Genomic DNA, 72,089 nt, shown 5'->3' with positions numbered 1-72,089 from the left:
GACAGTGGATTGGAGGGTGACAGTGCCACCTCTCCAACGACACTGGACAGACCGACAGTCCATCAACTCTCTCCTCCTCCATAAAGGAATGCAAAGCAGTGAGTGTGAGAAAGTTCGCTACAAGAATGTCAACATCAGAAGGCTTAGAAAATCTTAAAAAACCAGAGCGACAGGGTTCAGCTGCTCTCTAAGCTGCAGCAAGCTGTAAGTGAGCTTGTGGAAGGATCTGCTCTCTGCAGCCAAAACTGCCTGGCAGCGGAGCAGGGTGGAGCCTTCCACACAAATGGGCTTGGTCAGGGTTGGACACAACTTGTGGAGGCTGAGCACAGCTCTGGGGAAAACAAGGACATTTTGGGATAAGGCATATAGAATATTATTTATTTAAATATCATGGAGATATCAGGGGATTAATAAAACAAAGCCAAGGCCAGACTTGCAGATGTGTCATTCTGTATGATCCCCAAGAGCTGGTTTGGTCAAAGACATAATCTGTGCATGAACAAAGGAATAATGGAATGGTGTTTATTTTAACAGGTTATCATAATACGGGTGCTTTCATTTTACAACATAATTCTGGGGGATTATAGAAAGAAAACCAATCAGATAAACCTGCTTTCAGGTTTGCTTCACCATTTAGAAATTCATGTTCCTGATGAAATTATGTCCCTAAGAAGGCTAAAGCAGAGTTAAAACTTCACAATAAAACTTGAAATAGCATTTCCGTATTTAAAATTTCTGTATGGAGTGAATGACACTTGCTTTCAAACATTGCCCTGTAGCAGAATATGTTCTGAAGCAGAGGTGATAATTTCAGCTGGTTTAATAATTCTTAATTTCATTTCTTATCAGCCACTATTGTGCTTTGTGTTTAACAACCACTCATCCCATCCTGAAACAAGAAGCAGTGAATTAAGTTAATACATGTCTCAGAGGTAAACATGTGATCCTTGTGGAATGATAGGTGGGTGTAAACACAGAAGATATTTACTCACTGCTAATGTTCAAAATGCTCAATTTTTCCTTGGGAATATTGGACCAACTGTTACAATGAAGGTGTCTGTGGTGTGAAGGAACTCTTCACAGCAATGCCCTTATCAACACACTGGAAGGGTGATAAGGAAGAACACTCCATTGTCAGTTCCCTGACAAAGTTTTGTCTCATACAATGCTCTTTTTGGTTTTGGGCATCTGTAAATCTGACAGGAAAGAAAATAAATTAGCTCTATTCCCCTCTGTATGCACATGGAGATCTCTGTGTTCCTGGCAATGCTCCGATGCCATCTCCCCCTCTCATTGGTATGTCTGCCTTACTGCCTGATGCCGAGTCGGGTATTGCTATTTTTATTAAAATTTAAAAAATATTTTATGAAAAGAAATTCTGGTGGTTTTTCCTTCCTTGGCCTGAACTCCTTGGTGTCCAGAGGCAGAGCCAGGGCTGGACCTCTCTCAACAAGCTTTGATAAGGTAATATATCAGGCATGTTTCCAAACATTTCATAACATGTTTCCTAGTGTCAGGCTTACAGGACTCCTACAGTATAAATCATAACTCAGAATAGATTCCCCTCAGTCTAAGAGCTGGAGTCTGCAAAGTCTTTGCAATCCCCCCTCTCATGTGCCCCATGACAGAAATGAATTGTATAAAATAGTTAAACCTCCCATGCTCTCAAAGGCACAAGGATCACTAGGAAAATATCTTCTTTTTATTCCTGAAAGGTGGTTCTTAAGCTTTTTAATCCTCACTGGCCAATGGCCACAAGCTGTGATAAACAGAACCTGCCTTTCAGCTACTTAGTATTGACATCTCTAATTCTTCTCCTCTTTCATCAGGCTGGACTATAAAGAAGATGAAGAAATAACTTTCTAGTTCATCTGGCTGCTTTGATCCCAAATGAAAAAACATTCTATTTATTATTGGAAAGGCTGTGGGTCAGACAGATTTTGGAAGCCACGGCCTAAAAGAATCCTGATAATATTCACATTATTTACATTTATTTCTATTAAGTGAGAACTGATGGAAGTGACACCAAGTTGCATTTTGAGAGTCTCTTTGCTCAGGTAGAGACTTTCATTTCACTTCTCCTAATGTCTCTCACTTGGGGAGACTGATAAGGGCACTGATAAACTAAAGATAATCCTATGAGAATGATGGGAGTGAAGTGGAACTCTGAAGTGCTGCACTGCAGAATCAGGCTGAGCTACTCAGAGTATTTTAATAATTACCTGGTATTATATTTGACAAAGTAGAAGAAACTTGTGGAGATTCATCAGATCTAATGAAGTTTAAGGGCAATGTCTGAGGCTCTGGGATCTGTGGTCATTTCTCCTTAGAGAAAGAAAGCACAGGAAAGCTTAAAGCTAACATTTTAAATCTGAAAGTAGGCTTTTTGATGTAGCTTCATTTTATCTGAGATCATTGGTTTTGCCTCATCAACAAACTCTTTTCCCTGAAACCTCAAAAGCTGTCAAAGCTGAAGTTAGCATTTTTGAATTATCTCAGTTTTAAAAATCATTGAAAAAGCTTCCATAGGAGTTAATAGGCCCTAAAACAAATTATCAGTGGAACAGAGCTGAAGTGCTATATCAAAACTGCTTCTCTCCTGTATTAAGGAGCAACTTCCTGAATTACACCACAAAACAAGTCAGTACCATCAGCTGATCCAATATCAATGAACTGTTTCTGTGAAAGCATTGATGAGTTGAGATTCAGGCTTCAGTCAATCTGTGTAGATCCTGTATCAGAATTTTCAGATCAGAAAATCTGAACTTTTTTTGATGGGCAAACAGTCTGGGTTATAGAAGAACATCTTAGTTTGTCTTCTAGATATTTTCTTGGTGTTTTTTTATTTTTTTTCACCTGTAGCTGTTTTAGCCAGGCCTAACAGAAAAAAAATATCTTCAAGGTTTCTCCTCTCACACTTCTCTTTTTTAACAAATATTGGTCGTCAGCAATTCTGTCAGAAGATCATTGAAGGAGTTAACGCTGAGATGAAGGAAAATCAATGTGAATCCATCACTACACCTGATGATGGAAATGCAAGCATGGGTGACACAGCAGTGTGGCAAAAAAGGGTCTGAAGGACAAACTGAAAAGTTCTGCTTGAGAGGGGAATGCCCCACACAGAAATGAGGAAATAATGGTGGAGCAGGTCCAGGCACTGCATGGCAGGAGGAGGAGGAGGAGAAGGAGAAGGAGAAGGAGAAGGAGAAGGAGAAGGAGAAGGAGAAGGAGAAGGAGAAGGAGAAGGAGAAGGAGAAGGAGAAGGAGAAGGAGAAGGAGAAGGAGAAGGAGAAGGAGAAGGAGAAGGAGAAGGAGGGGCAGGAACAGGGTCAGGAGTAGCAGGAGCAGGGACAGAGGAAGGAGCAGCAGGAGCAGCAGCAGGAGCAGGAGAAGGAGCAGGAGCAACAGCAGTTTGACTTTATCAGAGAATTTTGCTGGCCCTCTTCAGTCAGCCAGGGCAGGAGCAGGAGCATCACCAGCAGGAGCATCACCAGCAGGAGCAGCATGGGCAGCAGCAGCAGCAGTTTGACTCTATCATAGCATTTTTCTGGCCCTTTCAGCCAGCCAGGGCAGGAGCAGGGTGTTTGCAGGGTGCCTGCAGGAGGCTGCCTGGCTGAAGTTGTTGGATTTGTTGCAGTGAGCACTCCAGCCTGGGTTTGGGTGAGTGCCATGCTGGCTCCTGGGTCACATCTGCCCTGCAGGATACCAGCAGCCTGCTGAAAAGAAGGCTCCTGACTTCAATTACCGTGCCTCACTCCAAACTCAAGGGAGAGCCATGGCAGAGGGTCAGGATTATCTTTGCAAGACCATTTCCATTAAAGCCAAGTGAGGGCTTTTACCCTTCCTAATCCCTAGACTCTTCTGTTCCAGAAAATAGAACTAATCATGAGTTTTTCTGGTGCTATTAAACAAGCAAATATGTGGCTGAATGATACACTGCCTGTTATTTTATCTCAGTTTAAGACACAATATGTTTCCTAACCCCGTGACATCCCTTTGTGTTTTTCATAATTAGAAAAAATGTTGACATTTAGATTCAGCACAGCTTTGGATATCAAAAAATGGCCCATTTAATGATAAATCTCCAGCTCACTAATTAGTTTCTAAAGTTGGAATCAGGTGTTTATAAGCCATTTAAGCAAAACAAATTAGTGTTCTACAGAGACTGTTGTTGGCCAGGCTATTAACTGAGTAAAAAATACACAAACTGGGTTTAAAAAATTAGTTACTCCTTAAAAACTTTGCAAAACTGAAAAGCAGGAGCTTTATAAATATCAAGTCTTCTGAAAAAAATTGTGTTTGTTTCTATTTAGCACAGTTCCTAAGTCTATTTACTGATATCTTTGAATAAAGACCTCCTAATTATTTTTTTATCCAATCTCTAAAGCAATGCTTGCAAGGCAAGCGTGAAAGGAATGGAAGAAGATGACAAAACAAATTCCAGAAAGGTATTTGAAACAAGCCCATTTATAGTGGAGTGCTTGTTTAATTATAAGGGCAATCACCCTTGGTGAAAATGGCAGGTGCTAAACAATTTCCAATATTTTAGCTATCTAAGGCACCAAGCCAGAAGTCAGTGGCACAGATATTTGACTTTAGATAAGCACACCACAGTCTGCTGAAGCTGCAGCACAGCCTGTGTGTTTGCAGAGCTGGGACACAACCGGGCATGTCCTGCTGCATTTGCACCAAGTCCCATAAATACGAAAAATGAGCATAAAAAAAGGCATCAATATGAAAGGATCTGAAAATAGGCAGTTTGCTCCCACCCACCTCCAGTTTGTCTGGTCCTAGTGTCAGTGGCTGTACAGGACAAATGGGCAGCTGGATCTTTTATCTGTTTAGTAAAACTGGGTGATTTGTGTCTGTAAAGGACAAGCGTTCTTTTTGTAAAAGGAAAAAAGCACCTCCCAAACTCATTCCTGTTCAGTTCCTGCTAGCACTTCCTAGGCCAAGTGCTCAATTATCTCCTTTCACTCCAGACTCAAGGGAGAGTGATGACATTATAGGGGATATTTTTGCCCCCAACAAGGGGGAGAGAATGATGCATCTGACTCCATCTTACCAGAAGGCTAATTCATTACTTTACAATACTATATTATTCTATACTATATTACACGATATTACATTACATCTAAACTGAATCTGCCAAGCACTCAACTGCACTCCACTGCTCAGAATCTCGTGACTGTCAGCCAACAGTCCCAACACACACACACTTGGCCAAGGAAACATAACACCATCACTTTGGGTAAACAATCTCCATATTGCACTCTACTTTTGCACGAAAATAAAATGATAATAATTGTTTTTCCTTTCTGTGAGGTTCAGAGAATGTGAAACCCAGCAATATTCTTGGGAAAAATTGTGCCTTGCTTTTCTCTGTAGAGAGAAATGTGGCTACATGTCATTGGTCCAGGATTGTCTTTCCAAGACCATCTCCATTAAAGCTAAGGGAGAACTTCCACTTTCTAACCTCTAAACTCTTCAGAAAATAGAATTAATCATAACTACAGCCTGTGTTCCAGGGAAGAAAATGGGGTTGCTAGATATGTGTGGTGAAAAAAAAGAAATCAGATTAGTGGCAAAATCTTACTGTGAATTTGTTAATTACAATAGTATTTAGGGCCATACCATTGTCATCAGCATCAGAGAACAAGTAAATTTACCATCGACTTTGAAACAGTATTATCTAGTCTTGACAAAAGTGTCCAGTCTTTTCAAATATATTGAAAAATTAATTTCTCACAGTATATACACTATTAAAAATTATACAACCAAATCATCATTGACCAAGCAGCTAATACATGAATAAACTAAAACATGACTGATTGCTGGTATTTTTTTGTCAGCAAGTGGTAAAATTATATGGATAGAAAAAAATCTTGTTTTGAATTCTCAGATTCATTCAGGCTTCATCATCTTCGAAACTTTCAGTCAGCTTCCAGAGAGAGGGTCAGATGCAATTCAGATTGTACCTTGGGAAAAAAATATGTGGAACTTCTGCAAGATCATTGCATTTCTGATTGCATTTCTGGTTTTTGTGGTGTTTCTCTTCTTATCTTCTTCTACTGAACTGAAAGAGGTAGAATGAGTCCAGTTTCATTCCTTACACTTTAGACTTTTCAGTCATTCCTTGCCATTGTTGCCAACAGGACTGGGAAATCTTTCTCATCTTTTCAGATTTCAGATTGTCAGTGGTCTAGAGGAGAGGACTTCTACACTGTAACCTTGGAAAAATGGACTTTCAACTTGTTGATGCAAACTTATATGATAGTAAAAGAACAGAATTTTCAATTCATTGGCTATGCAAAGACTTGACATCTATAAAAGCAGTTCAAGTCAAGACAAACTGAAAATTCTCTGCTTAAATTTTTAACGAAAAGCAAAAAATAACATTATGCTTAAACTAAAAATCAATATTTCCTTTTCTTTTGAGAGAATGCGAACTTTTCATATATTTAAAATTATTAGACTTTCACAATGAAAATGCTTCTTAGAAAAAAAATCAACCTTAAAATATGTAATTTTCTTCTTAAAGAAACCCAAAGTTGTTGTAAGAAACCATTCACCTTGCTATTAAATATAAAAATAATGCTATTCTGTGCCAAGCTGTTTAGGTTAGCAAAATTACTTTTCTCAAGGTTAAAAAGAACCTCCCTAACTCTCTTTTGAAAAGTACAGTGACAAAGAACAGCACTGGAGGGGATTATTCTTGCTGCACTTGCAGGAGATTATCACCAGGGATGGTTCTTCACTCAGCGCCACTTGAGGCAACTGTGTGCAACAAAGGAAAGGTAAATACACTTGGTCAATCTGCTTCTTGTTTAGATATCCCTGGAAATGCCTTATTTTCACTTCCATTCACCTCAGGCACCCAAAGCAGCCATCTCACTCTTTATTTCAGCCCGTTCCCTGATGGACGGGCTTGCTGCTCTCAGGAGCTGCTGCCTCCAACAGGATCAGCTTCCAGACCTTTCCATACACCTGCTCTGCCTTCTCAGATTGGAGCTGCTTATTTTCCTTCCTCCAGGTGCCTTTGCTTCTGTGAGCAGCCAGCTTATTTCCTGGTCTGTAAAACTGCGTTATTCTTATCAGCATTTTCCTCTGTGAACATCAGCAGGGAAATTATTGCATGCTAGGAACTTAATTATTCATTAGCTTATGGCCAGTTTCTTCATAGAGCTTCCTCTGTTGCGATTTCAGCTGATGCAATAATAACAAGACAACAAATCTGTGCCTAGAAAAGCTCCCCTACTAAAAAAAGAGGTGGAAACAGAGGCTTGGGTTGGATGTCTGAAGTTTTTCTTCTATTTCATGAAAGCCCTGGGTACACTTGTATTTAATTTAAGCCAAATAACTTACCTTGCTTTTAAATTGCACCCCCTTTGCAATTTGATGCCAGGAAACCCTTCCAGAAGGGTTCATCATTTGTCCACAAGAGGAAATTATTTTTCTCTGGTGGATTTCTGAAGCTTGGAAATATATTCCCAGGACAGACCCAGCAGCATAAATGCAGCGTGAATTTTTTAATGTACTCACTGTAAACCAGCAAATGAGATGCTGCCAACTATGCTGAACACTCTGGTTTTCTTCAAAATCACATGTGAATATGAGCTTTCTCAGCTGTTTTTTGTTTGTTTGTTTTTTGACAGAATCACACATGTCTGTAATTCCCAATATGTTCAGTTTTCAGATCTTACAGAGTACTCACTGGTGATAGTTTATCTGACAGATTGTATCAGTTGTATTTCGAGCTCCTTTTACACTTCTGTGTTTTTGCAAGTTCCTTGTTGAAAGCATATATAAATATAAATATAAATATAAATATAAATATAAATATAAATATAAATATAAATATAAATATAAATATAAATATAAATATAAATATAAATATAAATATAAATATAAATATAAATATAAATATAAATATAAATTCATTCAGTTGCAATCTTTTTAGCACTCTCTGTCTTCTATGAAGAAAGCAATGGCTTTGAAGAAGGACTCTGGTCAAATAATGCAAATATCTGTATTAGTTTTCTTTCCAGCTGCAAGATTATGAGAGATTTTCAGCAATTAGACAAAATGCATCTTCTGATATAAAAAAAAATATTTTATTCTCTAATAGCCTTTCTTCTCTAATATATAAAGGAGAGAAATATTTAAAAGAGAGAATATATAAATATATTATATAAAATATATAATAATAGAATAATATATAAAAGAGAGAAATATATAAAGGGAGATATATATATATATATGTATATATAAAATATATAAAAGAGAGAAAACAGATATCTGTTGTTCACTGGGTACAGGACTATAAAAATTTCAGCTGAATTTGCAACAAATAGTAATCAGACTAGGTACTGGGAAAATACCCAAAGTAAATAAAGGTCAGCAAGAGGTGAAGTAGAAATGTTGAATCTCTTATAGTTTATTAAACACATTAAGATAAATTTGTCAGCTGTGGCTCAGATATACTTGATGCTTTTTCAGAATGAAGTTTATGGTATTCTGGAGTTCTTTCCAAAAACAGAGTGCCTGCATGGGACTACAATAATTTATGCTAACCACTGGCTTCTGCTTGTTACATTAAAAAAATTCTGGTTTAATTACAATATTAATCAACCCTGACTGATAATTCAAATTCAGAAAGTGCCATTTCCCAGTTTGAGGCACATCCATCCTTGGGGGCTCGATTTTAGCCAGTGATCCTGTGCTCCTTAGGGAGATCTGAGCTTCCAAAGCCTCTGGGGCTGCTCTGGCAGCCCAGCCTGATCAGGACTTCTGAAAGTTGAGGTTTAAGTGTTACATTAAGGGAACACCTTCCATTGGAGGCCTATTTAACACCCAGCTGATGAGAAGCTGAAACCATGTGGCACTTGAAATCTGTTTTGACATTTGGCATGTATTTTTCATAGGTAAATCAAACTTATCTGCATGCTCCAAAAGATATTAGTGTGTATGGAAAGGGAAATGAAAATCTGGACAGACTGCTCAGGTAGATATTAAATTTTATTGTCATCTGTTCAAATGTGTTAAATGACCTGTACTGATTATCCAAGAGCATTTTATTCCTGGGACTATAAAAATATAGAGTTAAATGGGAGATAAGTCACTAGTCTTTTTGAACTAGCTGTTTCATAATTCAAAGTATGATTCACTTAGGAGAAATATGTTCCTTAATCATTTCAACTCATCTAATGACCCTCCTTTCCCATGCTGTTAATAGTCCAATTTTCTTTCAAGTGAAAAACAATAGAAGAAATGCATCAAATGTGTCCATAATGCAAGAAAGTCTCAAAACACCAAAGAAATCAAAATGCCTGCTGCCATCTGTGACAATTCTGCCATTGCAGCAAATTTGGGCATTCAAATCCTTATCTGTCAACAGTGCAATGACATGCTGATTAAGGAATAGGGACATTAAAGTTCAACAGATTTACTTAATTATGATCTGCATGGAGGATCTGATGCTCCCTCTGATTCCTAAAATCTGGCTTATCAGATAAGATTAGTGAAACATTGGTTGTGCTTCATCCTTGTACAAAAGTGGATGCCTGTTTGTAATTACAGCATCTCCTTCTTCTCCTTCCCAGTAATTCAGGGATGTGATGTAGGCTGTCTCTGCCAAATTTTTCATTACTCTACAGGAGAAACCATGCCACAGCAAAAAAGCTCTCTGCTGGAAGTCAGTCCTGAACCTTATTTCCACCTCATTTTTTAAATGACCCTGAAGAGATCTGTTAGTTAAACTCCCAGCTAAATAATTTCATTTAGAAGAAAGAGAAGAAGTGAAAATAGGATAAGTAAGAGTAGGAAAGGATCTTGCTGCCCAAACAATTATGGGGAATAGCTACAGAATGCTCATCTAAAATCACAGAAATCCCAAGTTTTTTAAAAAAAAAATCTTTCCAATCCCAGATTTGAGGATCACTAAGCTCTGGTTGTACATTCTGATGTAGATTGCTCAACTGATATTCATACTGGGGAAATGAATATTTGTAACAGCATATAGGAGTGGTCTAAAATGTGACAAGATATTTTATGAGAAAATCTCAGTTTCCCTCATTAAAATTGGATTTAAATTTCCCTGACTTATTACAAAAATTCAGCCAACAAACCTTTTATTTTTTTTTTACACATAACTTTGGTATATCAAAGAATAGTAGCAAGACACAGAAAACACCTGAGCACAGGGTCATTTCCTATAAAAGTTTGTATTTCCATGTAGTATTCTAAGTTTTTCATCATTATGACAATGACATAATGAGTTGGTCTACATTACTTGCTGGTCTTTTGGCTTTCCAATGTTTTTGCTTTGGCTGTAGCTTTTTTCTTAAATAAAATCCTGTGGAATTTAAAACCTGATATCTCAACATCAGCCAATCTTTTAAATTTTTTGTTTTTCTTTTAAAAATTCTTTTCAATCCTCTTTACATACTTCTAATTTTTTTCTCCATACATGGCGTTGGTTAACCTTTAATAAGAGCATGTTTGCTGTAAAACTGAAATACATGTACCAGCAGCAAATACCGAATGGGATAGGCAGGGGTATGACCTGATTTATGCCTCTGTCTAAGCAAGATATTTTCTTTTCTTGCTGTCCATGTTAAGAGACAGAATTGTTGCTGCCAACAGAAGGAATGTTCCCAGAAATGAGCAGTGTGTGTGTGTGTCTGGGTCTGCATTACTTACAGCTCTGGCTGCTGCCTGTGAGACTTCTGCTCGTGAAAATTAGAAGTCAGCTGAGCTGAAAGACTGGAAGGAAAAAGATGTTCCAGGCAGTGATTTTGTCATGCTGTTCTTGAAAGTATGTTAGTGGAAGGAAAGCATAATTTCCACATTCCAGTGCCTAGGAGAACTCCTTCTCCGTGGCAATTCAGTGTCTGGATTGGTATCACATCCCTATGATTAAAAATATTGAAGTTACTGCAACATCTTTTCCCCAATTCATGCTCCCAACACCTATAAACAGTTTTAATATTTCTATTATTGTCTTTTTGTTGATTTATGCATGAGAAGCTCTATTTTTAGACACTTTAGCTGCATGACTAACAAAGATTTTGGACGTAGCAGTGTCATCCAGTATCAGAATTATCATGTATCTTACAGACTCCTAAACAGAAATAAAATTATCTGATCAGAAACCAAGGTGAGAACAGTCCTGATGTTCTTCATAGATTTCAGAAATACTTTAGTGATTTTATTTTTGATTCAGCCAGCTAAAAGAGCTGAGAACAGACTGTGGTAAGGAAGAGGATAAACTTTTGGCAGGGATACTACTGCTGCTGGAATTGAACAGAGATATGAGTGAGTAAGATTCAGCCACAAGACAGAAATATTTGTGATATTTTCTTCAAAATGCCTTCTCATGAATTGAGTTTAAGAAAAAAACCAACAAATAAGTTGATAAATTACAGAAAATATTTGCCAGTAACTTTTTTTTTGGCTTATTGTTTTTTTATCAACTCTGTGACGAAGTTAAAATGAACATCAGAACCAAAACCCTTTCTAAAACTCTTGTTCCTTCTCTCTACTATAAAAAAAAACTATCAGGAAATATTTTTGTTTTTCTAAAACACCATGTACCTATTTTTCTTTAAAACAAGATTTAGCAATTTAAAGGACAAAAGAGCCTGGTGGGGGAGAAAGTTTGTGAAATTTGTGTTTTATGCCATCAGATCAAAAAGAGCATATGGTCTTTTTGAGACCCAATTTTGATGTGGGGTGTTGTGTTGTTTTGGGTTGTGTTTATTTTAGGTTGCAGTCTAATCCAAAAAGTCCAGCTCAGATGTCTGGCCCTGGTATTCTCTGGTCAATGTGAATTACTCATGGTGCACTGACTGGTAGGGAGGAATTTGAGCAGCAATTAAGGTACTCATATTACCAAGAATATATTCTCATATTATCAATAATATATTCTAATATTATCAATAATATATTTTCCACCTTTTTTTCCAAGGACTGGCAGAGCCACAGCTGTCTGTGCACCCGAACAATCTGTGTAGGTGCCAAAAACTATGACTGACTTGCAAAGTTTGAGAGAAGATGTGGTGGGTGTTTAACACTGTTTCATGGATTTATATTTCATGGATTTATATGTAATTTAGATATATAAATTTTATATATATATATATATATATATATATATTATATATATATATATAATACATCATATATTATATATTATCTATTATACATATAATTATATATTATATATAATTTATATATAAATAATATATATTTATATAGAAATATATAAATATATGTTTTTATATTCTATAAATTTTTAAATATATAAATATATAATTATTATACATATATATATTATAAATCATGCTTTTATAACATATATTTAATATATAAATATATGATATAAATAATATATTTATATTATTTTTATATTTGAAGAGCTTTCAAGCCATCAATATCCTTCTAAAAATAAACTGTGATCAATGCAGCAGTGTCTTCACAGCTGGTGAAGAGATGGGTACCCAAGGCAAGTGAACCCCTTCAGGTACTGACACATCCCCCTTCTGAACTGGAGGAAGAAAACACATCCTCTGCCCCAAATTTTGACCCATAGGCAAAAAAAATATGCTTCTTGTATAATCAGAAGTGGCACTTCAAAGAATTGTGGGCAAAGCCTTAGCTCCTGAAAGAAATAGCCAAGATGATCAAATTAATTAAAAGAGTGTAAAAAACCAAAGTCTAATTTGGGCTGAAATTGATGTTGCTTTTGGCCATTGGGATGAATCAGGATGACACAGAAAACACTTGAAATAGAGCAGACACTGCTTCTTCAACTTCAGAATGGTTAAAATCCATTTTAAAACAGAAAATGTGGGTCTTAGCAGGATCAGCTCCTGCAGAAATGGATATATATGATGTTTAATTGCTGAAGTAGGGGTATTAATATTTCTAATCTGTAAAAATGTTTTGTAAAGCTGTCAAAAACCTTGTGAGAAAGTCATTCTGCAATTGGTGTGCACATTGGGTGTGATCTCTTTGACTTTCTAGGGTGCAGAGGACAAACAGGCGTTTTCTGTCTACTCCTTTCCCTGTGCTACTCTCAGTGGTCAGACTCAACCCTTTGTTAACTTCCAAGATCTTCTTAAATGTGTCACTATCAAATCCATGCAATCCTTTTTTCCCAAACTGAAACCCATCTTTGTATAAGGTAAAGGTAAATGGACTAGCAGACAAGGCTGAGGAGGAAACCAAACCAAAATAACAAGCAGAAATCCAAGGAAAGACAACAGCGTTTTATTGTTCACAAAAAGGGGCAGTAGTGAAGAGAAAACAGGTATTGGTACCACCTGCCAGTTGAAATAGAAAATTAGTTTAGAAATAGAGAATTCGTTTAGAAAACCTAATTTTCATATTCATGGCATATGCAGGTTTGTGAATGCATGGGTTACAGATCTGAGGAAAATATCATTGCTCAGTTCCCAGTGGACAGATGTGATTGAAGGATTGGTAGCTTAAATTTGTCCAAAACATTTCCAGACCATCTTGATCCTGTCCAGCCCTACTTCAAAGACATTCATGAGTCCAATATAGTCTTTGCATAGCTTTGAAATAAACTGTATGGAAACACAGTGACATCATATTATATTACTGGCAGCTTTTACAAAAATCAATCATTAAACTGTGGCATTCTCAGGCTGTGGGAAAATTGTATGTAGGAGCGTAATACTAGCACCACAGATTTATGGCTGCATTTATTTTACTTTAAAAGTAAATTTCTTTTACCACTTGAAGCATTTTTAATTGCTGCTCTTCAGTCCTACCATATGATGGGCTCAGAAATCTTGATCATGAAAATGAGTAAATTTATTCCCCTTCACTTCTTCCTTCAATATTTGGATAGAAAATATTCCTGAGTTCCATATCCATACATGATTATTCCTTTGTGACAGACAGGCTGTTAAACTATTTAACAACATGCTTATAAAACTGTGATTTAATGATAATGCATTTTCCTTATTTCCAGGAGGACACTTGTCTTGGTTATGGAAGATTAAATAGCAAACCATATGTGCTGGGAATGGGTCATAGCCCTGGAATCTTTCATGTGGCTGATGGGATGTATATCACATCTTAAAGGAGGACTGAACAGGCATATTGCACCAATGCAAAGGGTTTAATTATGTGCTTGGCTTCCAGAGCTGGCTCAATAATATTTTATAAAGGGTGCTTTAGCAAGAAAAGCACTTGGTGGTAGCTTTAATTGGTTTGGAAGTGTAAATATTTGATAGACCATCTGTTGGTGACACTGCAGCAGAACAAGAGCTGCTCCACTTCGACTCTCTGTGGATTCTTGAAGAGTAGAGATGCTCATTTCAGATACTGAGAGCCAGGAAAAGATGAAATTTGAATCTTAATCTGTCATACCTCAAATTCTAACCAGATCTGCAAGGCAAATGTGCAATTATTCAAAATGGGCATAGGGCTTCACAGATTATGTTTTCTTTGGCTCAAACCTAATGTGGATGACTTCATTGGGAGCTACAGCTGTATGTTGTTTGGACAAGCCACACTACTAAAACAAGAATATTTGACTAAAAAAAAGGAAAAAAAGGAAAATCAGGTGACCTGAAAACATCAGAACTGACAATAAGACTGTCAGCACGTTTAGTTCTATTTTGGACTCACCAGAACAACATCACTATGAGAAAGCTTTTGTAGAAGTCAAATCTTCAAAACCCATATGGGAAGGGGCATTACTATTTTCATCTCCATTGCAAAAACTCAGATTTAAAGTGCTTCAAGGAGTCTGGTGACTTACTGCCTTATATTTGAACTCTCCATCATCTGCTTTCCAAGCTCAGCAAAATTCCAGGGTATTGCCTTCAGCTCAGCTTCAGTTTAAATTTGCACCCCCTTTGTTGGCTTCTTCGATTTCACTCCTTGTGCCCCTTACTTACCTAAGCACTCATTTTAGCTTAGCTTATCTGTGAATCAGAGAATGTGTGTAATCTAGTTTTTGCTTGTGTGTGCAGTTGAATTTACATGAATCTCAGTGAACTATAAATCCCTCTGGGATTGCAATGGGTCCATACAATTGCTCCACCAATGGTAACCAGTACTAAAGAAACAAAGTAAGATAATTTTAAACAGCATTGTGTTGGAACTGGAAGACGAAAATCCACAGTTTATGGCTGATTAAAACAAGTTAATGGCACTCAGCAATAAGGCCTTCTTATTCCTTCTCCTCCCCTCCATGGTTTAAAATGTTTTTAAATGCTTGAGGTTGCATATGGGGCTTATTTATATTGGATACAAATCCAGACACTATGTCTTGCAGAGGTTTGTGTTTGAGAAGGAGAGAAATGACTTGTAGGAAGTGCTGGAGAAGGCAAATGTGTGCCTTAGCAACACCAGGTAAGAAACCAAGTGGGTTTGCTTCTCACCTTTGTTTCAAGTGCTGACTTACTTCCTCATGGCTGGGTACAGATTCTCTCTTCATTTCTGCTTGAATTTCCTCCAGGGATGAGGGAAAATGTGCCAGGCTGGCAGGCATAAAACCTCAATCAACTATTGTCTTGAATATGATTTCTGCAATCCATTTCTTAAAGGATTCCATGTGTTTTAATTTTGGTAGTCAATTTGCACATTCGCTTCTCCTTAGTGTAAACACTTCCCCCAGGGATTTCATATCTAGGGATAGTTTAAACCTGCTTACTTTGTCCTTAGGAAGAGAAAGATCAGCATAAAATGTCCAGAGGTTCTAAATGTTTGTTTATCAAATTATGAATTCACCGAGTGGGCAGAACTCAGATTTTCCCTCTGGAATTAAAAGAGGAGAGAATATCCCTTTCATGAGAAGAAGGCTTTGAAAGTTCACACCCAAGTCTATTGATGACTGATTTGAAGCAATGAGATGAAACAGCCCAGGCTTCTACCTATTCCTCTTTCCTTTCAGCTGCCTAGTTCACAGAATCTAAAAGATGAAACCAGTTCCTTCTTTTCCTTTTTCTTTTTATTTTTGTCTCTTTTTCTTTTAAATCTCTTTCTTTCTTTCTTTCTTTCTTTCTTTCTTTCTTTCTTTCTTTCTTTCTTTCTTTCTTTCTTTCTTTCTTTCTTTCTTTCTTTCTTTCTTTCTTTCTTTCTTTCTTTCTTTCTTTCTTTCTTTCTTTCTTTCTTTCTTTCTTTCTTTCTTTCTTTCTTTCTTTCTTTCTTTCTTTCTTTCTTTCTTTCTTTCTTTCTTTCTTTCTTTCTTTCTTTCTTTCTTTCTTTCTTTCTTTCTTTCTTTCTTTTCTTTCTTTCTTTCTTTTTTCTTTTTTCTTTCTCTTCCCTTTATCTCTTTCACCTTTTTCTTTTGTTCTTTTCTTTCCCTTTTCCTTTTCTTTCCTTGTTCAGAAAAACAAAACCAGGCTAGCATTAGGAACAATTGTTCTCAAGTGCTCTCCACTGAGAAAGATTCAAAGGCACTGTGTTCACCACCTGACCACTTGTGGATTAGGAGGACTGATACCATTAGCAGAAGTGCACAGACACAGAATGAGAGTGTATTTAGCCTTTGTACACCAGCTAAAAGAACATTTCATTTAACTCTTTGGAAACTGAGAAGGAGGTGAGCCACAGTTTGTGAACTACATCAAAATGATTCCTCATTTTTCTGTCTTTCATGGATAATTTTGCAGCTGTCATGATTATGTCTGAGCTAGAATTTTGAAGAGATAATTCCCTTTTTTTCCTACAGTGTGGATATTTTTCCAGTTGCACCACGAGCTTATACTATTTTTGGTGGTTCATGTTTATGGTTTTTATTAAAAGAATTCAAAAATGAGAGAAGAGATATCTCTCACTGCAATTTTGGCTTTTGTGCCTGTGATTTCTTGTCCTAACATGACAACTGTGTCAATTCCAAACTAACTTATACTGGATGAGAACCTGATGCTTACAGGTGGGTGTTTCCTTTGTTTCCTTTTCTCCTTCTTTGCCCCCAAGCAATGCCAAATTTGAATCTGACTCAATTTGCATTATTGTGACAAGTGCCAAAGATATTGCTAAGCTACCAAAGAGTGTGAAAACAACAGTTTTTCTTCTGTTTTTCCAGAGTAGCAGGAGAATTTTTCGTTCAACTGGATTGACACCAGCTGTGTTTGAGATGGCTGAGCAGCACAGGGAGAGGACACTTTCATGCAGCATTCTTGCCCATTTTGGAGCTGTTGAAGCCATAGCCCAGCTTCTCCATGTGTTAAGGCATGAGAGCTGAAAAAGAAATTTTCAATGGAAGAGAAATGTGGGTAGCAAGAGAGCAGAGGAAACAGGAGCTTGGTTCAGTAATTTCCTAAGCTTGAAGGTAGTTACAAGATTCTTTGTTTCTTGAAAAACATGCTCTGACAAGATAAACACCACTGTCCTTGGGGCCCTGTAAGTGTGTGCACTTTTTGCAAGGTTGCTGCCTGTAGGTGAAAAAGATCAGGTTTCCTCAGACTATTGTCCAACTCTAAGTGAATATTGCCACCCACGTCTAGTTATTTATTGTAAATGGCAGTTTGGGTGACCCAAGAAATCAGGATTTGGGACTTAATTTCCTTGCAGGCACCATTTTGAAAAACCTGCTTCATTTTGTAAAGAAAGTCAACAGGGATTTGTCCCCATGATATTTTCTGAAAAAACCCTTTGCCCAGGATTTTTCTCCTGGGAAGATGAGAAGCCTCAGCTTCTCCATGTTTTGTTTCTCTGGAATGTGGTCTGGAGATTGTTTATCCAAACATGTGAATTGTTTTTAATTGATGACCAACCACCATCAGCTGTGTCGGACTCTGAATCTATCACAAGCTTTCATTATCATTCATGTTTAGCCTTCTGATGTATCCTTTCTCTATAGTTTAGTATAGTTTTAGTATATAATTTCTTAATATAATATGATATAATATATGATATAATATATGATATAATATATGATATAATATAATATAATATAATATAATATAATATAATATAATATAATATAATATAATATAATATAATATAATTAATATAATTAATATAATTAATATAATATAAATTATAATAGAATATAATTAATATAAATCAGCCTTCTGAGAACATGGAGTCAAATTCTCATCTCTCACCTCATCCTGGGGATGTCAAACACCACAGGGATTGGATTTCTGGCTCTCAGTTATATTTGAAAATAGGCTTTTGCTTCATAAACAACTTAATCAGTTGAGGTGCTTCAATGCTCCTGCTTCTCTGAACCTCACATAATTTTTAAAATTTTCTCTCAGGTGAAGACACCCTGGACAATGTGGGACTTCCTGGCGTCTCTGGAGGCGTGAGAAGCCATCCCGTGGGATGGAGTCAGACAGTCATAAATAGATGTGGAGTGCTGTAATGTGACAGATCAGGTCAAACACTTTTATTCTGTCACTTTGAATGATGCTGCAGACCCAAAGGTTTCCGTGCGGCTGAGTTTTGAGCACTGAGGTAATTTCCCGTGTGAGTTCCTGGCAATGCTGCATTGGGCATTCCACGGCTCTGAGCACAGGTTGTTACTGATGCCAGCCATGAGAGAAATCTCTGCCTGATTTGAGAGTGCCGTGGTTTTTCAGACACATAAGGGGTAGTTCTGATTTCATGCTCACACCATGCACTGAAATCAGCGAGCCTTAGGAGTGAGACAAATGCAGTGGAGCTCAAGGACACTGCTTGTGGCTGGCACTTGAATGGAAGAGATGGGCACAGCTGTACTCCGTGCTGAGCTCCTGCTATAGCAAGGAGGATTCTGATTCCCTTGCCATGAGGATGTGAGGTGGTGTGGGGCTGCACTGCTGCACTCAGCATCTCACACTAGGGAGTGTGAAGGAGGAGCACAGCAGCTGTGGCAAATACATGGGTGAAGCATCTAAGTACAATCCTTAGCCCAAAGTGTGTGGTATGTTTTGGACCATGGCAGGATCAACCATCCACAGTCCACAGAACACTGCTTTTAAATATGTAGATATATTCTTCAGAAAAGTCATTTCACATGGCTAAAATGTATGGTTCTGAGTGGTCGTAGTAGCTAGTTAGAAACAGTTCAGTTGTTATGTTAATTCTATTACTCAGTACCTTAACTACATAATTAATTCCTTTCTAAGATTGTGGTGCACCTCCAGTTCAAAGCATTTAAGAGAGCAAATGTAGTATTCTAAGTTTATCATCATTGTTATTATGACATAGTCTATATTACTTTCTGGTCTCTTGGCTTCCCAATGTCTTTGCTTTGGCTATATATTTTTTCTTAAATAAGTAAAATCCTGTGAAATTTAAAAACTGATATCTCAACATCTGTAAAATTCTGACTTTTTTTCTTTTTAAATTTTTTTTTTCTTTTAAAAATTCTTTTCAATCCTCTTTACATACTTTTAATTTTTTTCTCCATACATAGCATTGGTTAACCTTTAATAAGAGCATGCTTGCTGTAAAATTGAAATACATGTACCAACAGCAAATACTGAATGGGATAGGCAAGGATATGACCTGATTTATGCCTCTGTCTAAGCAAGATATTTTTTTTCTTACCTTACCTCAGACATTGACAGGACAGGCCTGAGAGGTGGAAGTACCTAGACATAAGGTATGGAATTGCACTAAGAAGCTGTGCTTCAATAAATTCCAAAGGCCTGTGCATACCTGCTTGCTTTGATAACCTTGTGAGATCTGAAGGGGAAAAATGTTTTGCTTATTATTTTTTTATTGACATCCTTATCTATTTTATTTTGCAGAAGTGTCTCATCCTAACAGCTGTGTAACTTCTGCCTGGTTTGCAGCCTCTCATCCTTCAGGCACACGGGGCAGGGAGTGTTGCAGGATGGCTCTTGGTCAAGCAGGCTGAGGACCAGAGTCAAATAATCTAAAGTTCACTAAAGCCTCTATGTTCCCCTGTCAGCAAAGATTTTGGGAAGGTGTGTCTCTGGCTTTGTGTACAAATGTAGGCCAAGTGTTCACAGAAACACAGATCTCTGGTTTAAAGCTGGATCTCATGACTTATTCCCCAGTTCTGCTCAGCATCCTCCCACAAACTCAAGTGGATTAGCCAGCTATTGACTTTTTCATTCAAGCCCTCAGAAATCACAGTAAAATTAAAGCTTATGCAATTCTGATGGCTCATAAATGGTCCATAAAATGTCAGTTAGTTGTAGGTGACCATAAACTGCTTTTAACACTTATTTTCATTTTAATTTGCATCATTTGCATCATTTTCTGTGAGTAGTCAGACTGCTATTATCAGCCTTAAATAAGATCAGTGTTCTCAGATTTTGACATGTCAATCTCTACTTTAAAAACCCTCAGAAGTTTTTCTTTTGTTTGTCCTTTTCTGACAAAAAGAGATTTTAATTCCCCATTGTGGACGCTAGAATATCTCAGAGCTTTTGATTTCAGTCTTCTAACTTCAAGGTAAAAATAAGCTGAAAAAACAGAAAAAAAATCTTACCCACAGTTTGTAGACCCCAAAAGTCTGTGTGAGTGGACAGGTATACAGCTTGCTCCAATTTCCAATATTGATATTCGATATCAATATTGGATAATTTTTGACATTAGAGGATATTTTCCCTTTTCTAATTGCAAGGGGTACAAATAAATGTTTACAATTTGTCATCACTCAAAAATAGGTAAACAATTTAAAACTTCTGTCAGGCTCACTAAGTTTACAGATCAAATTTTCTTCCTCAGCAACAGGGAGTGAGCACATAGGGCTGTCAGCTGGCTGTAGGCACTGGGGATAAGGGTGAAGCTGTGCCTTGGTACAGCTGCACAGGAGTATTCCTTCACAGAATCATTTCCACTGCAGCCACAGAAGAAGTGGGTTTAATTTCTGAAGTTATCTCTGCTTACTACCCTAGGAAATGCCTTTTTTTTTTTTTTGTATGGTGAAATTTTCTCACTGATTTTCCAGAGTTATTTTTTTTTTAATTTTCATACTTTATTAATGCTCCTTTTTTCCCTCAATTTAAATAAACATTTGAACAATTCATGAGAAGAATACAGTCATGCCCTCATACCTCTTAAGAATTTGCCTTCTTCTCAGAATAAAGCCTTTGACTTCAGAGAGCTTCTTTAAAAGTAAAATAGACGTTTGTTATTTTTTTTTTTTAATTTTGGTTCTAGGATTTCTTCAGTCAAGTATGATATATTTAAAAAGGTTTTTCTTCCACATTTGTTGAGGATAAAAATATGGAGGAATAAACAAAAAGTCCCAACATCTAAAAGCTAAAGTACTTTCTCCAGATAACACCTGAATAATAGTTTCTTTCTGCTTTGAATGGAAAGATGACAAATTTAAAACAGAGTAGCATTGGTAATCTGGACCAAACGTTTGAACACACTTGAAAAAGCCCAGCAAAATTATTTTATGATGCCTTTCTGTCTGTATTTTTTGAGTCATTTCATGTATCTGCAGGCATCACAGGAGCCCTAGGACCCTTTAGTTTCTTTTTCCAGTGTTACTGTGTTCTGTCACCAGCATTAACAGCATCAAGCTGCCAGCAAGCAGAGTCGCTTTAGCAATAACGAAATGTCACTCCCATTACAGAACAATGTGGCATTTAATGATTTAATGGGCCTATGCAAAGTTTATTTGCATTATTATTCCACTGCAATGATTTTTCCTGGCAGTCAAAGCTGCCAAAAATATCACTGAATGTTAATTTAGATGAAATTTAAAGGCAGCCACATAGGGAGTGACCTGAAATCAAAGCTCTTGGTCCAAGCCTTCAAATGAGGCTGCCCTGGAGGGTGTAATTAGAATCTTCCTTTCACCTCCCAGGCTTCAAATCTGAGGAGAGGACATGGCAAAAAACGGCCCCCACAATAAGCAGGAGATGTGTCATTCTCAGAAGCAAAAATCAGAGTAACATAATTAGCTGGCAGAGGCAGAAATACCCCTGGATTTAGCTGTCATTAACACAGTTAATTAAATATCAGAAAATATTACATGAAAATATTCTGGGGGGAAAAAAGAAGAAGATTCTATTTCACATTGGTGGAAATTTTAGCAAACTTTAGTCATCTTTCAGTGTTTATCTCTATCCAAACATTAGCAATTCTAACTGTATTGGTCCTTTAGTTATTTGAGTGAAAGTTGTCAGGTGCATTAATTAATTAATTAATTAATACTGAGCTTCACAGCTGGGATGGTTTCCCACCTGAGAAACAAAATATTTTTACTGGCATATATATGATGATTGTACCAGAAAGGAAGAAACCAGTGACTTTTAAAGTCCTTGGTTTTGCCTGGCTCTCCAAATAAACAGAAACTCCACAAGAGGAGTTTAAACCAGGGGCCTTTTTTCAGTTTGCACAGTGCCATGTGAAGACTTGAACAGTTGGTTTTGTTCAGTTGTTTTGTTTTTTTCTTAGGTACCAATTTGTTGAATGAAGAATGAGGATTCAAATAAACGTAAAAAAAAAAAAAAGGGTTAGTTTGTGAGAAAAAGTGATACATTTTTGGATGTGGAGGTTATTTTTCCCTGTAATTTTATAAGCATTTTGATAGTTTTTGTGAGATGTAAATATTTTAAAATTTAACTACTGAAATTCAAATACTGATTAAATTTAAAAACCCCCAAAAATGAAACAAAAAAACCAACAAAAATGCCTTGAAAGAAAGACAGTAAAGTATCAGAGGAACAATGGGTGAGAAGAGAAGGAAAGAACATTTTCTTTTGATTTTGCTTGGAAGAAAATAAACACACTGTTCCACTCTGTCAATAAATACAAACCAATAAGCTGCTATAATTCTGCTCCAGTTCCATTGTGATAACACTATTTTGTGTTATCTGTAACACAGGTAGCACAAAAGAATATTTAAATCATGTGTGAGGATGCCAATGAACCACAATCTAACAAACATTCACGTCTGAGGAGCTGCCTTCTCCTCTTAATACAATATATAACTAGAAAACACAAAGCCAGATTTACTGAAGGTTTCTTTTATTTCTTAAAATTAGGAACCAATTAGTACCAGCTTTAGCTAAAAACAAACAAACAAACAAAACTCAAACAAACCCAACTACCCAAACCAACAAGCCAAGCAAAACAAGATAGGGTTTTATATCTCCCTGACAGAAAATAAAGGAATATGAAGAACATGAATCTGAAAATGGCATGGCAACATTATTACAGAAAGAGGACAAAAAGGAGAAGCATGAAGTTGTGCATAGAAGTGAAAATAAAAAGTATCCACTGCAGACAGATGTCAATTTTTTTTAAAGCAACCTTTCAATACCTTGGTTGGAAGGCTAATTAACTCCACAGCAGGATCCAGACTGAAATCAGCTCTTTGCTCACTGTAATCTTTAGGATCACGGTTTTCTCAGGGCCTGTGCAAAACAACTCATGCAACTGCATTCAGCCACCCTGCGCTTATGCACAATGATGGTGTCTTTAATTATTTGCTGGAATGGTATTGTTCTGACTGGAAGCCTGGTGGACAAGTGACTTTTGGACAGGGCTGGAAAGAAATTCTTGGCAGCAGAGCCTCTGCCATGCTGGCTGCAATAGGGAAGACACAGCAAATGCAGCAGGGAGCTTCAGGAAAAGCTGATTTTGTGAATGGGGAGTTGGATTTTTTCCTTCTCCCTGATCATGTGTCAGCAGCAGCTGCCTTCAGACTGTAGATTTCTGTCCCTAGGTGACTGTAGATTTCCTCTGCATCTTCATAGGTGTCCACCTACATCTGTTTCTTCTCCCAGGAGATTTTTTTTTGGCTCAAACTGTAAAATTAGTGTGCATTTCTGTGATCTAACTACTGAGTTTAGAAATATATTGTGTGAAGAGCCATGAGTTACATGTGGGCAGCAAACAAGTACTCACACCTTGATGTGTGCCTGGGATATCTACAGTCATATTGGGAGAAATTAGTGCTGAAATCAGAATTTTCAACTGAAAAAGTTATTGTGAATATTTTTTTAAAATATTTTCAATTTATTCAAACCCTCAGCACTTTACTGTGCTGAGGGTTTGAAATAGATTACTACTTTTCCATGACAATAGCATTACAATAGGTATCAAAGACTGGTTCTTAACTTTTGTATTACTGATTCTGATGCAATCAAGAGTGGTAAATAAATTTGTGGTGGCATCAATAGTGCTCAGACCCCTTCCCAATGTGTGATGTTGCACACATATAATATATGTGTGTAATATATATATTTTTTAATTATTTTTATTTTATATATTTATATATAATATATTAGTATATGTAATATATATAATATATATTATATTATGTATAATATATACTATATATTATATATATTATATATACTATATATTATATAGTATAATATATATACTATATACTATATAATATATTGCAGTTCTACATCCTGCTGCCATAGCTTGCCCTCAGATGTAACTCTATTGCTATTCAGAGCTGCATAATTTAGACAAGCCCTTTTCTACTGAAAAGAATCTGATTTTACTGGAGATTAAGGATTACTGGGTAGAGTTGTAGAACAACAAAGTGAGGAACCAAATGAATTTCCAGTCCAAACTCACTTCAGCCATTTAAAAATTAAGTCTTCATAGCAGGAGTCAAGGCAAGTAGGCAATGGTGGGAGATCTGTTCTTCCAAAAAGTGAGTAATTTCAATTATTTTAGACATTTCTCTTGAGAGGGGATGAATTATGCTCTGTATAATGTGCTCACTTCCACATGCCCATCCATGCTGGGCCTGGATGACTAGATTGCATTAATCACCTTTGTTATCATAGCTGAAGTTAGAGTAAATGATGCATGACTGTATTCTGATGTACTTCAGTGCTCAGGCACTGCAGGCCCTCTAAGAGGCTGTTATCTTCAAAAGGATGAGACATATTTATTTTCCAAGATTTTTAAGACCCAGTACCTCAGAAAAATAAGCAAAACCAAAAAATCACCTGTTTTTTCATTCTAGTGTTTGTAATTAGCAATTTTTTTTCTACAGATCCGCTTGCAGAGGAATGGCATTGTCTTTTATATAAACACTGAATAGAATGTATTTTTATTAAAAAATAAAAAGAGAAAAGTAAATGGCAAAAAATAAGTCACAGGTCTAGGTAGCTAAATGTTTCTGTCAATTATTTCTGGGAGATTATTGCTTTAAATGGAAAAGGACAAAGCATGAAAAATTAAAAAATCATGAAGAAACCCTGAGAATTTTGAAAACAGAAAAATCCTCTATGGAAAAAATCTTTCAACATGCCATGTAAAATTCACTTCTATTTCTGATTTCAGAATGTCTCAAGCTTATAATAAGAGGCTGTTGAGATAAGTTTTTTTCCCATTAACTGGCGAGAAACAAAGCCAAAGCAAAAATTGCAAGTTGTTTTACTTGTGTGCTGACACTTTTACCATGAGGAAAGCTTTCTTCTCCAGAGGAGCAACAAAAACTGGCCCATAAAGCAGAGAAATGAAAACCTTCCAAGGCAGCACTTTACCTCTGGGAAACAAATTTAAAACTAACGAGCAGACAAAGCCCCCAGCTACTCCTGCATTTGTATCCTGGTTAACCAAGAGCGTGTCACAAGCATCCACAGCTGCTCTGCTTTTCTGAACACAGCAGACAAATGAAAAGGCACTTTAGCAGCAAATGGGACTCAGTCTGTCTCCAAGGAGGTCAGTGCTGTTTCTTGAGTTTACTGGCTGCAAAATTGGCTGAGAGGTTATTGGAATATGAATCCCAATATTACCAGTTAGATGGTGCCTGGGCCAGTCTGACCCTCGCTGCTGGGCCAAAGGCAGCAACTGCGGTGTATCACCCCAGAGACACCTTGGCTTGCTGGTGGTTGCAGCTGGGCACTGAACAAGTCCAGGCTTGTTACTTGTTGTAGGAACCCCGTTTACCTCAGGAGGAGAGCTTCAGGCGATGGTGAAGAGAAAAAGGAGATGGATTCTAATGGAGGGTTTAAATCCAGAGGTTTATTCCATGGTTACAGAGGTCTGAACGTGAGCAACTGCTCCAACAGAATCCTGACTGCATGGCTCGATTCACCTTTCAAGCTCAGGGACAAGGGGAGGGGAGGGAACAGGTGAGCCACCAACCAGGTGAGAGGGGCAGGGTCTCAAGGGACGAGGGACACCCAGACAGGCCAATGACCCCCAGGCCTGAGGGGCATCCTTTGAACTTGACCAAACACACGACGCCTTGCTGGAATGTTAAGCCTGATTGACAGGACTCACTCAGCATGGGGGCAAGGGGGAAGGGAGAGAGGGGTATTGGCACACCTGGGGAAGTGACCTGGAAGCTTAAGACACACCGCAACAAGAGGTAACATCTTTTCTAGCCTTCATGCTAAGCTGTCATGAAATACTTTGAGTGCTTTTGATAACCCACTGACATATGCCAATTATGCTCTGCAGTGGTATTAACCTCTGAAAGATGCTCAAATGTGACCCATAATTAGAATTTGACATAAAAAATGAACTGTAATGGGGTTGCTTAAGTACAGTTCCCTGACATCTGAGAATTTCAAAAGAACAGTGGACTGCCAAGTTGTCTTGCTTCTTCTCAAGTAATTGAGAAGGATTGTTGTTTGCTGACAGGAAATCTCCCTTTTGTGCAGTCAAGTACAAGGGTTGTGTTTGCCAGACTTTGAAGATGAAAAGTTTAATATGGAATGGGGGCTTATGCCTGCCCCTTGCCCTGAAACAGGCTGCCTGGGTAGGCTCTGACATATCCTCACATTTTTACTTTGCTGAGTGTTTGGCAGTCAAAGCTGAAACATATCAAAGAACCAAAATTACTTCTGTGTTCTGACATAAATTGTGAGTTACCGTGGCACTTCAGTTTTGTAGAGAAACCATTAATGCCTATTTGAAATGTACAAAAATAAGTTAAAAAAGGAAAAAAAAAAGATGTTTCAGATCATTTAATGAACTGATCTACCAATTAGGACAGCAAATATAAGTTTATCCTCACATCACATCACAACACATGAAAAGCTCTTAGATTATCAGTCTCATTTCACATAGAGAGCCTGATCTGTTGGGATACAGGCTCAGGCCAGCTGCTCAAATGTGACCATTTTATGTCACCTGAGATGCTGCTTGACCTCCAGGTGAGTGCGTACTTCCCACAGACAGATGTTGTATCAAACCAGCCTCACACAGATGTTCTGAGCAGCCCAAATGGAACAGCTGAACCCAACTGTAAGGGACTTTATAACTGAAGTGGGAAATTAACTACATTTCAACAAAGCCTCTCTTGTTCTTAGCCATTACCTGCATCCCATTGTTCTTCACACACTCCAAAAATCTCCTGGAGAACAACCCTGGCCCCCTCTTGCCCTTCCTTCCACCCTGCAGAGCCCTGCAGTCATTCCTGATGTGTTAAAGGTTTTCCTCACCAGTACCATTGGTACTCCCCCATGACATCCTGGTACCTGCAGCTCTGATTATGGGCTTTTTTCTCTGTATTAAGCAAAGCAAGAACCAACCAAAAAAATTAACAAATTAAAAATAAATAGATTAGATAGATAGATAGATAGATAGATAGATAGATAGATAGATAGATAGATAGATAATATTGCTGCTGTTTTCTGGCAGGGACATGGATAACCTTGCCAACAAGACTTTCTGCTCTGTTTGGTCTTGGTGGTTTTGTTGCTGCTCCTTTATTCCCTGAATAACAACCAGGGAATGTCAGAAGCGAAAGACAGGCATATTTATGCCATGTCTGCTAGAGCAGAATAAATAAGTGGTTGTGACTGCTGCCTTCTTGTGCCACACAAAGATGTAAATCACCCTGTACCTGAGCTCAGAATTGTCCTCGGGCCCTCACTCTGTGAGTGGGAAGAGATAAAATGAACTTTCATTAAAAAGAAAGAAAAAAAGTCACCCTGTCGTGGCCCATCACTCTTTCTCATGACATCCACAGCTGTACTACTTTAGCAGACCTGCCTCTGAGGAGGAAAAATAAACTTTGGGAAATGTTGTACAATGACAACTTCATATTTTTGTTAATTCCATGCAAGGGTGTAAGAAATTGCAGAGGCTTGGTGTGTGTCTCCTTTACAGGCTGTGTTGGGAGAGAGGCAGGTAATTTCTTCAGCATAACAATCAAATCAAGTGAGTCTGTTGGCTGCCATCAAGACATTGACAGGATGTCAGGGAGGCAAAGTTTGGAGGGAAAAGGAATATCCGCTCCCTGAAATGCTCAGCCAACACTTAGGAATGAATAACCTATATGAGACTTTTTGCAACTTTTTCTTTGTGAATCAACCCTAAATGTATTGAAATGTTCTGCAGTGCATTAGTTAACTAAGAATAATAATCCTAGCATTGTATTTTTGCAATTCCTCTGCTGTACCTGATGCACAATCTGTTGATTGCGACTTATTCTGGATTTTAATTACTCAGGTAATTTTGCATTCCTAAAATATTGATGGTCCACTGATGCTCATTGAATCTGGTTTTAAAGTTGGCTTTCTACAAATATTTTTCAATATTTGTCCACAAATACATTCTTGAATAATTTTACAGGGAAATTTGGTAAGATATTAATGTAAACATACACAGAAGACACCCCTTCACTAAAAATTCTATCTTCAGTGTTAGCTGTATACAGAAAAGTATTTTAAAAGAAGATTCAAAATACAGGACTTTAAATGTTTGGAAATGCCAGATTAATGAAAGTATGAGAATTATACATCTTACCTTTCACTGTGTCTTTCCTTCAGCCCTTTTTTGTTAATTTTCAAGTTTTGGTATGGTTTGGAAATTATTATTGTTGTTGTTATCCTTCTTTATTTTTTTCCTACCACAAGCATTTATTACATTTGAAACAATTTATTACTTTATACATTTATTACATTTGAAAACAATTGAAAAATTCACCTGGTAACATTCCTTAATTTTGTTCATTTTTGACTTAAGGCTCCCAAAACCATGCAACTATTGGGAAAAAATATTAATGAACAATTTCTAGTCCTAGAAATATTGGTATATTTATGTATAATTACGAATAACACTTTTAGCTGAAATTAATAAATTAATACATGGAAAGCAATGTATGGAAGAAAAAATTAAACATTTTGGATATGATACATCTCCACCGATGTGTAGACTTTCTTTAGAAATATTACTAAAACATGATTGTGAAGAAGAAGAAAGGACTGTTCAGAAAAATAAAATTTAAACTAAAAATAAAGTTTAAAAATGTGCAGAACTTTTGGCCATTCAGCTGCCACAATCTCTGTAGGAAGGTTTCCAGGGACATTACATACAGAATATTTCCAAAATTGTCCAAATATATGTGTACTTCCAAGTGCAAACTGTATTTACAGAACAAGTATTTTCTCATAGCAAATTGCACCTTCATGTATCAATCTGTGCATTGTACATGAAACTGCCTCAGCTTTTTGGTGTACCATCCAAAAATATTCATTTTAGATGTCAGTGGGAAAACTTTCCTCGGGTGGGTTTTGGAATGGATCAAATTATAGCTTAGTGAAGTACATAATTTTTGCAACCATCTATATGCAAAAAAATACAAGAGGATAACTTTATATGCCTGTGCTTCTAAAAAAAGGTTGTCAGTTGCTGCCATCAAAAAAGACAGCCAAAATCATAGGAATACAAGAGCAGCAAATGTGTGATGCTGGCATGACAACTACCACTTGAGCTCTGGGGAGCTGAGAGGAAGAGGTGCACACACAGAGCAAGGGCTGAGAGAGAAAACTTTGTGCAGGGCAAAATGGAATTAAACCAATCTGCCTCAAATATTTCCAAGGAAAGATCCAAGGAATTTTGTGTAGTCACTGTTTGATGCTGAAAAATGCTAAGAAATATGAAGGAAAGGACAAAGAAAAAATCACTGTCCTATAGTACTTCTGGGGTGTTTGAAAGGAAAGGTAACACCCCTTCTGAATCCAAGTTTCCATCCCAGTTTACTTGAAAACAGAAGAATTTCCATGTTATTTAAGCTGAAGTTAGTCAGGGATGCAATGATGACATCTTTATATGACAAGTTGTTTTTTAGGATAAATGCCTTTCTTGTGTTTCCACAGCTTGATTCTGTTATGAGCAAAATTTGTGGAATAAAAGGGACACCCAGAAAAAGAAGCAGCTTCAGTGTCTGGGTCTATCACTGGACTGGTTTCACCTCAGCACACAAATGAGGAGGTAAAAGGTTTGGCCCCATAGTTCTCAAAGTCAAAAAACCGAACCAGACTAAACAAGACCTTATTGATCACTTCTTATGCCACGAAAGAAGCTTAAAAGTGAGGATAAATTCTGAGATATAAGGATTTTTTTCACTTCAGCTACTGAACATATTAAAACTACTCATCCTTGATAAGGTTAGATTGTAAAGCAAGAGAAGCAGAGACAAGACTCAATGATTGGGTACATGTGAGGCAACCCTATGAGGATAAAATATGCCACAATCAGAGTTGTAGCTTCATGGCTTGGTGACAGTTATTCCTGTAAATGGAGAAAAGTAACAAGAAATTACAAATCAAAATCATCCAGAATCAGACAACATGCTTTAAATTACTCTGTAAGTGATTTGCATGGCTGCCTCACTGATCATCTTACAAAGAGTAGCAAACTGAATGCACAATCTCTACCTCTTAACTTTCCCTCACTCCCAAAAATAGTGTTAGGGAGATCTTTATTTGGCTTGTACAATTCATACATTTTACATGAAATTCCTTCTACTACACTCTCTGCTTCAAACAAAACATTTCCCTGTGCTGAAACCAGTGTGGCTTGATGAGGGAAGGAGAAAGCTAAGGGAATTAATAATTTAACAGAGGACCTCTGGAACCAGGAGGGAGCCAGGAAATCACTGCAATGTGGTTTAAGATCCAGAAGACAATTAGAACTTGGATAATAATAATAATAATAAAAAAAATCAGAAGCATCAAGGTCTATAAAAGGCTTTGCAGATACTTCCAAAGTGAAAAGAAGAAAATATAAAAACAGATTCTCTCTACCTAACAGAACAGGAAATTCAGTAAGGAGTGCTGCAAGCTCATGTTCTCAGAGAGCTCCCTGATTCAATTTTTACACAAAGACACTCAGAGGCAACCAGATGCTTAATGCAATTATATTAACAGTGCGCAGGTGTGCAGATCAGGGTAGGAGAAAAGAAAGAGGTAATTTTAGTGTATTACAGAATTTATGGCAGGGGTATTTTTGTGTGCAGGGCCTGATGAAAATCATGGAGAGGGCTAGTAAAAACAAATTCTTAACTTAGAATTTAATTGTTGTTGCTACTGAAAGAGAAGGAGGTCCCATGAGACCAGAAAAATGTGGGAGCTTTTATTAAAAAAAATAACATAGAGAGATAAAGGCTGAGAATGAAGATGATTCAAGCTAATTTCATTAACAGGAAATAGACTTAAATGTTTAAAAAATAATAACAATATATAAGCATGTAGGAGAAAGTAACAAAAAATTAAGAGTTTGTTTGAGAAGTAACTTCAAGCAAATAAATATTAATTTTGGCATGGTTACTGGTACAAACATAAACAGAGGTGCAGTACTGTCTTAAATTCCGTAAGGCCTGTGATATCAACCCATAGAAATAGGAAATATAGGTTGGATAAGGAAAAATAGTTCTGGGCATATTGTCATAAAATGGGCATATAATTTGCTGAAAAAAATATGTTTAGATCTGTCTGTAATGGTAAAAAAATAAAGGCAAAGCAGGTTACAGTATCTTCTATGCCCAATTGTGTGTCATTATTTCCAATAAGGATTCAGATTATGAAAATTATAATAGACTTATAAAATACACAGAAAAGACCCAAAACTTTTCAGAAGGCAGGAACAAATCAGAATAATCTCAGCAAGCTGGAGAAATAATCTAAAATTGAGGGAAAAATCAGATAAAGTCAAAGGTGAAGTCTGTAAGAAGAACGAAAGAAGAAGAGCATAATTTAAAAAGAGTAGACTCATAGGAAGTTGTGCAAGAAAAGTATGGTGAATTGTAATGAGATGGGAAATCAACATGAAATAGTTACAAAAACTCCCAAGTCTCACTCTGGGATATTTTACAGAAAGCACATTTACCAGGCCAGAAAAAAAATTTTTCTACAAACTCAGGTGAGATTTGAGAACAAATAGGAATTTTAAGGAGGAAAATAATAAGGAAAAAACTTTTTCCCTAAACTCAGGTGAGAATAATGTCCAGTTTAGACAGATGGTTTTGGGGATCATTGAAAAATGAAGTTCAAAGGAATGATATTGTAAAGATCTGGTTGAAGTCCAGAAAAAGGAAGATGAAGTGCCATGTCTGGTGTAACCCTATGTTACATTTTCCCCTATGTTTACTCAGCAAAGTGAAGAACCAACTGGCTCCATTTTCAGAAACATTTTAAATAAGAAAGTAAAAAATATATTTGTCTGTCAATTAAGTTACAGAAAAAAGGGAGTTTAGGAGGGAGGCTCTGGGCTCATCTTTACAAAATTACTAATAATAACAACAATAATAACAAATTACTAATAAAAAGAAACATGTTGCTGCGACACACACATGGGAGCTGATAGAAAATAACCAGGATGGTTCTCCCCAGATAGGGAATCTCCACCTGCAGGTCAGCCAAGCCCCTGCTCTGTTTCACTGCAGATAACAGGAATTTCCAATTCTCAGATATGTGAGCAGGGGCTTCACACCAAAGGAAATAATAGCTCTCCATGTCACTGTGGTGGTCCTGTGTCACAGACACATTTTATGAAAAATCCTTTCCTTAGGATTTTTCCTCCTGAGAAGCTGAGAGGCCTCAGGAACAAAATGTAAACAATGGTTATCTGCTGCTGTGGAATGCAACAGGTGCATCTGTGATTGGCCTCATGTGGTTGTTTCTAATTAATGGCCAATCACAGTCAGCTGGCTCAGACTTTGTCCAAGACACAACCTTTTGTTATCATTCTTGCTTTTCTATTCTTAGCTAGCCTTCTGATGAAATCCTTTTTCTATTCTTTTAGTATAGTTCTAATATAATATATATCATAAAATAATGAATCAGCCTTCTGAAACATGGAGTCAGATCCTCGTCTCTTCCCTCATCCTCGGACCCCTGTGAACACCGTCACAGCACTGGGAACAGAATGTCACTTGCTCATTAGTGTAGATATTTCCATAACTGAGACTGTCAAAAGAGGCACAATAAATATTATTTGGGGGTTCAGACTCACTGATTTCTTGGAGCAGGTTAAAGCTGTGATTCATGAAGCTTCTTAAGCAGCTTGTGACTTGTGCTTTTGAGTCATCTCTCAAACTGAGTGTTTTATTGTAAGTACATGTGTAGAATGTAATTACCTCCCTTAGGGTCTGGTGCACCCCAAAATTCGTGATAGAACTCTCTTGCCTTTTGCACACAAAACCAGGAGAGGCATAACATCAGAAAACACATTTCAGGAAATAATTATTTATTTGGACTGGATTGCCAGGAGCACCCCTGTGCACATCTCAGGCCTTGCCTCTTTCTGTGTGCTGCTCACACTTTAATCCAACAGCCCATGGCAATCACTGCTCCAAGCCCATGATCCTGCTCTAGCTTTCCCTGGTCTTGTTCATATGGGAACACACCTCTACCTACCAACTCCACTTTCCTGCACCCCATTCTAGGCACACATCTTTTCCTTCCTATTATTATTAGAACTAAAAAAATCTCTTTTGACTCTACAGTAACAAACCCCTCAGTGATTCCTGTGTATATCAAAATGACAAATATTTTTAAAACTCCAGGGAAAAACACATCATCATCTCACACATTCCAAATTAAACAGTTTCACTTCTCCCAGGTACTGGGTTTCATTTTTCACTTCTTTAGTCCTTGCTTAATCATTTTCCCATTTTGATTTGGTAGGGCTTGACATCTACTTTTGAGTGAAGACAAGAGTCATGGAGAATATATTTATTCTATTAGACAGGAGGCCTTAAAAATAACATGGGCTTATGATGCTGAATGTGGTGCCAGGAACCAAAGCACAAATCTGCTTAAAGAACCAGAAAGTTTTATTAATATTTCCAAACACAAAATGAAATTCCACCTTCAAGTTATATCCTGTGAGATCAATGATAATTACATTTGCTTTGCAAGGATAAACACCTCATCTCATTGAACATGCTTTCTTTTTCATCCTTCCTGCATGGAATAGGTTGAGTATCCCTGTGTATTGCTTTGGGAGGTACATGCCAGCAAATAAAAAAGTTGATGAGAACACATAAAGCTCACTGATGATTATGACATAAAACTCAATGCACTTCCGAAATGCATAAAATAACTAGGTTTTTAAATAAATTACAATTAAAAAAACCAACAACGTGATTTATTGGTCGTGATGTGGATGTACAGGAGAGGACAAGAGTTCTCTGATTCATTCTGAGTGCACATACCTATTAAATAATCCTGAGGAATATAAAAAGCAGCAATGTAGTTTGAAACCCATTACAAAAACAAAGTTAAGGATTTCTAAAAGGTGACACTAAAGGATGAAGTAATAAAATGTATGGCTCATAAGGACATTAACACAAACAATCTTTAAACCCAGCTTTTTTTGGAAAGAGAAATACATCAGCATTCAGACATTTCTGACATGGACATGTCATATGAATGGAAGGACTGACTGTACTTTCCCCTAGAGTGATGAATTCCTGATAATTAGAGAGACCAGGAGAATTAGGCAGTGATTTGACAGGCCCATCATTAGATCTGAGGATGTAAATAGCCTGATGCACTATTTGAATTGTGTCATTATCAAAACATGAATAAAGAAATGTGAAAACTTTTAATTTATTCAGTCTAAAATCAGAAGGCAATGTACAATAAGGAGCTATTGTTATAAACATTCATTTTTCAGAGACTCAACCCCCACAGCTCATATAGATTCATTGAGTTTCAGAAAACTGCTTTTATCAGAACAATTTTGACTTTAACACTGTTTATTTAATATGTGGAGAAGGTCCAGAAGAAAAATTAACAATCCCAGAATAAAAACAATTACATCAGAGTTCTATAAATTCTCAGCATGAATCTTCTGTAGGTAGAAAGTTTATTTATGACTTGGAGTGGAATGATGTGCTTTTATTTGTTGCAGCAATCTTGTGTGGGAAGTAGATAACTCAAAAATGCATGCTTTTAATTATATTTTGCAGTGGATCCATGTAAATGGGAGTTTGTGGTTTCTTGTAGGATGTTTTATGATTAATCATTACATAATGTGTTCTGATGATATCATGTAAAGAAAAAAAGCCCTTGAAGAGATTTTTTGTAATGAATAATTTGCTATATTACATTTTATTTAAGATTAGAAAATTTTGGTAAAACTTAATATTTAGATGGTAATATTATAGGAACACTATATCTCCAAACTAGAATTCAGGTTGGTCATTGCAAATTAAAATTGGGTTTAAATACAGAGTTTCAGTAAATAAAAAGTTGCATTCGTTTTAAGTATCAGAAGGTTCTGGAGACAAAATACAATGCTGTTCTTATTGTTTTTATAATTATCTTCATAAATTTGAACAGTTTTTAAAGCCCAGTCTAAAATTCTACTCACTTGGATCAGCCTTCTTCAATTCCATATTAACTGGTGGCCTAGTCCAAGAAGAACTGAAAATATATTTTAATGCATGGCAACCAAGCATAAGAGGATCAGTTAAAGCAGTTCACTATCTGAATTCTGTAATTGATTTTAAAAAAATCTCTGCATAACTTTTTCTCATTTCTCAGAGCTTAATTTAGCTGTGTCTCAGTATCAGAATAATTTATTCCCTAGAAATAATACACACACACACACACACAAAAAAAGTTTGGAAAGAGAAAATTTTGGGCTGTATCCTCCATTGCATGAATGGAATAAGAAGAATTTTTCCAATACATATTGCATTATAGTGAATTCTCATTTAGTTCTTCCCCAGAGCTAGAAATCAATTGAAGTATTTGGATTTATGCCAGTTTATATTGGTTTAGATTCAGCGTTTTGATGTAGAGACTTCTGACTAAGAAATCATAATGATCCTGAATTTATTAGCATATGCTGAGTTCCTAAACATGTTTTGAAGGTATCAAGGTTCTTTTAGACATGCAAAAGTTGAACAGGAAAGAGACAATCAAAACATGAACTGAACTGTAATCTATGCAACAAAAGTTTTGATCTAAGAGTTATTAATCTTGTTTCTTGAAAAGAAACAGAGAAGAGAAGATTTCTCTGTTGGAGAAATCCAACAGAATTTAAGAAAACTGCCTTACCATTAAGTAATTCAGTGCCAGCTTCTTGTACAAAAGAACACAGCAGTATGAAAGGGGAAGATCTGGTTTTTCACTTAAAGAAATATTGTATGGTTTGTTTCCATTATTGTTCCAATTCAGTCAGTCTTTATCACAAAGCATCCTCCCTGCTATCTGAGGGAAATTATACAATAACTCCTTTGTATGCCTTCTCTTGAATGTTAAAAATAATTATTATGTGCTTTCCCAGAGCTCTCTACCACTGTTTAGAGAGGATCTCAGCAAGTCATGGCCTTATCACAGAGTGAACAATGTTTTGTGAGCAATATACCTACTATCTGTGAGAATAAAGGTACAATTTGTGCTTTTGCCTTGGCTTGCTGGCAACCATTGCACAGCACAATCTGTGAGGGACTCGCTTCAGTGGTACCACTTCACTTGCCATTCAAAAAAGAGAAAGATAAAGAAAGAGATGGGGTAAACTCCATCTAACCTGTGCCATTCAAGCACAGGAAGCATTCAAACCTCTCCTAAGTGTAACAACAAAACTGTCACTGTCATATTTTCTGAAAAATCCCGTCACCAGGATTTCTTCTCCTGGGAAGGTAAGAAGCGTTAGAGAAAAATGAAAACAATAATTATCTGATTTGCTTCTCCTGTGTTTTGCTGCCTTGGAATGTGGTTTGGACATTGTTTACCAACTGGTCATTGTTTCATTAGTTTCATGTGAATTGTTTTAACTTAATGACCAATCCCAGCCAGCTGTGTTGGGGCTCTGGAGAGAGTCATGAATTTTTCATTAGTATCTTGTTAAACCTTTTGTATCCTTTCTCTATTCTTTAGTATAGTTTAGTATACCATTCTATAGTGTAATGTAATGTAATGTAATTTAATGTAATGTAATGTAAGCCTTCTAAGAACATGGAGTCAGATTCATCTTTCCTTCCCATGACAGGAGACCCAGAAAATACCACACATCTTCATTCCAGTCCAAAGGTTACAATCTAATGCATAAAGTAGCTTCTTACCACAAGGAACAAGACATCAAACTGGGATGGGGAGACTTGGGGTAACATCAAAATTAGCAGTTAATCCCTTGTCAGCACAGTGATGTGTTTGACTTTCAATAACAACTAAGCATAACTGGTTAAAAATGTCCTGAGTTTCCACACCCAAGGAGAGGCAGAATGTGCCAGTCTTATAAAAATAGTCATGTGTTTCACAGAATATAATATCTGATTTTGCATTGTCAGACTACGTATCAGGCACACAAGGAAATCAACAGGAAGAGAGAAGAAAGGTAATCTGAAGAAAAAGCAAGGGTAAAGTACCAGTCTTCTGTGGCAGGATTTCTAGCAGATTTAGAGTTGTGGTACAGCCAAGCTGGTGCAGAAAATGGATTTTCACTCAAGATGCAAGAAATATTTGTATGTTACTGAAACTCTGACCACTAAATAATAATGTTCTAGATTATTATATTTTTAATGGAAGATGTTAATACTCAAACTGTGACCAACACGTTGCCTGTTTGTCTGGTTTAGTGGAATCACTGATTCTGAAATTCGGTTTTCTTCTGTCTCTGTTGTATCTGGCCAGTTTGAAATGAAAACTGACCCCCTTGCTGGGCTCAGAGGTATGTAATTCCTGGGAAAGAACTTTGTGTTTGTGTTTCATCATTTTAATAACTGGTGTGCAATGCAAGGTGCTGTTAGCAATGGTTTTTGTTTCCCAAAGGATATGATCTAAGGAAGGTTTGCAGTAACTCTTTTAACTATTTATAAATTGGTTGAAGGAACTGAATTTGGTTTTAGATTTTATTTTTGCATACTTCTTAATAATGAAGATATTTTTAATATGTGAGACCAAGGTGTACAGTGGTCCTGATCTATTTTATTTGAATGACTGAAATTCCTGGGCTGATAACAATTTGCTCCCTTTAATGCTTTGAACTGGAGGTGCACCCCAATCTTACAAAGGAATTAACTGCAGGAATTATAGCATCTTGTGGTGGGCAAAACATTCAGCTTCAAGAAACCATTTTAATGGTGATTAACTGCCTGCTGATGCCAGTTAAAGGTTACAAGGCAAATTCTTTCAGCAGCCATAAAGTGGCATTCACATTCCTTGACTTTATCCACCTGACTTAGGTACCAAGAATGAGGAATTTAATCTCCACGAGATGCCCTTGAGCAAGGTGAGTGAAAGCAATTTAGAAGCCCCTGGAGGGTAATTCAGAGGGCATGAAGTTGAGGCATTCCACATTAGGTGGAATTAAGCAGAGTGGATGTTTAAGAGACAGCCTTGTGACTTGCTGGGGATCAGCCTGAAGCACTGTAACACTTGCTTTCCCTACAATGAACCTAGCCAGATTTGTGGAGCCCTCTGCCCCTTTATTAAAGATTATTTGTGCCAGGCCTAATTAAATGCCTGGGAGGACATAAAGAAATAAGGCAGAAAATTTCAAGTTCAGTAAAGAAACTAAAAATTTAGTTTAATTAGAGAAAAACATAGTGGGGGAAAAAAAGGCAACCTAAAGAAGTGCTTCAGAGGTATCCAGTCAAAACTCAGCTTTATCCTCAAAGTGCAAGCTTTTAATATTGCATGAATTATAAATTATGGAATGTAACATTCAGAAGATTTCCAGACATTTCCCTGCTGGTATATAATCTTCTATCACTCATTTTCACCTTGTGCTTATATTTATATCATCCTCTGCAGCACAGAATTGACTTCAGCCCATGACAATGCCTTCAGCGCTGTTTTTAAACTCAAGACTCAGCATTGTTGTAATCAAAATGTAACAGAAAAAAAATTGTGGTGTAAGTGAGAAATATTTTAGCTATAGATTATATCAACACAGATTTTACATTTCCCTCATTTTACAACAAATCAATATATTAAGCACTATATATTAAAAAAGTCTAAACTTTCATGGTGATCAGCAAATTTACAACACTTGCAAAATAACTTGACTAACTGGCATGTCCAAACTTCCCAATTTTCTGGTTTATATCACAGCTGGTTTTAACTGAAATGGGTTCAGTTAATGTCAGTTTATATCATTGAGGGACATCCTTATGCTCCTTTTGAGTCTTCTCCTTTGGTTTCTTTTACTCCAACAGAGATTTCATTATAATTTTTCATCCTTACAAGAACAACAAACCTTTGTTTGCTCACCTAATGTAAATTCAATTGCTCTTTTGATCTCTCCTACCAGCCTATGCCAGAAATGTGCAGTGATGACTTTAGGCCTGAAATTTCCTGTCTGCCTTGGGCAACAAATACACCAAAAACGCTGAAACCACTTAGATCAAACAATCCAAACAATCTTAATAGCCACCTACTCACTTACAGAGAATTGAGCTCCATTTTCTTCTCTTCCTCTCTCCATTTATTTCAAAGGACAACAAAGTGGTAGTGTGGGCTATTATTTTCTGGGTTTGCCTTCCTTTAATGTATCCTATTTTTATTGAACCTTCTGAAAGCTGGGTATCATCTATCCAGGGCCACTAGCTTGTTTTGTGGAAAAACATATGGTCTGATGACTAAGGGGAATTCATTAGAGGGACAGAGGCAACTTAAAAATTACAATCTTAGACTCCAAACCTCAGTTCAACAATTTTATGATTATTCTTGTACTGGTTTAGTAAATGTGATGCTGAAAGCAGGGAGAGGATATGTGAATTCAGCTTCTGTTCACCCTCAGCACCCCCAGTTCCTCAGCCAGTTCCTTGCCCTCCTCTTTGGGGAGGAACCTCTGGCAGGTACCATCAGTACGTGCACAATGGTTTGAGCTTCAGCTGGAATCTCCCTTGGATTGTACAGCTGCTCCTTTGCCTATAATGCTCTCATACAACCTTCTTCTTGCTAATTGCTTCCCAGAACAGCTCACAGACAAAAGACATTGGAGGGGAAAGCCTTCTAAATGCATGAGCTCTCTTAGTTGTATTACCATGAGTGTTTTAGGCACCAAACTTTTCAGCATTTTTACTGGGGTGAGAGGTGCTGGAAGGTCCCTCATTGTTCCAGCTGTGCCTAAAATGTTTTCAAGAGACAAGCACCAGTGTGCTACAAACAAAAATTCACATCTGTAGCCATATTTCAAAACAGGTGTTATTTGTTCACTATATTAGATCTGCTTGTATTCTTTTACAAATTCCCAAAGAGAAAACATATTTGTCTGAGCAGGGATAGAAGTCTCTTAAACAATACAAACATGTAATCAAACAAAATTGACTCACTGACTGACAGAGTAATAATATTCTGGAGAGTTCGTTTGATCAATCATGTTCTAGTTCTTGTAACACGACTTGGGTGAGGAGAAAAGGACAGTTTTTGTTATTGTAGGTTTTTAGTCTTTATCTGCCACAGGATAACATGATGAAGTACACTCTTCTTGCTCTATTTAAGATAAGGTTAACTCCTTATCCATTTGACCACCTGTAGGATTTCACACTTTTGTGTCACTGAGATGAGGAACTGAAGTGGCCAGTCTGGTATATTGGCGTTGTCTGGCCTGAAACACTTCTGATTTTTGACATGTGATAGTAGCACACTCTGAGTTACTGTGTCCAGACATGACAAGACAAACAGACTGCTGGAGGGTGGATTTTGGGAAAAAAATGCACACTGCTAAAGGCATTCTGCAGCCTGTACAGAGCAAGTTGATTGTCAATTACCTGCTTCTGGCATCCACACCCTGCACTGCCCATTGTTTAGTTCGTGGGTTTATAAAGAGGGAAATAGGCCATTAACTTGGCTTAACGTGACCTATGACAGGGTGTATTGCTTGGGAGTGTCCCTACAGCTGTTTGTGCTGCATAACAGTGATGTTTCTTCCTTCAGTTCAGCACTCTGACAGACATCAGTGAGGTTTTACAATTGTTCAGTTGTCCACAGCTCCCTGGTGGTGCCCAGAAGGATCAGCATCCCCTTGTGCAGAGCTGCTTCGGTTTCAGACACTGCCTTTTACACAGACACTGCCCACAGCTGCCTTCCAGCATCTGTTATGATGCAATTCCTTCAGAAAGAGTAGAAATCACAGTGCTTGATTTCTGGAGCTACAGCTGAGACTCTGCCTGATAAGATTTCATCTATAACACTAAGGAATGTTTCCTGAAGCTTTCTGAGCATCCCAGCTTCTTTAGACAGCTCTATTTTGTTAATCCACACTCTGTATGGTGTTTATATCTTACTGATTTGGGTGAAAAAAATTAAAGTCAATTGTCCATTGCAATAATTAAGTAATTTTTAGGGTCTCTCAAATTGCTTTTGAGTTTTGTTCAGCTATCAGAGGAACATTTACTCACCTGCTTTTATGTCTGTTTTGGTCAGATCATACAGAGACATTCAGAGGAAAACAGAAGTACTTTGTTGGATTAGTCACACAGTTACTTCTAAAAAAGAAAGCTAAGAGTCATTCCTTGTTTGTGCAGCGCCATTACATGTGAAAGAAACATGCTTTGTTAAAGAGCAGGTCAAAGACAAGGGCGCTTCTAATTTCATATCCTTCTTTTGGGAAAGTTCTGTTGGTGAGTGGAAAGGTGGAGCATAAAGTTCTCTGCATCAGAAAGTAGTATTGTTTGATCCAGTCCAGTAAGTTTTGAACTTGGAAATTACTTTTTTTTTTTGTTTTGTTTTACTGAACTGCACTGAAATTAGAATTGTAATGACTTTGAAATTCCTTGGAAGAGTGAGTAAATGTAAAATGCAAGATTCAGAGTATCTATTAATGAGTGTAATTACATAAAAAATGTGTAAAGAATAATGAAGCAGAGAATAAATATTATTGCTTCTTTCTCCTTTTTCCTTGCATTTGTTTGTTTTGTTTTCTGCTTTTTTAACCTCTTCTTTGTTCAGGAAAAAGAGAAAGAAAGGAAGAATGAACAGCATGTGATAAACTGGGCTATCTGATCTGCACTGTCATTTCTCCTCCACCTTACAGGGAGGAAATGATCCAAAAGATGTCAAATCACCTGAATTTTTTTCACAACTCTCAGTAATCTTGAGGTAAGGACCCAAGGTTATGCAAAGTGCCTCCCCTGTTACCACAAGGATTTTATATAGTAGGTCGAAATCCCTTTGAAATTACAATCAATCCTCTCATTTAATTATGGGGAAAAATCTGAGACCTGAAATGAGCATGGTATGTGCAATAAGAAAATATCATTTATGTGTGCTGTTCTGATGCTCCTATAGGCAAATCTTTTTCTGGAGTAACATTCAGGTAACATCTTTAATCACCACTTTTTGCCTTGTCTTTAAGAACACATTTCTATCATTTCTGCCTAACTCATTTCACTTGTCACCAATGCAAAGAGAGCACAATTGATAAAGAGCAGAGAGATAATAATAACAGGCTTTCCAGACTGTCCTCAGGGCGTCTGGTATGACTGCTCTCAAACATCTGGGTGAGCAATTAAACGGGAAGCTCCCTAAAACTAAGCAAGGGTATGTCCTTGGCTCTTGTTCTACTTTAACACTGAGAAAATCAAGCAATTGGAGGTGCCAGGGAGCAGTGTGTGGGGAGGGGGTGAGTCAAAGGTGACCTCCCTTGGGCTGGGCTCTCCCTGAGGGACCCATCTGTATAAAAAAGGGGGATCCAGGACCAGGGAACACCCAGGAGATGGGGACAAATCCATCACTTCATGGCAGAGCTCTGGGAGGGTGAGATAGCCCCTGAAGCCAAGGGCTGCACAGGGACAGGTCAAGGTGAGACAGCAGTTATGAATTTTTGGTACCCCCAGGGCCCTGAAGGAGGGCTCTGAAAGCCTCTCCACACTAAATTGCAATGGAGAGAGTAAAGTGGGTGTAATTGTGACTTACAGGATGTTGCCACAGATCCTTACAAGGAATCCCTATTTTATCTGGGTGTAGGACTTTAGGGAGCTTTGATGTCCATAGCAACTTCAGGGGAAATTGATTTATTTACCATCTGTTTTGGATTGCCAAGAAAATTGTATTCTATTTGCCATCTGTATGGCGGTTGTCTTCTGTTAAGTGGGCAGTTTTCCTTATCTCTTCCACACTCACTCCTCCCTTCTGGGAGACACCTGCTGATTACAGGCCATTGAATGTCACTGCCTGACTGATAAGAACTACAGCAACACATAGTGAGATGTGAGCCCAGAGGGAGGAGCCAAGCATTGCTACTCAGATATAATCTGAGATCTTGGGGCAGCAGAGCAGCTTCTCCACTGGATTCCCAGAGAAACAGCTGCCTCTTCCACTGGATCTTCAGAAGAAGACTCCACCCTTCTACAGGATCCCTGCTCCAACAGAACCACACCTGACACTCCAGGAGCACTGCAGCCACAATTCCAGCTTGACTGCTACCAACACCCTGACCCATAGGGTGTCAGGTTGTGTTCTGACTCTGTCAGTGTTGTTCTAGTTTACTGCATTGTTTATCTTTTTATTTTCTTCCCTAATAAAGAACTGTTATTCCTGCTCCCATATTTTTGCCTGAGAGCCCCTTAATTTCTGATTTATAACAATTTGGAGGGAGGGGGTTTACATTTTCCATTTCAGAGGAGGCTCCTGCCTTCCTTAGCAGACACCTCTCTTTCCAAACCAAGACACCATCAAAATAGCACTTAGTCATGGTGACCTCCCCCCCACCCCCAAAACTGTGCCAACCACTGATTAGAAAAAAATCAGGTGTACACAGACATGCCAAAATCTGGGATGTTGAAGGACTCAAGGCACATTGCTAGTGTTCAGGAGCACATAATCACGGAATGATTATATGCAGGTGCTTTTATTGAAGAGCTCTGGGTGTCAGGGGTACAGATCCAAATCTGACTCGGGTTCGGGTTGAGCATGTTTTTATACCCTTATCATTATATAACTACATATTACTCATTAAACTTATACTGTATACATTGATCTCATCCAAGCATGGACTCTTGTAATCTCCTTCAAACCCCTCAAACATTGCTTCTCATGATTCCTGTTATGATTAAACAATAATCATATCTAATTACCAAACAATCATTAAATTTAATAATCATATCATTTATCATATAACAATTATATAATTTATCATAGTCATTAAATGATTATACAGGTGCAGTTTTGCATGATCCACTAAAGCCCAACATTTTCCCAGGGCCTACCAGGCCCAACTTTTCTTTCTAACTCCCCTGAATATCACACGATTTTAGAAAGACTTTATCCCTATACTATCAACGTGGAGAGAAAGGTGAGGGTGGGCAGAGGGATCCGAGGCAGCAGGACAGCGAAAAACAAAACACAGATGGGAGCCTGTGCTGAGAGGGATAAAAGAGAATTTATGAGAACACGACAGGGTGGCATGGAGCATCAGTGACCTACTGTGTGTGGAGCTGGGCTGGGTGATTTGTGCTGTGAATCAAGGACCATTCCTTGCCTGGATATTCCTTGATATGGCCACATAGGGCCAGCTTCACTATCTGGTGTGTGCTGCCCCAGGAAGGACAGACACTGCCTCTTCCAGGCCATGTGAGCTCTGCCGTCCTGGATGCAGCTATCCAAGGCATTGGATGCTCCCAGGGACTGGCAGAAATGGTGATAAAATCATGCAGCTGTGATGGTTTTTCCTCATGTGAATGCTGTGTGCAGGAGCAAGAGAAAACCACTTGTCCTCAGTGTTTTGCATCCTTGTTGGCCTTGAGTAGAATGTTTGACCATGTCCATTAACTGGGTGTGACCTATACCCTGAGAGATGAAGGAATCCAATGTAGATTATGGCCTTCAGGGATAGGAATAACAATGATTCTTTGCAGAGTTATTATGAACAAATTTTTAAACCAAAACTAAGAAGCCAAACAAAAAACACCAAAAAGGCCCCACCAAAAAAAAAATAACCAAAGCAAAATGAGTCCAGGAAATGAGCAGAGAGGTACACAGGACACCTGAGGCTATGACAGACACACACCTAATTATGACTTCACTTAATCCCCAGGGGTAGCAAATCCCAGGCACCTGTCTATATGTCTGATAGATGGGAATTAGCTTCCCAGCAGGACAACCTGGCATTTTCCTTTGAATAAAAGGAAGCAGGTTCGGGAGGGAGGAGTAGCTCCGTGCGTCATCCCCTGAAAGAACAGAGATGAAAGCTGTGGTTAAAATGCTCCTTCCTAGATTAGGTGTGGAAAAACAAGAGATAGTAGTCAAATCATCATGGAAAAGGAGGACTTTGTGGATCTCCAAGTTTGGATTATGTCATGCATTTCAAAGAGCATAACTTTAAGAGGATCTTTTTAGACTCTTTTTGGTAAAAAGAGCTTCACCCTAGTAGAACCAGCTGATATTTTCACATTAAATGTATATGTGTGCATATACTTGTACATATATTTTCACACATAATCTGAAATGGCAAAGGTTGCCCAGGGACATTAATAGGGACAGTCACTAATTTACTGGAGTGAAGACAGGCTTGTGAAGGGGCCATTTCAATTTTAAAAAAGTTCTTTCTTTTGGAAAGAGAAAAATTAACCTAAAATTGTTTTGGATTTTTAGAAGTGTTTTCTACATAGAAACGACTATGACTTGCAATTTTCTTTCATTCAAATCTATTCTAAAACATACAATAACTTTAAAGGACACTGAGATCCAGAACAACACACTTTCACCATCCTCAAATTATGTTTTCCAACCTGTCAATCAACAAAAAATTAAACTGTTTTTAATATCCCCACCTCAAGGAAATAATTCAGGATTGACAGCAACCAAACACATTAACCATTGTTAGAACTTAAATCTAGTGGAGTTTAATGACATTTTTATCCTATATCCCTAACTGTTGCTGGATTTTACATGCATTTTAAAGGCAGAAAATTCAGTACAATTTGTATCAATTGTAAAGTAAATGGTACACATCAGGAAAAAAAGAAAGTCACAAATACTTCTAAGAAGCAAAGTATTAAAACAAAAGTATTTTTAAATTATTCATTTGTTTACAGGATCTTGATTTAGTCAAATGATTGTCCTCTTTTAAGGGTTTACCAAGATAATTCCCTTACAGTTATTAATCTCTCCTGTATTTAAAGACCATTAATTCCTCAGCTGTTTAAGGTATGATTCCTCATGAAATTTCTTAATTAACTCCTGCAAACACTATTACTTTTCATTTATCATACTTGAAGCTAATTAACTTACATGTTTTTTAAGGGCCTTGGAAAAAGTAACTATATGAAAGAATTGGGGGTTTTTATCAGTTAATTGGATGAGACAAAGTGATAATGCATGTTCTGCTTCATGTTTTTATTTTGATTACCACATGGTGAATAGCAGTATTGAATAACTGAGTGTAAAACTGAAAACACAACTTGGCCTTCAAGCAGCAACAACTTATTATTTTAGTAATACCTCCTAGGACTATGCATAGAAGAAAAAAATAAAAAGGAAAAAAAGTTGGGTCAATCTAGAACAGATTCTTCTAATTAAAATGTTTTGATTTACTGAATAAAGGTTTTAATGGGTTTGGAGTTTTTTTTACATGAAAATGGTTATTTCAAGAAGAAAAGTCAACCATTCATGCATTGGCCAAATATGCCCAAAGCAAAAAAAAAAAAAAATTTCCAGTATTGAAAATTAATATTTGAATTAACATTACAATGCAATACTTTGATAGTTATTAACAAAAGAAAAGAGCTTGTCCTTTTCTGTCACCTTTTATTAAAATTCAGAGGACTTGATTTATTTTTATTTTTTAATATATTTTATATATTTTATTTGATTTATATTTATTTATTTTTATTTTTATATATTTTTACATATATATTTATTTCCAATTAATTTGAATGTTTTGTTGGTAAGTTCAACACTTAAAATTCACTTTAAGTTTTATTTTCACTATCAGAATAATTATTTTTTTCTTAACATGTGCCCTCATTTGATTTAATAATGAACCCAAGGTTTTGCACAAAACAACCAGCTTTTGTTGTTGTAAAATTTGTTTTTGTCTGTCCTAGGTACAGAGAAAAGGTTAAATATTATAAATTATAATTAACAAATTATAAAATGTCCACAAGAAGAATAAAAAAAGAAAAAAACAACAACTGCATTGTCTTTTTAATCTTCTGTGTAGAAATCACTTCTAGGAACTTTGGGTATTTGAGTCAGAGTTGTAACACCTGACCCTGAGTGGCAGCAATCAGCAGCAGCAGATGTACCCTGCTGCTCTGCAAGGACAATTCTCATCTTCCTCCAGAAGCTCAGGGAAAAGATTTCTGCTGAGAAGAACTCTTCCCAAGTTTTATTTAAAATACCATGCCTAACCATCTCTCTGACAGCATTTTCATTTTTTATCTGAGTTTTTAGGTCGGACTTACTGACAGAAAAGAGATTCTCCCTGGTTTCCTCCTATTTCAGCTGCAGCTCAGCAGGTCTGGTGTTTGCTGTGGGAGCAGCTTCAGCTGCATGCAGCACCAGCCAGGAACCCTGTCCATCTTCCAGGCTGATTTCCAGAGCAGGGAAATCTGCAGGCTGCACCCCAGCCTTATCTGCATGCAGAAAAAAGGCCAAAGCAGCACACAGAGCCTTTCAAACCCCATCATTTATCCAGGGCTGTGTCTCTGCAGAGATAAGCTCCCAGAGGTGCCTGCCCAGGGGTTGTGCCAGGGTAGGAGGTGTGCTGTGGGGCACAGCCTGAGCTCAGGATGCTGACACCTTTTCAAAAGCTCTGTGGTGAGTTCATGGATACAGCAGTAATGTCAGGCAGGCCTGAGGAGCTGGACAAAGAGGAAAAAACAGACATGGAAACTCTAGCTACCAGTGCAACCCAGAAGTGGCAGAAAATCACTTCTCCACTGTTGGGGAAGATGAAACAGGAAAGCCTTATAAATATGATTGCCTGGCAAAAGATTTTGAGAATATGGAAACTGTAAGCGAGATTGAAGTGAAAGCAAGCTTTGAGATACCTTAGTTACTGAACAACTGGAAAACAATGGTGTGGTGGACTGAAGGTAATCCCCTTTTGATGAAACAACACCCTCTGCTTGCAGACAGGCCCAAGGGTCAGTGCAGACCCTACTAGCTTGGCAGAAGGGGTCCCAAGAGTAGTTTTTAGGGTTTAAAATGTAACACAGTATGGTAATGTAGTGATTCTTATAGGCTGTATGTAAATGCTATAGGATTTGTATGTTGTACTAGATTGGTTAGTGAGAACTAGAATATTCAACACAGAAGATTTATTGTATTGTAACAGGAACTTCGCTCTCTTACCTTTTTTACTCCTTTACGCTCTTACCCTCTTACTCACTTTCCCCCTAATCCTCTCTACCCCTCTCTTCTCTCGGGCCTGCTCCGAGCTGTGGCTGGCAGCTCCAAGCAGGGCCCTGCACCCAGGCCCTCTGCAATAAACCACAAGTTCCACAACCTGGCTGCAGAGATCTCTTGTCTCCATCCATCCCAAGCGTCCTACCCCCTGATGCTCCTACACTCCACCTTACTACTTGGTGGTGTTTAAAAGATGTGTCCCAGAACCACATTGATTCTGATGAGATATCAATAAGAATTGTTTTCTTTCCCCAGAGGACAGATCATTACTATATAAGCAGCTGCTGAAGAGAATGCAAGTCTAGAACAGCAGCAGAGCAGCGAGAGTTTCTTTCTCCAATAGGAATTTCTCTGATTTGGGCAGTCTTCATAAAACATGTGCTACTATTAAAAAAATCATATTTAAAAACCCAAACACAAACAGACTGAAAAAAGATAAGCACAATAGGTAATCCCACATTTCTATCATGCATCTGTATTCAACTTCCACAAGTGGTAGAAGTCTCTCGAGAAATCAATTCACTTCACATCATATACAGTGAATTTTGAGTTCTTGAAATAAATAGATCAGTGGCATAAATGTTGAATGTTTAACTTCTGTCCCAATTAATAACACCTACTTACAGTGCAACCTAGATTCACTGACAGAATAATATTTCTTATGCAAAAACCATCTTTACAACTTCTACCTTTCTTCCAAGAACTGATTACGTGGATATGTGCAAGACTTTCTTAGAAAACCCTTAGAAAAGGGTTTAAAGGAATCTCCTGCTCTTTCAGGAAACAAAAGGTACTGAGTGTAATTGCTTCATTCTGAATTGTTTAAAGTCAGTTTAAAATGCCATTTAAAATATTAAAGGCAAACCTTTCTGTTAATTAATTATAATTAGGTACTTTTTGCTTAGTCTCTAATTTAATCGGATTTTCAACAGACAGTACCTCCTGCATAAATATTACACTTTTTAGTGTCATTTCAGCTTTGTTAGCAGAGCCTCACCAGATAAAGAAGAAATAATGATTTCTTCACATGCATCTCAAGAGAAGCCCATTTCTCACAGGAATTCATCATCAGAGTCTCCAGCTTTGACCAAGGCAATCATCACTCAGTAAAAAGGAGTTCCACAGGCACTTGTGGGTGTGAATATTTGACCCCAGCTGGGTCCCCTGGGGACATTAAACACTCGGGTAAGACACTGAGGGGACACAAACCCCTCCTGGGCAGCAGCCAGGGAAGCCTGAGGAGCTGGAGATGGATTTTCAGAGGATGGGAGCTGCTGTCCAGCAGCTCTGTAGGGCAATTACAGAGACAAAGGATGGATGCATGAGTGCAGGCTCTGAGAAATGTCATTTGAAGTGAGAACTTGGTAATAAGAGTCATAAAGTTTGTATTCCATGGCTAATTTTATTACTCTCCTAGTGAGACTCATTGAAAAAAACATAATTCAGAAGTGACTTTTATGAGAAATTTTATGTGAAAATGGAGATTAATTTTGAAGCTAATGTTGTGATGCTAACTTTGTGATGTTGGAGTGAAAAGAAGAATTCCAGCTTTTCTATGCTGGCTTACAGTGGTGCAGTCTTTCTGGAGGCATGACACTTTAGGAAGACTTGAAGTTGTCTGAGGCTAATTGGTGTTGCTTCAATTGCATTTGGGATTTATTTAATATTCTTGAGGGACATGGAGTGAGAGAAAAAGGGGTTGAGCATGTAGCACCCAATCAGCTTCTAAATGGTTTTTTAAAGCATTTTGCCACAATCTGTGGGACTAGAAGCCCATTTCACATTTTCAAAGAAATGTTTATTCTTCCATGGGTCTTTGAATTGGGTATTGTGGCTATATGGAAAACATTAAATGGTTAGGAATTGTTTTAAAATCTGATTCGACAACAGTGGTACTATCATGAGATTATGAAACAGTTAGGCTGTGTTTTGTAAGTCTTTGCAACATGATCAGTGGCACAAATATTCATGTACTCAATGAGTACAAGAGTAAAATACAGTGGCAGAAACAGCAACACTCAGATCCATCAGGGATTTGTGACCTACTGGGCACACTGTTTATTAGCAGTGATCTAGTCATCTCTTGCCAGTGACAAACTCATTTACCGACCTCACAGTGATACTGTGAAAAATATTCCATGCTTTCTTATTTCAGAGAAGTTTCTGGAGCTCCATATGAATGCTTTGAATGCCTATCTAAATAATTTACTGATCAGAAAGTTTTATCAGAAGGCAAAGAAATAGGGGAGGTTCCCTTCTCTGGCCCAGTGGATAATGTAGGGACAGAGAGACCTGTATGATTTCTACATTGCCCCAAGGAAAAAGAACTAGTTCAGGAATCTTCCATCGGGTACGAGAAGATTGTGAACTACACAGATATCATGCAGTTTATTAATTTATTAATCTGTTTAATTTCATTTCCCTCCTCAAACTTTCAGTGAAGGACAAAATCAAACAAGACCTCTTACAGCAGGAAGAAGACAACACCAAGAACCTCAGGGTCTGACCTAGCCTTGATTTTATGTAATGGCAGTGGTTCACTACATGGAGGAAGAAGTGGGTTTTAAAATCTCCAGCCCTGTGAGCCCTTAGACTGGCTATATTTCAATTTGGATAGAAGAGGCTACTATGGTAACCCTCTTTGTGTTGCTAGGGCAACCATTTAATAACAATTAGTTCCTTTAAAAGTAATTCACCTTTAATGGAGAATTAAAGATTACACCCAACTCTTCCAAAAGGTGTGAAGGATGGAGTCACACTACCATTCATAACAATTAATAAAACAACCTTTTTTCCTTTTGTTTCTTTGGGGTTTTTTAAACAAGGAAGCACAATTGCTCCTCTTGCCACATATATTTACGCAACTTGCATCCCATGTACCATCTCCACAATATTTTTGTGCTTGCAAAAGATACATTTGACATAAAACGTTAACAGGGCTGCACCAATTCAGATCTCTCAAATGACCTTCATGTCCTCATGGCATTCTGCTCTCCCACTCTTTGGTATGGGGAGTCTTCAGGCCCATGGCTGAACTGGGCACTTGAAACAACTTTCAAAGTTAGGAACATTTTAATTCAGGTCTCTAAGCTGCAGAGCTGAGCTGTGAATTTTGCAACGTGGGAAATGTCACTTTGTATACTCAATTAAATGACAGTTCAACAGTTGGGAAATTTGAGTCTGAATCCATACTTGCTTCCTAATTTATCCACCAAGAATACAACTTTTATAGAAAATATTCTCTAAGCATCTCACTGCTCATCAGGGGTTGGAAGTGAAGGCTGAGAAAACCCTCCCGCTCATGAAATTTTACCTTTGGTTGTAGCCATGATATTTTCTGAAAAATCCTTTCCTTAGGATTTTTTCTCCTGAGAAGCTGAGAGGCCTCAGAAACAAAATGCAAACAATGATTATCTGCTGCTGTGGAATGCAACAGGTGCATCTGTGATTGGTCTCATGTGGTTGTTTCTAATTAATGGCCAATCACAGTCAGCTGGCTCGAACTCTGTCTGAGCCACAAGCTTTTGTTATCATTTTTGCGTTTCTATTCTTAGCTAGCCTTCTGACGAAATCCTTTCTTCTATTCTTTTAGTATAGTTCTAATATAATATATATCATAAAATAATGAATCAGCCTTCTGAAACATGGAGTCAGATCCTCGTCTCTCCCCTCATCCTCAGACCTCTGCGAACACCGTCACAGTTGGTCACCTCAGTTTAATGGTTAATGTTCAATCACACACTTATAACCCTGAACTGTCTCCTTATGCTCTGGAGCATCTGTATTTCCCTTTAAAACCTCACCTGAGCTGCCTTTGAGAGCCTCTCCTGATAAGCAGAGTGATTCACCCCAAAGCTGACAAGCAGTTTGGCACTGCCCTTGGTGGTGCCCAGAAGATTTGGTGTGCAAGGTGGTTAAAACATTCCTTGTTTTCAGGAGTGAAGCTCAATCCCCACTCTGGGGCTTTGCTACCTGCAGGGTCTCACAGATTTCACACTGGCCTGACATTTTGTTTCAGCTAATCCTAAATCCTGTGGAGAATATGATATTAAAACTTCATCTGCTTTGTGATTTGAGGTTCTATTTGTGACCTCAGATGATAATCTGGGCTGCATGAGGGTGCTGAGAAGCAACATTTCTGCCTCCTCTCCCCTACTCATCCACACTCAGACCTCAGCCAAGGAGATAAGGTCAGTTCATCTGTCACTCCTTCGTGCAGCCACCTGAGGAGGGAGATGATGAGAAATGGGAAACCCTCTGAAACCACTGCCCCCATTGCTCAGATTAGCTGGGAAAAGAAATTACAACAGTGTAAAGGAAATGGGACTGAAAGGAGAAGCACAGCTGAGTCACAACTATTTCAGAGTGTTCAAACACTCTGCTGAGCCCTTCCCACCAAAAAGGTAGACTCTCAATCCCCACAAGCTGAAATGGATAAAAAAATGCATAACTCTGTCCTTGTTGCAACAAGGCTGACACAATTAGCCTGGCAGTCTGATTTTTCATGCCTGTAGCTATTATTGAAGACATTCTTTTGAAATATAACCAAAAAGAAAAGCAAAAGTGCAACAATTTTCTAATCACCATCAATTTCTCTGGCCTTTCATCTCTCATAAAATATTGGGTAACATCTGGCAAGGAACCCTTTTTCCCCTCCCCTCTGGCACTTCTTTTAAAGTGGCACTGATGGATCTATCTGGCTGAGGGCTGTAAAAGGAAAGCAGATGGCACACTTATCACCCAGAATCCAATCCCACAAACTTGTCCTTTACAAGCATCTCTGGTGAGGAAGCAACTTGCTAATGATGGCAATTAGCATCATAGAAATACCAAAAAGGCCAGAACCTTGCAGAAAGTGTTTCTAATAAACTCTGGGATTGATGCCTCTGATGCCAAGCAGGCAGTTAAAACCCATTAGTGTCTAATGTTAATTCATCACAATTTACCAGCTCCTATGGGGCTTTACTTTGGTGCAACAGTAGCTTGCTATTAAATGCTAAATCAAGGAGAAAAAAGAAGAGATCTCTGATTTTTGTAGCAGTACAGGAGTCTCAGATTTTTGTATATCACTCTTATTCTACAGGGACATTGAACATCAAGCTGTCCTGTGTGTATTGTGGTGTGGTGAAAGTCAGTCTTCCTCCTTTGAAGTAACTTTTTCCACCAAAGGAGGGGAGGAGCAGTTCACAACATTTTGGCAGGATGAAACTAATTTCAGTATTGCTCTATTCTGTAATTTTATTCTGTAATTGGACTCCTTCTTGAGAAGGATGCAATGATAGGAACAGAGGTGCCTGGTTAAGAGCAGGACAGGGCTTCTAGGGAGCAGCCGTTTGCAGAAGACTAATTTGGGAGTCCTTGCTGCAGCCTACGTGAATGCAGCACTTTTCCCCAACTTGATGCATAAAGGTTGCTGATACAGAAAATAAATTTAGAGGAAGCAAGCATTCATTATAAACCTTGAATAATAAACCCGATTTTGGCTTTGTACAACTCACAAAGGTATTTTTGTGTCACAACACTGGTAAACTGGGGGGTTTTTTGTGATTTTTTTTTTTTGGGTTTTTGTTTGTTTGGGTTTTTGGGTTTTTTTTGTTTTTGTTTTTGTTTTTTTTGGTTTTTTCGGGTTTTTTTTGTTTAATTGAGGAACTCTCAGTTCCCTTGCAAAACATCTCTCTTTTTCAGCGTGTCTCAGCCTAAATGACTTTTTCCCTAGTAGGTGATGTGGAAAGAAGCAAAACTACGTCTTTGTTTTGACAAATGACCCTGGGTTTTGCTCTAGCATTTCTAAGTAGGATAAATCTAGAAAATCAAAATTATAAAGATTGTCTCAAATTCTTAGCAGTTTGAAAGGTGCAGGGCCTTAACAAGCTTCAAGGAGAATATCAGTTTATTGCTGAGAACTCATCTTCCATTTAAAAATGAATAAAAGTTTATATCTATGCAGCTTTATTACACAGATAAAACACAAATTCCACAACACTTGGTTGAAAAAAACTTATCCAATAAAATCAAAACAAATCAGGGAAATCTGTTGTGAATTCAACCATGTTGAGCTCCAAATGTTCATGTTAGAATTTGCATCTGCATGTTGGTTTTGCAGTAATTTAGAAGCTTCACAGACTCATTTTAACCCAGAAAATGCGGTGGGGTTTTTATTGTGAAGGTGGACATCTTATAGTTTCATGGTTCTTTGCTTTTAAAAGTGAGCCTAAGAGAAAATGAATGCCCAGACACAAGGTAATGAGCAGATAAATGTACACATACATAAATTTCCCATTTCTCTTGAGTGGCTGAGGTCCTGGCACAGAGCAGCAGAGTGTGGTGAGGTTAAAGCAGAGTCTCATCTGTTCTCCTGGCAGACACCGATCAGCACCCACAGCGGCTCTGGGATGAGAGAGTGCCTGTGCAGGCAAACCAGGAGCTGCAGCGGAATTTCTGTGGGATCCCTCTGGCCAGAGAGGTGGAACATCAGTGAGACAGCACCTCACACTGCCAGATTTGTTCAGAAGATCAATGGAAGGCCTCTGTTCACAGGGCAGTCAATCTGTAACCTTTTATAAGCAGTAAATTCCCTTAGCAAGGCGTGAAGAGCAGGAATACAACAGAAATTAATTTGCTTTGATCGCAGCTAGATCTTGACATTTCGTTTCTGTTTTGAGGATAATAACTCCAAATGGTTTGATGTTTTCCCCCTCCTGAGCTATAATATTAATAAGGCACTGTAAGTATAAGAACAGAAATCACTGTAACTTGAAAAATATGAAACTCCATATTCTATAACTCTATAAACATCTTCTTAAGGCATGCTTGATGCAGCTTTGGTCTTGTTCATTGTCTGGTTGGATGATCTCTTTATGATGAAGAATCTTAAGTCTGGTCTCACTTTTCTCTGTAAAAGGAATCTGACCATGGAGGTTTATTAGTGCAGATTGTGGGAATCTCATACAGCACAAACATGAACAATAAAGCTCAGAAAAGTCGCAGCAGCTTGTTCTGAGCATGTCTTGGTGATTGTTACAAAATCATGAATTAAATACCTTGTCTTCCATGTATTCCTTGGCTGATTAGCCCATTGTTTTTCATCACATGCTGTCAGACTATGATTTTGAATAGGTTTATTCACATACATAAAATAAAAAATACATGCAAAAAATCCCAGACAGTGTTTGTCCATTCTGTCTGCTGCAGTCTCAGCTCATCTTTCTGCTTTGATGCCAAGAACATCTGGCAGAAACTGATTGTCAGCAGCTTGTGAAGTAAATAACACCAAAAACATTGGAAACTATCACAAGATAATATAGATGAAAATGGCTGATTGACCAACTGCAGTAAGAATGGATGAGGAAAAGAACTGTGAAGTCACTGAACTGTAAAAAGGAAGAAAACAAATATTAGGTTTGCAGGTGTTCCAAGTCCAAGATGAATAAGTTCTGTGAACAGTTTCTTTTTCCATCTCTGTGTACTGTGCGGGCACACCAGAGACAGAGAAATTAAAGCACCCTTCTTTCCAGATTTGTTGAGCTGCCTTATTTCAAGATCAAGTCCTGAAGTCAGAACTGAATAAGACCAACTGGGGAAAACAGTGGATACCGTCAGAAAACATTTTGTCTTGTCCCCTGTAGTTCCAGGAAGAGATATATAGAATTATAACCCCAAGCCTACTTTGCCTCTCTTTCCTGGTAAATCTTGCTCTATTTAACAGGAAAAAAAAAAAAAAAAAGTGCACTGATTGAAAGAGGTAACAAAAAGAGATCAATGAGGAAAGGAAAATTTCCAGGCATAAGAAAATAAAAAGCTGGTAACAGAGCAATAGAATAAATTACAAGAACATTTCATAAACACAGAAATAAATGGTTTTTATCTTGTGAAGAAGTAACACTGCACATAATGAATTCCAATCAGAATGCAAAACACTTGAGAATGGGTGAGAACTAATTTTCTAAGTGACTTACTTGTCCTCAATGTTTTTTTTATTTAGTTTCTTGGTACAGCAGAGGTTCTGTTGCCACATTAAAGTACAGATCAGCTGTAGTCAAACAGCAGTGTTTTGTATGAGAGTAAAGGATTCACTTCCTTTTATTTTTGTCTGCTTTCTGGTCTTCTGTTATGAAAATTAGTTTTCCCACTTCATGATTTTTCCAGTTCACTTACTGCACTGCTAAAATATTGTTGCTAGCTTGTTTGGTTCTTTTCTTTTTTCATCCTCCAATCTTCCCCTCCTCTGTTATTTCACGTAAAAATCAATGGCCAAATCCTGTTATTCCCATTATTTTGCACATTTCAATTTCCTGTCTGCACTTACCATTTTCATGATACAAATTTTTGTAATTGCTGAATGAAAACAAGACACCTTTATCAGGTTGAACTGTCTAATAGCAAGAGTGTTTAGCAATTTGTACAGCTTGCTCTCAAAGGGTTAAGGGCTGCAATATTGCTGTGGCCTCCTGCTCCATTAGATGGGAGGGGACATGTTCTTTCCCTTCACTCCTCTAACATTAAAAAAAATAAATTAAAAAAAAAAAAAACAAAAAAACCAACCAACCAAACAAAAAACCAACCAAAAAACCCCAACAAACAAAACACCCCTTTAAAAAATATAAAATTTTAACTTGCGGCCATAAGTAATGGACATCACCATGGACTTCCAACAGAAAGAGCTTTCAAGTATGGGACTTGTAAAAATAACATCAGAGCACTCACCAGTATTGAATGCCACGTGTCAAGACATTAATTCATCTCACTCTGGGATGCTCTTTAAGTATATAGAGGGCATTTTAAAGAAAATCCAGTTGCACTTTGAAGACTGTTTTAAAGCATTGGCACAGAATCCATAATTCCTGTGGAGTATAGTTTTGACATGGCAAAAAAGTTCTAATACAGATTGATCCCTGGGTAGGGAGAAGATTTTTTCTGAAGTGAATCCTAACCTAATTCTCAAGTGAGAAAAACATATGGGTTGTAAAATATCGAGGGAAAAACCCCAACAATCTAACAAACAGATTGAACATTCCTAAATGACTGCAGAAAAAATAAATTAAATACTGATAACAGTATAATATGGTTTCACAGTCTAACAGCAATAGTAATATTTAAGTTCATTTTCATAGTTTATTGGTTCTTGTATGAACAGTGCAAGTCCATTTCCTAGAATTGAGATGAGGGTTGAGGGTCTTCAGAAACACTTGAATTTGCCAGATTTTTTTCAACATGTATGTAACATGGGCTTCGAGAAATCAGTGGATTTCGAGCTGCACACACTACCTGTGGACTAGTTGCTATTAATTTAATTTATTTTAATCTAAATGAGAGGCTGATGAAGCACAGTGGCCTGGTGGCTACCCTCAAATTGCATTTCAAAAGTGCCTTCTCCTGGTTTGCTTGTGTTCATCATAACTCATATTCCCATGAAGAATGTTCTTGACTTTGCAAGAAAAATAGTGGTGAAAGAATTAATAAGATGTCAGCAAAGCCTTTTTAAGTTTAAAAGATTTGTTTTAAGTATTCTTTTGAGTCTGAGGATAAGGAACTTCCATTTCACTCCAGCTCAAAAGTTTCATTTTAAGAATAAAAACAGCCACAAAAATAATTTCCTTCCTACGCTCTCTGATGAGGACAACCTCTTCATAAAATTTCTCAGAAGAATATTTTATCAAGAAATTTTACTTCCACACTTGGAATTCAGTTTTAAGATCTATTTGTAGTTGTTGACAACAGATGTCTATGACATAGCATGTCTGAGAGAATGAGTAGATTAGCTCTCTTTTTTGGATACTGGAAACATACAGAACCATTATTCCTGTATATTTGAAATTACTGACTTTGTTAATATAACTGCAATATGATAACAATATGAACTGCTTTGTTAATATGACCTGCTGTCCATAGCATCCTCTGAAGCACTCTGTGTTCCTGGGTCTTTCTTCCTATGTAAAGGCATTGCAGAGTGTCAGTAATTTCAGTCATAAAGATCTCAAAGTTGAAAAGCAAAGCTGAAGTGTGGCTGGACTCCATTTTTGTCCCCTGTAGCTTTATCTTCTGGTATCACTAAAAGGTTCCTGTAAAAAGAAAGGTCTTAATCTGAACTTGAAGTGTGTCTGGCGTTTGGATTCATTGTGACATCTCTGGCAATGACAGCACCACAGCTGGGGACCTTCAGACAATTTCAGAAGGAATAAAGTATTCCTTGCTGTCCTTGTAGCATCTCAGGTGGGAGGGAAAAATAAAAGTCAGCAATTATTTTAATAAGCCTTATACTCCTGGTAACAAAGGTGAGGAACCATCAGCGGAGGATGTGGTCAAGCTGCCACATGGTTCAGCATCACTGCTTACCCCAGTGCTGCCTTATTGCATTTGCAGGGAATGCTCTGATGAAGGCAGGAATGATGCATCTGACTCCATGTTCTCAGAAGGCTAATTTATTACTTTATAATACTATATTATATTAAAGAATACTATACTATACTAAAGAATACAGAAAGGATACTTACTGAATGCTAAAAAGATAATAATGAAAACCCGTGACTCTCTCCAGAGTCCTGACACAGCTTGGCACTGATTGGCCAAAGAGTGAAAACAACTCACAGCAGAATCCAATGAAACAACCACCTGTGGATAAAAAATCTCCAAACACATTCTAGATAAGCAAAAGAGAGGAGAAGCAAATGAGATAAGAATTGTTTTCCTTTTTCTCCTAGGCTTCTCAGCTTCCCAGGAGAAAAATCCTGGGCGAAGGGATTTTTTCAGAGAATGTGAATGCCACACTGCTTTAATTTTCTCTGACTGCTTACTTGACAAAAAACCCAAAAACCACTCAACTGCAAAATTACATGTAAAGCATTGAAAATATCCTGGCAAAAGCCAGTGTTTCCCACACTCCTCCAGATTTGTTGCACCTGATCTTTTTAAGCCAGGTTTAATATCTACAGGACTCTGCAGTTTTGAGGGTTTAAAGCTGCTGCCTGATAGATTGCTTCTGGAACAGCTTCCTAAGAAATAATTTTATGGTCACTGCACACTGCTGGTAGTCTATCATCAGCTGCACCTACAGTCAGCTGTTCATAGTTTACTAACAACATACTCAATATATCTTGATTATATTGGGTGTATTAAAGCCATCTACCTGGAGAACCATAGCCTAATATGACAGGTCTGTGGAGAAAAATCCAGGGTTCATGCTAGATAAAGGGTGCATGCAGGTATTGAGGATTATTCTAGCAAATAATCATTGCCAAACAGGAAACTAGTTCCAGTGCTGAAAAGGTCACTGGCAAATGAAATGTTCTTTAAAAGATTATGCAATTCTTCATATGGGTTTTAATACCAATTTACTGAGCACTGCCTGCAGGTTCACGGAGCTTTAGATCAGATTTTCAAGTTAGTAATGGATAGAGATCTATGTCACTTCTGCAGCCAGAAACTGCTTGAAGTGGAAAGGGGGAAAGCAACATGAAATGACTGCAGTGGGCATTTATCTTGACCAAACCAGTGCTGTCAGCAGAGCCCATCAGAAAGCATTACATTGGGATTGTCCTCAGCATACAACATCATCAATACAGACCTGACCTTTCCCGGGCCTTGGATGGTTCTGGTGCTCTGAGGGATGCAGGTAAATAAACAGATGCCCTCAAAAGATGGTAAATGGCTGCCCTCTCTCTCTTCTGAAGGTGAAAAAAAGAGCTTTCCCATTAACATTTCATCTCCTATCACTTGGTAAAGGGTAGAAAAGCAAAGATAGCACATCTTACTTAATTAAGAGTCCAGTCTACCAGCTTGCTCAATCCAGAAGTGCAGAATTCAACATTTAGATTAAGTTACATGCAATACACAGGAAACTACACTGTACCTCAGATTAGAAGAGCTGGTTGTTTTGAAGCAATTTATATGTTAAAATGAAAAAAAATGTTCTTGGGTTTTAATTAAAAATATTTAAAAGGTCATTTACAGAACTTCTTGCAGAGACTGTAAATGAAAGTTTAGAATTTAAATGAGAAGCTTTTTATTCCCTGTTGTAAATAAGAATTTCCTTATTGGCTGTAAACTTGCTTTTTCAGGGTATGGTTTGAGCCTCAAGCTCTTTATCTATGCAGGTCAATCATATATTAGATTCTTGGAAATATCTTTAATATTTAATTAAAGGGGCCTCAAAACCCCCTCCTGTTTACAGTCATTCTCTTAAAACATTTTATTATTGTTGAAACAGATTCTCCAGCACCAAACATCAGTTTTATTATATTTATAGAATCCATAGTTTTTGTTCCCTACTGTGTTTTCTCCATTCACACCCAGCTGGTTTTTCCCCAGTTAGTGTCACGAATTTGCATTCTCTAGTCTCAAATTTCATTGGACTTTTTTGCTACCTTCTGTTAGTTTGATTTTCCAAGATGCTTGAATTCACTTGATTAATATTTTTCTGAAAAGAATAAAAATCTGCCTCTCATTCTTTCCTTAGAAATACAAGTCTAGACATTTAACATTTTGGCAATGTATCCTTCCATCAATAAATTCCCTCTGACACCTGGCAGAGGCTTTACACTCTTTCTCCTTGACCTATTGCTACTGATGTGCTTCAAAAATATCTAATTAGGTATTTTAGATGTATTAATATCTTCTTTTTGTCCTTCCTCCTGTGAAAGACAACTGCTCACTTTGAAAATTTAAAAGGATTTATTAAACCTTGACAAAAAAAACCAACAAAAGGACTACATAAGGAAAAATTCACAGTGCTGGGAACTGCCCTCATGGATGCCACACGAGGACATTCCTCTGACTGCCTTGGAGGGCTCAAGCCCCTGCCAGGGGGCTCAGAGACCTTGGCACGAAGCCAAAGACACCTGTGACTTTGATTTTGACCCATGGAGAAAATTACCAACTTTATGTGAAGATTTACAAGCCGTGAGAGTTTAAATAGAACGATAGTTAGTTTATCACAAGATGAAAAGTAGAATTTTGGGGTTTTTAGAATGGGGGTTCAGAAGCCAAGATGGAGGAATTTGGGCATGCCTTGTCCTTCCTCTTTCTTCTTCTCAGCCTCCATCTTCTGTGTGATGGTGGCACTTTTGGATTGGTTTAGAGTAGGAGCAGACTGTCTAATATAGGTGATAGGTGTTGGAAAATTATTGTAAATAATGTACATGTAGTTTTTAGTATAAAAAGATAACACCACCTCTGGGGCGGTCAGAGTGCCTTGGACTGACCTGCCAGACAGATCTCAGCAGGTCAGGAAAAGAATATCATAGATAACAGAGAATAAATAACCTTAAAAACCAAAGCCAAAGCCAAAGAATACTGACTCCTTTTTCAGGCGCTGGGCTGGGAAAAAGAGACTTTCTAACACCTCGGAGTCATCTCAGCCACAGAAACCCTGAGAATGGCCAGTTCATCTTCAAGATGGATGCTCAGTCCTTTATACCCCTGGGTCTCAGGATCTCTAGCTGGTCAGAGTGACCCTGAGATGTGTTAGAAAGTCTCTTTTCCCAGCCGAGCACCTGAAAAAGGAGTCAGAGCACTTCATTTCTTGGTCTCAAGGCTGTTTATTGTATCTTATCTATAAAATTCTTTCTCTGGCCTGCTGAGGTGTCTGCTCAGCAGGACAGTCCAGGCACTCTGCCTGCCTCAGAGGCAGTGTTATCTTTTGATACTAAAAACTACATGTACAATATTTACAACCGCTTTCCAATACCCATCACCTATGTTAGACAGTGAGCTTCTACTCTAAACCAATCTAAAAATGGCAACATCACAGCAGAAGATGGAGGCCAGGAAGAAGAAGGAGAAAGGCTGGACATGCGCAGATCTTGCCCCCTGAACCCCCATTCCAAAAACTCAAAAATCTATTTTTTCACCTTGTGATAAATTCACTATCATTCTACTTAAACGTTCGTGGCTTGTAATTGTTCATATAAGTTTAGTAATTGTTTTTTCCGAGGGCTAAATCAAAGGCACAGGGGCTTTGTGCCCAGATCTCTGAGCCCCCTGGGCAGGGGCTCGAGTCCTCCAGGGCAGCCAGAGGAATTCCCTGGGTTCTGACACCTGGGGGTTGCATCACCCAGCCCTGACCCCTCCCAAGGTCTGTCACTCAGCTCTTCTTTGCCATTTATCAGTGGAGATGCTTTCTTGTCACTGGATTGGAGGTCAGGTGTTGCCATGCTGCCCCCCTGAGCACCCCCAAGCTTTTCCATTCCCCACTGCCCCATGCCAGGGACACCTGTGCAGCTCCTTTGTACCTGTCCTGGACAGCCCAGGCTGTGTGATGGCAGCAACACAGGGGGAAAGGGAACTGTGGGGAGAGCAGAGGGCATCTAAACTGCAATAACATAACTGTACAGCACTAAAGCTTTTCTTAATGTTCACACAATAGTTATCCCTTAATTGTGAGAGCAAATCATCTCATTATCCATCTATAACACTCCTAAGCTCCTTCTGGAGTTGGTCCCTGATCACACCTCACTTTCCTTCCCCCCGAAGGTTTGTGCTCCAGCGATCAGGGCTGCACAGTCTGGCACGGCAGCTCCACAGGGGGAGTCAGCACAGCTGAAATATGAATATTTCCTCAGTGCTGAACATTTTCACTACACAACAGGCACTGGAACCTGCTTTAGTTTTGACTTTGCAGACTATATTTAAGCACAGGCCTGGTTTACAAAATTTCTGAATGCCCACTCTTCTACCAAAGTCACTCCTGGCACAGCTGCAAAGCTGGCGCTGGGACAGGGGATGGGGATGTCCGAATAACAAATACGAAAATGTTGCTTTTGGAGCCACGCATCCCACCAGCACCTGCTGCATTTCCAATCCTCCAAGGAGCCGTGTGACTACAGACTTCCCAATCCTAATTTTGCATTTCCAGTCCTTAACTCTAGACCTGCGGAATGCCACATGGCTGGGGATCCTCATTGCAGTCCCTATTCTCTCCTTTTTGCCCAGTGATTGCTGGATCAGCACACACTGATCTTTCTTTCTCCTTCTATTGATTGCAGTGATTCTTATTTGCCTGATGAAGAGGTGAAAATTATTGAAAAAAGCAGTGCTGAACAGTCTTACAATGCTACAAATTCTGCTTTAAAGGTCCCTTCAGACACAAAACTGAGCCTTGATTCCTTTCTTATCAGCCTCTACTAGATAGTAAATTGTGAGGTGTTTTCACACTATTTGTTTGTAAAGTAAAACTTGAATCAAAGTTCACAAGCTTGGGGGACACATCTTTTATCATAAACTAGTTTTTATCCTAAGGTAATTATTTATTAATCAATATTGACTTTAATTTTCTGGATTTTTTTGGAAATATATCCAAATTTCTCTTTTGAATAACGTTCATTTTTTTTTTGCACGGCTGGTTGCACTGAAAATATTCCATTACCTACAAAAACAAGTTTACTTTGGTGTAGTCCTCACAATTTTAGAATATAAGTGACTGTGAAACACTCATTAATTTCTTTGCACGATAATTCTGAAGGCTGTGAGCTATTACTTTATGTACTTCCATGATAAGAAATTAGAGACCAAATTACTTCCTACAGAAATGGCAGAAGGGTCAAACAGAAGCTATTTTGTAACAACTTTTGTGAGTGTTTACACAACCACTTGCAGATCAAGGTCTATTTCTTTTTTTTTTTTAATTTTAAGAAGACTTCAGCATTAAATTATTTTTTTGTTTTGAAAATTATTATTTGTTTCATTAGGATAAATCTAGAATGTAGTTAACAGTAATTCCATGCTTTCATAAAATGCTTCCAATTATTAAAATAAAAAAAATAAGCCCCAAACCTATATCTGCTCTTTTTGTGGCATTTTGCTCTCATTGTGCTACTCTTATGTTGTCTGCAAATTGCAGAAATCCTGGAGCAAAACTTCTGGTATCCCTTTATCAAGCTAAACATGCAAAAGTAGTTTAATAGTCTGGAAGATCCTGGGTACAATTTCTGTGCTGTGGTAGGGGTATCTTTCTATTTCTAGAAACTGTAGAAGGACTCTAGAAAAGCAGTTTAGAGAGTGAACATTTAACTCTCCATGGCTAAAATCTGGGAAGACAGAACCTTCCAAGGTGACAGTCTGTGAAGTGTGGCTGCAGAATAGGTGCTGGCATTGAAAATCAGATTTTGCCAGTGGTGAAAGACAACCTCAGAGACAGAGATGCCATTGGAATCTTAGACAAATATCTGGGAAAAAAATCTCAATCATAACCACAAATCTCTCCTGCTCTTTGTGTTTGGATATGCCAAGAAATTAGTTATTTAAGCATTATGAGTGCTGTATAAGGAATCTTGCAATAAAAATACCTATTTGTGAGGTATTTTCAGTTAGACTGAGCTCTTTTTTTCCCTATTTTTGCATTTTTCTCCTCTTGCTTCCACTATTTATGACCACTGCACAAATTCTATACGATGCTTCCAGAAAATGATGTGAAATATGTCACACAGGACTAGAAAGGAGGAAGGGACAGTAATGGAATGTGACCCTGAAAGAAGTCAAGTACCTATGGGAAATACATGAGAATAATTTGAAATAACCTTAGACTCTTATTGATTCTTAAAATACCCAGGCAATGAAGGAAAGTGGCCAGACTTGGGGGGGTTGAGAAGACATGCAGCTCACTTCTGAAAACACAAAGCTTGTCACATTCCACATAAAGCAGGTGAGAGCCTGTTACACACAGGAAAACACATTCCCACCCAAGGAATTTGAGCACTGCTGTTTTCCTCCCCTGCCTTCTCCCTTTTGACTCACTTTTGTACCCACCTCCGTTGCCATTAATATATTGTGAGTCACATTTCATTCCAGATATAGACTCCTGAGCAATGGATGTGAGGTCCCAAAATACTGAGATGACAAACACTCACTAATGCAGCCTAAATTAGATATTTCATCTTAAAATGTTGTTTTTCTCTGTGCAATATGTGAACTGCAGTAGAACAGGACAGAGTTGTGGTTTTATAATGTATTTTTTTAATTCCGTTTCCCAGTGCTTTTTCTGAATACTGGCTTCCTGCAGGATATTTCAATATTTTTCTAAACATAACTTTTGACCTTTGCAGCAGTTCTGGACTCATGGCTTTCACATCATACTGAGTCCCTCTCTATCCTCTAGGCAAAAATGCACTCTGAATTATTTGCCTATTGTCCTGCCTCAAAGAGCCTTGGTCATAAGACTCTCAAAGGTGTTGGTCTGCAGTGACCCTTGACATTTTGTTTTTGGCAAACACTAGGGTATATTTCTCTTTAAGTAGTTTTTACTAAGCAATTAACTCACCCAAAGTCCTGGAGGCACCTACTGACCTGCCATCACCTGTCTTTCCTTCCACTCTTTACAGTTCAGCTTTCTATAGATTCACTCCTCATCCTGATATCCCTTTTATTCTCTCTTTCTCTTGACATAATTACTTGCCAAGATTTTTCTTCCTCTCACATAAATATTTCCTCTCCTGCCTCATTTCATCTTGTGCTGGAATCCAACCCTGGTTCATCCCCATTGCCTTTTCCCCTCAGTCTTCTTTCTGGACTTAGGACACTCCTGGAATAAATGACACAAAAAATTCACTAAACCTTTTCTATCTTTCTTCTCCAGTTAGCAATTCTCCTCACATTTAGTGGATTTTCTCACCCCAACCATCAATCACCTTGATGGTGAGGATATGCCAATAAATTAGTTGTGAGGATCACTGTCTGTGAGGATCCCCCCACTGCAGCCAGGATTTTACTGATTCCATAAATAATCCTCTCAGCCTCCCAAGAGGGACCTGATCAAAGGGAGGGCTTTTGCATTGCTTTTGTCTTCCTATTCTAAAACCATTACTTTTTTAAAGACATGATGGTGTCCCCTGAAATTCAGTACTGCAATTTAGGAGGACGACACGGTACCATGTAGAGAGAGAGAGAAATTTCAGAAAAACTAGAATTTCAAATCTTGACATTACAAATAAAATTAAAACTTAAAATAGTACAGTACATTTTATATAACCAGTAGCAAATGCTTCTTGACTGCCTTTTGCCCAACTCTTAATTTTTCCAATGACCTCACTGTGTAGATTGTCTTCCTTGCACTCTTTTTATCTTCCCTTTTTCCTGCTTTCACTCCTGAGAAAGCTTCCTGGCATGTTTTACCTCACAAATGCATCTTTGTCTTTTACCTCTGAGACATCCCTTTTCTCCACCATTACAGATGCAAGTGATCTATTTCTTGGGTTTGCAATCTAGGTTTAATCTTTAATTTAGAGTGCCTTTTAACACTGACATGTGAGACCTATTTTTAAATTTGACAGGTTCTTTTTCAGCAGTGGTGGTGGTGGTGGGAGCTTGCAGAGCAGTGCAAAGACAGAGTTTCATTGTCCCTTTAAGTCCTTAAAGCCTTGCCATCTCACAATTCAGTTGCTGTGGCATCTTGTTGTCTGTTCCTGTCAGAGGCACTTTTGTGCTGCCAGTGTGCGTGTGGCAGGTTGCTGCTCAGGTCATTTTCCCACTCCATCACTTTGACTTTCACACTCTGCAATTTCTCTCACCTTCTGAGTTGTAGAAGAGAGTCCTTTTTTTTTTTATTTTTTTAATTTTCCAAGCTCTTCAGGTCTTATTGCAGTATCAAGTTGACATTTCCCTCCTGCAGGTGTCTGTGAGGCCAACTTTCATCACGCCCATGTTAAATTCTGAACTTCATGCATTCAGGCATCCAGTGACACCTTCACCTATCTTTTATTTCTCACAGCCTTCCCTAGAAGTCTGGTCATTCCTTTTAAAAACCACTGCTTAACAACCATTCTTCTTTGGTGAGGTGCTCACAAAAGCAGGGACTGCTGGGGTTTGGGTATATTCTGAGATCAGAAGCCAAGCACGCCCACAAATGTTGCCTCATTATTTTCCTTTACTCCTCTCATCTGTTTCTGTCCATCTGTTTTGTCATAAAGTTTAATTCTAATTTCTATGAACAGAAAACAGATTTATATGTTCACACCACCAAACCTACAGCATTTGACACACCAGGATCCTAAACTGTGACTAAAATTCAAAGATGAAGGCCATAGGATAATGTAAACAAATAAAAGTAGATGTAATTATTAGAATAATTCTACCAACATGTTATTGATATAATCATTTCATGATCATTTCATGATCTTTATTTCTAAATTATTCATGTAATTTTCATGGTAATTTAGAAATATTGGTGTTGGGGGTTTTGTCACAACAAACTAATCAAGATTAATTTCTGTATGTGAATCCTGGCACAATTTTGCCATCAACTGTTCATGAAGATTTTCTCTAGAACAGCGTGTAATATTGTGACACAACAAGTGTTAAAAGGGCACATTAACATTCCTGCCAATAATGACAAGAGGGAGTTAATCCATATGTTGATATTCTGTCAATCAAAAGCAAACTGAAAAATAAATCAGTATTTAAGCAAAAAATAATTTATTTTTGTTTATTTTTTTGTTTGGCTGTTGTCCTGACTCATGGCTTTCTGTACTTAATTTGCATAAAAATAAATACCATAGCTCATTGTAGACATGTTGTGCTATGCATGTTAGGAAGATAAATTAAATTTGCTTCTCTTTTTCTGAAAGCTCTTTTTCTTGTTGTATGATCTAATAGTAGGAAGCAGAAAGAACAACAGGTAACTTTTCTCAAAGCCTTTTGTGGAGATCCATACACCTGCTATGTCATTTTTATACATAGACACTTTCTCAGCTCAAATGTCAGGGGCAGAGGTGTGATAGGGGCCCTGGCTACAATGCAAAACCAGCGGAGCAGAATTTTTAAAACGAAACTGTCCTACTGGTTATGTAAAATGTACTGTATTTTTTAAATTTTAATTATTTTTGCAATGTCAGGATTTGAAATTCTAGTGTTTCTGAAATTTCTCTCTCTCTCTACATGGCTACTGTGTCCTCCTAAATTGCAGTACTGCATTTCAAGGGGCACCATCATGTCTTTAAAAGATTTGCTGAATTGAGAGCACAGCTTTATTCATGACAAATCAAGATAATCTTTCCTCTGTATGTCTTGCCTAACAAGGTATTTTGATAAAATATTCTCCTCATGCATAACATCAGAGCCCCTAATGTCCCTAACCTCTGAAACAATTTCTAGAGCAGATAATGAAAGTTGGTGCCTGCATGTCATTTGTGCCTTTGAAAACGTCCCCTGAAGCCCAGTGACACAGTGGAGTGCTGTTCTGACACTGAGTGCTTAGAAGAACAGTCAGTTAATGGTTTGACATTTTCTAATCTGGATGCATGAGATAAATCATAAAAGAAAACCCAGTAAGCTCCCTATACAGGAAAATATCAAATAATTTTGTCTTTTATCTAACCAGGTGTTGTACAGAGTTGGATTTCGCACTGCATTGCTTGGGCAGTTTTGGGAAGTGCTGTCTGTTTCCCTGAATTTGTATATGTATATATGAGGTTCTAACCGGGGAATGTCTCTGCTGACTGCACTGTGCTAACTCAATCCCAGTGTCTGAGCATCTGAATTTCCTAATGGTCAGAAAAGCAGGGTACAGCCATTGCCTTGAAAAAACCCTGATGAAATTAGCCTGACCACTTCTGGCTTGCATAAAAAATATATTGTAATTGATAAAAAACACATATCTATCTTTCTGCATGAATTCTTTGCAGGCCTCCTTGGACTTAAGAGTTCCTAGGGAGAATCTATGATTTGTTCTTGATGTAAAGAATAAAGTGCTGCAGCTGCCCTTCCCCATTCAGCCTGTGGCTGCACAAGTGTGGCAGAGGAAGCTGGAACAAATCCTAACCTGGGAAGTGACAGCTGTGATTGTGTACAAAATTTCATCTTAGCCTCCTCAGTCACTGGCAGGATTCTTGATGACTTTTAATGTGTCAGGCAGAAGCAAGAGCAATCCTGAGCCCAGTTCAGTGGCAAATTTCTCACTGACCACAGTGAGGACAGATTTTCTCTCTGGGACCTCCCTCTCAGATATTACCACACAAATCTGCTCTATCTGCTTCCCTTTCAGAAAGGAGGCCAATCATCTCCTCGGGGATCAGCAGCAGCAGAGAAGACCTCTAAGGTTAACTCAGTAATTTTACGGAATTTTATGGAATTTTATGGAACAGTTACTAATTTACCTCTTTCTGTTGGACTCCTGGTATGAGGGCAAACAAGATCTATGCCACTTGTTGGGTGGAAGGCAAGAACTTGTTTGTGCTGTGGCTGTTATTACAGGTAGTTTTTGACTGATATAAACAAGAATGTAATGTATAACAGATAGAAAAGTAACAAACAATACAGCCCTCTAATGGTAAAAGTGAATGTTAATGTTTCAAAGAATAAATAACAATTGCAAGAAAGAATTTTTTTTATAAATCATAAAACCAGTACTGCCCATAATCCTTTCTCTGGTACTATAGAGACCAACTGGACTAAAGTAAAGATGTTAAATGAAAAGAGCAGGTGATGGTGAATCCCAAAGCACAGCAAAAACATGTATCCCTGACCTTGAAAGGCAGCAGAACTGAAAGGGACAGGAGAAACAGGAAGGATGCAATGCTTGCTCTGTGACTGTTTCCATAACCACAGAGCTCACAAACTTGCACTGTGCTTTGGGGGTTCCTTTGCCTGGTTTCAAAAATCAGTCACTCCATTGGGGACATTCTTCTTTCCTCAGCTAAACCAGGATGTGACTTCGGCCTGACTCCTACTTTTGAGTGCCTAAAGCTGCTTTTGCCACTGTGACTGTACTTATGGTAATGCCCTACAGTTTCCAAGGCAGTGATCCTGTGGTGCAATTAAAGCAGCAACTGAAACAAATGGATTTTATTATCTTCATAAATTCGAGAAAACACAGCTGGGTTCGATTAATTAAAACAGGAGATAGTTGGTCACAGGTGCTGCACTGGGAGAGGTTCCTGGCTCTGTTCTTCATCCAGATCTCTGAGCTGTTTGTTCCTAATGCATGCTCAATTTTCCCATTGTGAGTAGTCCAAGGGTGGACAGAAGATGTGTGAGGAACTGGCTGAAGATATTTACTAATAAAGTTGTTTGTGTTGAATTATTTCTGTTGGTATGTGGGGGGAAATCCTCAGGTTTAGGGATATATTTCTCCCTGCAAAGTTTTCTGCTTGTTTTCTATTTTATGCCTTTTGCAAGGGACTATCCCTAAATGAAGGACTGCAGTAACTAGTGAAGCCCTGGCTTGCTGACAATCAAGGTTGAGAGGCTCATCACTATCCCAAAAACATTGTTCTGTTGTCATGCCCCTATAGCAGTCTCTACAAGTCTGGAAACACAGAACATTTCCCCTCTTTCCTCACATTAATGAATGAGAAATTTAATGTAATTTCTGTTTAAATCCAGACCTTCTACCAGAAAGCTTACTGCTGTGTTGGAGCTGGCCAACACAGACTCAGTGTATCATATAAAGATTCCTTAAAAACACCTTTTCACCTGGCTGCTATGGCATTCACATCTTACATCATAAAAATAAGGCCTTCTTCTCCCTTGTCTTTGTAGAAGAGAGCACTGACCCCTCACTGATATAATTGGGTGCTACTAAAAAGAAGCATAATATATGAATGATAAATCCATGAATAAAAGGCTAAACTCTGCTCTTACAGCAACCAGTAAGTAGAGACTTTTCCAATTAGGATCCTCTTTTAATACATTCCTACTTTCAGCTGGATGTATAATTTACTTTCTCTATGATATCAAGTGTTCAAGGCTGATGTATCTTTCAGAATGTTTGTTTAGGCTGCTCTTTGCATAGAGGCATTTAGATACATATAACCCTGATTATTCTGGATGCTGTTACAATTTGAACTGCACATAGAATCTCTTAAGCATTACAGAAGCTGTATATTTAAAACATGACTTAGCAAGACCTATAGGTTTCCATAAAAGACAATAGGTTTTGACTGGTTTGCACCTTTTCTAAAATGGGAAGAGACAGCAAATACTAGTATCAAAGTTTAATTAGAAGTAACTCCAGGAATAAATCCATTAAAATGGCATCAATGGCAATTCAGTGCATTTTTCTGCTACTCTGAGTTTGAAATAGAAGACAGTCAGGTTTCTGCAAACCACTTACTATTATTATAAAATAAAATATTAAAATAGATATAATAAATATTATATAAATATAATTATAATATAATAAGATAATTACATAACATATACTTATATTTATACAATAATATATAAATCTATAAATATCTAGTAACATATATAAATATATAATTTTATAATCTATAATTATATAAATAAATATATATAATAAGATATTATTTTTTTCATGTTGTAACTCAAAAGAAATCCAGGCCAAACATATCATATTTATTCAAGTGAGTGATACAGTGACACAGTAGACATGGAATTTGTCAACTTTGCCGCAGTATGTCCCATACCATATATGCATATGGTGACAGGACAAGGGGGAATGCCTTCAAACTGACAGAGAGTAGTTATTTGTGAGAATTTCTTTACTGTGAGGTGCTGAGGCACTGGAACAGGCTGTCCAGAGCAGCTGTGGCTGCCCCATCCCTGGAAGTGTCCAAGGCCAGGTTGGATGGGGCTCTGAGCAACCTGGTCTGGTGAGAGGTGTCCCTGCCCATGGCAGAGGGTTCATCTTTAAGGTTCCTTCCAACCAAAACTATTCTATGGTTTTGTGATTCCATATCTTACACTCCTGGCTGTTTCCTTTGCTGCAGAGCA

The sequence above is a fragment of the Ammospiza nelsoni genome, chromosome 5 (assembly GCF_027579445.1).
Source record: "Ammospiza nelsoni isolate bAmmNel1 chromosome 5, bAmmNel1.pri, whole genome shotgun sequence".
Taxonomy (NCBI): Eukaryota; Metazoa; Chordata; class Aves; order Passeriformes; family Passerellidae; genus Ammospiza; species Ammospiza nelsoni.
This window is presented reverse-complemented; position numbering follows the sequence as displayed.